The following is a 72,089-nucleotide window of genomic DNA, read 5'->3' as shown; positions in this document are numbered from 1 at the left end:
GTCTGCTCATGCTCCAGCAAGGACCAAGCCCCAGGAAGTTTAAAGGAACTACCTGTTCTTTTTAGCAAGAGAGAAATACTGCTAACTGCTATGTTTGAAAGACTGAGTGACTGTCATGTGACAAGCCCCTCCCCATCTGTAGTTTTCAGTTTGTGTCTTTCTGCACCAGAGAGAGGAGAAGCAACTGGACTCTGATACGTACACACTCAAGTGGGTGTCTCTCTCTCTCCCTCTCCATTCCAGCTCGAAAGCTTTCAAATCCTACTTGTTGCCTGACCTCTTCTGGAGACTCTGGCTGCAATCAGAAACCCCGTTGGAGGAAATCATTTTCATCATTGATCCAGTCATCTACTTCTTCAAACTAAAAGCCTCAGAGCCACAAAATTCAGCTAGAAACCAGCTGAACCACCAAGTGCCACAGACTGTATACCTTTTTTTTGATGGACTCTAACTCAATCAATCCACCTTTCCCCACTCTGTAATCTATATGTGTGTGTGTAAACCTCCAGAGTGTGTGTGTGAGTGAAAGTTGGCACAAACTTTATTATTTTATTAGTTCAGTTTAGGCACAATAAAGTTAACCTCTTTCTTTGTGAATTCAAGAAAACCTGTCTGATTGGTTCTTGTCATGATCATAGCAAGTAAATAATCAGCCACCTACTTACTGAATTGACCAGTACATCCACTTTAAGAAAGAATTAAACCTGTTGTGGTCAAACAAGGAGGTAAAAGAGGAAAGCCCTTCAACCACTCTTCACTTGACCGTAGCAGAATTTTGGGGGCTCATGTCTGGGATCAAACCCAAAGCTAAATGGGAAATTAGAAGCAGGAAACCAAATTCAGATCTCTAGTCAGTGGATTGAAGAAAATTATCATTCAACAAAGCAAGTTGGCATGACAACAGCAAGAGACCCTCTGACCTGCCTCCAAAGGAATCCACTGGAGACAAGCACTTGTAGGCATGGCAGAAGCAAGATCCCGGGTGGCTCCGCAGTCCAGTGATGACTCCCTGCGTATTCTTCTCCAGGCTACCCATGCAAGGCGGGAGTTCGACTTCTCCAGGGGCAGAAAGGGGAGACTTCCCTGCCTAACCAAGCAAGCCTGGATGGAGGTTACAGAGGAGGTCAGTAGCTGTGGGGTCATCCAGAGAACCTGGCTGCAGTCTGCAAGCGTGCCAATGACCTTCTCCACTGCGCAAGGGTGAGAGATCCACTCGGTGCCATTTGAGGGCCAGCAAAGGGATAAGTGTGAGGGCATGGATGGTTGGGAAGGAGAGGCCACCATATTGTTGGCAATGGGTGGAGGTTGTTGCATTTCCTTCATAAGGAACGGATGCAGCTCTGTCTATGGTCGTGAGGCTCGCACTACCGACCCTCGCCGGGTGGCTCAAGATATATCCAATGGCACATGCATGCCATTGGCCCCTGACACAGCAGCAACCATGCAAGGCAGTTAGACATTGTTTTTGCTCTATTATTGCAACTAACATTCTTCTTCTGTGCTCAAGGAGAATTTCCAGAATGCGAAGGAGAGGGCCCAGACCAGAAGTGGACTGCCATTGATTGCCATGCTGATGGCCATGGAGGAAGAGGCTCTGGAGCTGGCATCCGATAATGGCAGCTGCTCCTTCACGGATGGTGAGGCCAGAGTTCATTCGCAGGAGGGTGAGTCACCTCATCAGCGGGCACAAGTAAAGTCTCAGACGAGCATGAGTGATGGTGTTCATGTGTCCTTCAATGTACAAAGATCAGTGTGAGATGCAAATGAATCTGTGGGCTCCTGTCTGGAAAATGAGAAGTTCTGATCATTGTGTTCTGTCTCGAAGGTCAACCACAAGAACACATAGCTGCCGTCTCCGGGGAACAGGCGTCCACCTCTGAGAAGGTGGAGGGAAACTCAGAGGGTGCAGCGTCACCACATTCTCCCGCACCTTCCACCACTGCAGATACTTTCACCTTGTTGGGTATGTGTTCGCAAGTAGATTCGGGGTCACAACCTGATGGGAGCACCAGCTGTCAGAGGCTGTGACACGGGAAGGAGTGTGGGAGGCCAGGCCCATGGCTAATGACGTGCCTGTGGAGTCGTCCGTGAGGCGGCAGATGCTGGAAGTCCAGCGTGACGTCCTTGAAGATATGGCAGAGATTCCAGAGGGTATGAGCACCTGGTGGGACAGTGCAGGACACCATCCAGGCCATGAGTGCTGCAATCTCCCTCTCGTCTGAGCGCGTGGTCTCCTCCATTCAGAGATTGGTGACTCTGATGGAGAGCCACAACCAGCAAGGCCATTCAGTGGATGCTGGAGATGCGTTCAAACCTGTATGCCATCACCTCATCCATGAGTTCTATCCAGCAGTGGCATGGTGAGAGAGGGACGAGGCACCTGGAGTCTCCACCAGGTCCTCGTCCCTCTCAGGTCAGAAGGGAGGTGCAAGTGTGCCTTACAAGGGAGGAGGAGTGGCTGCCTTCTGCTTCTGGGGGCTCTTCTCAGGGTGCTCCTGGATTGGAAATCGGCTGCTCAGCCCCTCTGCCAGTGACACCAGCGGCTCAGGTTGCCGTGACGACAGAGGAGCCAGACAGATGACAGCAGCTCCTCAGCATGCTAGAGCTCTCCAGGCCTCAGGCAGCCAGAGGACAGCCGTCAAGGTCATCTCAGGCCTCGGGGTAACAAGGCCAGCAGCCTGTCTCCTGGCAGCAAAGGGGGAGAACCACGAAGGAGCACTCGTAAAAGAATTAAATAAGAGCACTAGATGCACTTGGGCCTCATGGGTGAATGGAGAGGTAAAGATTCTGCTTGTGTCAATTTTTTTTGTAATAAGTGTTGGACTTGGATTATGTAACTTTGACTTCATTGTTGGTGACCCTCTGTCAGTGCAAGAGTGGCATGAGTTGACCTAAGGGATGGGTGGGAGCAACCAGGGGCTTGTGTGTTAATCCTTTGCACATTGCTAAAGCACCAGTTTATAGTGTCTGAGGAGGTCTAGACTAAGAGCAGAGATAAGTACCATTAGTGTGTCTGGAATGTGGTTCTTTATTTGAATGGTTGACTGCTGTGGTAGGAATCAGGCGAAATGAGTGAGTATAAGAAACTTCCAAGGCTCCCATCTGCCTACATCGTTGCGCCCTCCATGCGGGCCCTCATATGTTTTATAATGCTGCAGCAGGTCATCTTCCTCCTCATCTGAGGACTCCATGCGCTCCATTAAGTCCTCATCAGCCAAGGCATCTCCCCTCTGCAGTGCCAGGTTGCGTAAAGTGCAGCAGACACCGCTGTCCAGGACATCCTTGCTGGGGCATATTGACGTGCCCCATTGGAACAATCCAGGCACCTGAATCTCATCTTGAGGAGTCTTATGGTCTGCTTGATTGTGGCGCAGGTCGCTGCATGGCTCATGCTGTAGTGTTCCTCAGGCTCCGTCATAGGGTTCCTCACAGGTGTCAGCAGCCATCTTTTCAGTGGTTATCCCTTGTCATCCTTGAAGGCACGTGAGTGGGGTGGGGGGGGGGGGGTGGTGGGGCGGGGTGGGGAGCTGGTTAAAAAACTGTGGCACCTGGCAGTGCTGAAGAATGTAACCGTTCACCGTTCAATAAACAGCAATTGCGAAGCAGTTAAGTAACTTATTAAGGCAATTGAAAGGGATTGTATGGGCCCATCCAGATTTCACATTAAGTGCATGGGGTACACGGGGGGGGGCCTGCATTTTAAGAGCCCAAAGTAGGCCAAAGTAAAAAAAATGCGCCTCACACGCACAGGCACCGTGTCACGGAGCTGCCTCGCTGGCTGCCACTCGTAGAATGCAGCCGAGGTGAGATGACGTTGGGGCTCTGTCATGACGCCATGCTGCACAATTTTACAGTCCTCCTTGCCTCCATCATCGTCTGCTTATAGATCGCAAAATCCCAGCCTTGGAGCGAATATCAGAGACTTGGGGCTGCATTTTAAGACTTCGCCGCCGAAGTAGGTGGCAGGCGTAAAAAAATGCATCCCGCGTGCATGGGCACCACGTCACGGAGCCTCCATGATTTCATACGCAGTGGCTCATTTGCATGGTCACGGTGCACGTCCTCCACGATGATGTGGCGGGGGCAGGCGAGCTGTTGCCGGCAACGGCGCCCAGCGCCAATGCGCAGGCGCTGGCGCCATTTTTAAAGGGTTGGCAGCCCTCGATGAGGATTTAAAATTTAAAGGGCAAGTCAAGTGAAAGTTTTACTCAAATAAATGCAGTGAGCTTTCCAGGCACTCTCCCATCCCCCCAATGGCATTGCACAACATTCCTGCCCTTTCCCCCACCCGGAATTCCAATATTGAAACTTTGATATTCCTCCCCCCCAGCCCAAAGTTCAGCACTTTTGTCCTCTACCCCTTCCCATCAACCCACCCGACCAATCCGAGGCCTTGTAACCCTGCTCCTCCCCTCCTGCACAGAGAAAATAACCTCCTCCCCCCGCCCCACAGGTGTTGTGCCACATTTCCCTGAATGGGGATTCGAAGGTGCGGCATTGTCGGCGGCAAGAATGAAGATGACAACATGATGGCGGAATCGCTGTGGGATGAATAGTAAGTAGGCATTTGCATATTTTAATGCAGGTCCTATCGTCGAGTGGTGGGGAGGCCGCAACGAAGCCGTGCCACCGCCAAGATCGCTACAGGGCCTGCCGCCATCGGGGTCGGTGTTGGGCCTCCGCCGTACCGAGCTTCATTGCACCCCCCCCCCACCCCGCCACCATTCCCGACGGCGGAGAGTTCTTTAAAATCCAGTCCTTGATCTTGGTTAAAATGCACAGAGCAAGTTTCTGTCAGTTTTGCTGCTTTATGTCCTTTTCCAGCAGTTGAGTTACATTTTTTAGGTGGTGTAGGTGGCATGCTGTAAACATTAATAAATATTCTGTAAATATTAATAGCAGATGTACAAAGCTTTCAGGTACAAGGAAATCGTCTCAAGTACTTTTTAAATCCATATTGACACTGCGCTTGAGTTACTCTTTTTGTGGGTTCAGACTGAAGTGGTATTAGACAGCTACATGCAGAGAATCTAATTCCACTACCTCCTTGAGTCAGATTGGGCCTGGTTCTGGATTTACACTCTAACTTTGCAGTCAGTGTGAAATAAAAACATTTCACACCAATACTAAAGTTCAAGTGTAATCATACTGTAATGACTGTTTACCCATGTATCTGCTCCTTCTCATAGTGAATCATGCTGTCATATCATCTCAAATTTATGGTTAGCACATTTTCCATTGTTCTTAGTCTGTATCAGGGTGTTTTTCCATTTTTTAAATTTTGTTCACGTATGCTTTTTTCCTCCCTATTAGTTATTTTCTATTACTCCAGACGGCTGATCGACTTCTGCCCTCTTTACCAGAGCTTTTCTGGTGAGCCTTATTAACTCAGCACACTCATAAACTGAGTCACAGCCAATTATTTGTCAGGTTTTTGGCTTAAAAAGCTGTCTCGGGAGATGTGTTTCAAATACATCAAGCTGTTCTTACTTGCTTTGCATAAAATTTAATCCCTTTGAGCCATATGGGAAGATTGGAATGATCAACATGACAAACACTTTCATCTTTACTTATCAAGCAAAGTTCTCACTATTTCCAATGATCTTTGATCAACTTACCTCATGTCACCTATCGCTAGGCTTTCTTTTGAGGCTTTGTTGCAAATGCCATCTGATATAATTGTAGAGTCTACATGTATGAAATATACGAAAGGAAGATCACTAGTTTTTAATTATGCTTGCAATAGTCATGATATCATAACTAACAATATTGAACATTGGTGACAGGAAGTATGATTATGTATCAGTAACAATAATCCTCTCTTCACAAACAATGTGGTTTTCAATTTATTACAATTGTAGTCTCTTGTCAAACAGAATAATGGCTGATCAATTATATGGCAAATAAAATAAAATCATAAAATCATAGACGATTACAGCACAGAAGGAGGCCATTCAGCCCATCGATTCTGCGCTGGTTCTTGCGAAGAGCATTTGAGTTGGACCCACTCCCCTGCTCTTTCTTCATATCCCTGCAATTTTTTCTGCTTCAAGTATTTATCCAATTCCCTTTTGAAGGCTACTATTGAATCTTCTTTCATCATCCAATCCACTCGTTGCATAAATAAGTTTATCTTCATGTTGCCGTGGTTCTTTTGCCAATCACCTTAAATCTGTGCCCTCTTGTTCTTGATCCTTACGCCATTGAAAACAGTTTCTCTTTACTTACTCTCTCTAAACTCTTAATGATTTTCAACATCTCTATCAAATCTCCTCTTTGCCTTCTTTGCTCTAAGGAGAGTAACCCCAGTTTCTCCAGTCTACCCACAAAGCTGTTTTTATCATAAATAAAACATAGTTCATGGAAATCACTCATTGTTCTTGCATCTTACATTGAAGCTGCTGGAGCAAATTTATTAATTATCCAACAATTTTCAATAGGAGAAGACTTGATCTCTCTTTTGAGAATGTCCTTTCACAGACACAGAGAGGAAAGATTTCATGAAACACACTTGCTTTTACAATCACTTGGAAGAACACTTTTTAATATTTACTATCAACTAAAATAAAGTTAAACAAAATGACTTGATTACAGACTTTCTGCCAAACAATAGGTCAAACATCAGTTCAGTAGTGACATTGCAAAGAATGTGACTTGTTGCAATAAACTGTAATCTGTTAGGCTCCAGCAATTTTGTTTGAGTTGGCTTGTTCAGATGTGGCCCTGTAAATGGATAGGGAGCAATTTTAAAAATGCATTTTAATGAAAGTTTTGGGCTGTGCGATGTGATCTTAATAATAGCGTGATCTTATTAATATTTCTGATATAATTAATTCTAAAATTTGCCAAATTTTCTGAAATGTTTTCCAGAAATGTTCAATGAATCTTGCCCTAGTGTTATTCTAATGTGAAAATCACATGAGGAATACAGATGAGTAATGTCATTCAGCATCCTACCTTGGAGACCTCCAGCAATATGGCAGCTAACTGTGGCTTAAATGATTCCAGGGCTTCAGCTCCACTGATGTATTAATCATTCTTTGTGGAATGAAGAACTTTCTAACATTGGTTCTTTGTTTACCTCTCACTTTTTTGTACCTATGCCCCATATGGTTTAATTTGAAGTGATATTCTGAAGTTATTGCTCAGTACCATTTACTATCTTATGTACCTTTGTATGGACACGGCTCATGTTCCTCCTTTCAAGGTTGAAAAGCGCAGGTTTCTTCATTCCCCTGATATTAGGGATCAATTTGTAGCTCTTTTCTGAACTGCTGCTAGGATCTGAATGCCTCCTTGGCATCTCAGTGACCAAGACAGGACACAGCACTCAAGGGCTGGGATCTTGTTCTCCTCCTGACGTTGGGCTCAGTGGCTGGGGGTGGGCTGCCACGCAACCTGACGCCGGGATTGCCAGGCCTGATCTTCCCTGAGGCATGGAAGCTCCGTGGTGGGCTCTCCAACGCTCTGCGAAGGGACCTGAATTTACATATTTTAATTACTTGTTAGCGTGAATTAAAATGAAAACCAGAACGATCTTACCTGCAGTTCCAGATCTTCAGCGCGACGTGCGGCCCTCACTTTCCCGTGTAGGGAAAGCTATGCACCACCCAGGTGGGGAAATGGAAAACTCTGCATTTGTTGTGCGGGGGTTGGGGTGAACTCTGCATTTGTTGTGGAGTGGGGGAAGGGGTGAACTCAGCATTTGTTGTGTAGGGGGGGGGGGGGGGGAAGAAGGGGTGAACTCTGCATTTGTTGTGTAGTGGGGGGGGGGGGGGAGGAAGGGGTGAACTCTGCATTTGTTGTGTAGTGGGGGGGGGGGGAGGAAGGGGTGAACTCTGCATTTGTTGTGTAGTGGGGGGGGGAGGAAGGGGTGAACTCTGCATTTGTTGTGTAGTGGGGGGGGGGAGGAAGGGGTGAACTCTGCATTTGTTGTGTAGTGGGGGGGGGAGGAAGGGGTGAACTCTGCATTTGTTGTGTAGTGGGGGGGGGAGGAAGGGGTGAACTCTGCATTTGTTGTGTAGTGGGGGTGGGGAAAGGGTGAACTCTGCATTTGTTGTGTAGTGGGGGGGGGGGGGAGGAAGGGGTGAACTCTGCATTTGTTGTGTAGTGGGGGGGGGGGGGAGGAAGGGGTGAACTCTGCATTTGTTGTGTAGTGGGGGGGGGGGGAGGAGGAAGGGGTGAACTCTGCATTTGTTGTGTAGTGGGGGGGGGAGGAAGGGGTGAACTCTGCATTTGTTGTGTAGTGGGGGGGGGGAAAGGGTGAACTCTGCATTTGTTGTGTAGTGGGGGGGGGGGGAAAGGGTGAACTCTGCATTTGTTGTGTAGTGGGGGTGGGGAAAGGGTGAACTCTGCATTTGTTGTGTAGTGGGGGGGGGGGGGAGGAAGGGGTGAACTCTGCATTTGTTGTGTAGTGGGGGGGGGGGGGGAGGAAGGGGTGAACTCTGCATTTGTTGTGTAGTGGGGGGGGGAGGAAGGGGTGAACTCTGCATTTGTTGTGTAGTGGGGGGGGAGGAAGGGGTGAACTCTGCATTTGTTGTGTAGTGGGGGTGGGGAAAGGGTGAACTCTGCATTTGTTGTGTAGTGGGGGTGGGGAAAGGGTGAACTCTGCATTTGTTGTGTAGTGGGCGGGAAGAGGGTGAACTCTGCATTTGTTATGTAGGGGCGGGGGGGGGGGGGGGTGGAAGAGGGTGAACTCTCCTGTCAGTGCTGGTGTGATCTCTTCCAGTGTTGGAATAGGGGAGTGATTCCTCTTTATTGCTTGATTTAATCTTTGGGGTCCTGGCAAATTCTTAACTGTCCATTTGGCTTCTCTCTCACTATGATGGAATTTATCCAGTCTGTAGGCTCTGTGACTTTGGCAAACACCTTCTTTTCTTCCATGTCTTGGAGCACTCTTTCAAGCTTTCCCTTTAGTTCTGTTGGTACTTTATGTGGGGGATGAATCCCTGGTTTCAATGCTGGTTTGATAGTGATGTGATACTCAAAATCTTCAAAGCATCCAATTGTCTCATCAAAACACTCTGGGTACATTTGGACCAGATCTTCTTTGCCTCTGATTCAATGGCGCTTTTCAATGGGTGTACAGTCTTCAACCCTCAGTGTCACCTCGTTCACCTCATGGTTTACTGAGCTAATCTGCAGCCCTTTGCAACTGTTCAACCCCAGGAAAGTGGGATCATCTGTTTCAGTGACATAGAACATTCAGTTGCCATCTTTTCCTTTGTGTGTCCCACTGATTTGGGTTGATCCCAGCTGTTGAATCTCAGTTCCCACATATGCTGTAGGTATGTTGTTGTTCGGATTCAGAGCACCTTTCCTTGGATAACCATTTTCTTACAAATTTTCAGGAAAGATCTTCCGGTGTAGTCTGAGCGGGATGAGGTTACTCTGCTCCAGTATCAATCTTCACCTTCAGATTTATCGTTGTGGGTTTATTTCTCACCCTCTTCTTGATCTGAATGGTTGTGTGAATTTTTTTTTTGGGAACTGTTGCATCCAGACTTTTCATGCAGTTGCATGGTTCCTATGTCGATCGTGTTCTCAGACTCATCGTCATCTTCCAGGGTATGGATATTTTGCTTTCTTTTCCTACTTATTCACCCTTTTGCTTTGGCTCTGGTGACTCGTCTACCATAAGGATAGAAGTGGGCCTTGGCCAAGTAAACAGACTGGACTCCAGAAATAAATAATTTTTTAAAAACAAATTTTAATCAACTTACCAAGGGTGTTGACTGGGGGGGTCAGGTGGACCCTCCCATTCCTCCCTACCAATGGGCAGAAGCTGAGATATCCAGGTGGATTTGGCAGGGAAGGCCTGGAGAGGCGCTTGAGACTTGCACCTTCTGCCCATGCCTACTAGGTGTCTTCCCTCTCACGCCACAACTCCACCAGGATCATTGCCGGAGGGCACCATCAAGCACAATCCTGGCACAACTGGCACAATCAGGTACCGAAGAACTACAGCTCCGAATACTTTTTCTTACGGGCTCCTCATGGGTGAAAAGGTAGGTACACATGAAGCAAAGACACAATTACACTAGTACTGCTGCATTAATATTTTGTGATAAGTTGTCTTACTGCCCAATTAATTTCATGCATCACTGATATGGTCAGACAGGAAGAATTATCACTGCAGGAACTCAGTTGCCGCAAGCACGATAGAACATGTATCTAGGAACTGAACCTTCCAGTTTATGAATTGATAGGACAAACAATTTGATTAATGGCAGTTAGTCTGGCAGTTGCTAGACTGGGTCTGCGGCAGGTGGTGAGAGAACCAACAAGAGGGAAAAATATACTTGACCTTATCCTCACCAATATGCCTGCCACAGATGCATCCGTCCATGACAGTATTGCTCGGAGTGACCACTGCACAGTTCTTGTTGAGATAAAGTCCTGTCTTCACATTGAGGATACCCTCCATCGTGTTGTAAGGCACTACCACTATGCTAAATGCGATAGAGGTCGAAAAGATTTAGCAGTGCAAAACTGGGCATCCATGAGACGCTGTAGTCCATCAGCAGCAGCAGAATTGTACTCAACCACAATCTGTAACCTTCTTCTTCTTTGGCCTCCTTGTCTCAAGAGACAATGGGTAAGTGCCTGGAGGTGGTCAGTGGTTTGTGAAGCAGCGCCTGGAGTGACTATAAAGGCCAATTCTAGAGTGACAGACTCTTCCACAGGTGCTGCAGATAAAATTGGTTGTCGGGGCTGTTACACAGTTGGCTCTCTCCTTGCGCTTCTGTCTTTTTTCCTGCCAACTGCTAAGTCTCTTCGACTCGCCACACTTTAGCCCCACCTTTATGGCTGCCCGCCAGCTCTGGCGATCACTGGCAACTGACTCCCACGACTTGTGATCAATGTCACAGGACTTCATGTCGCGTTTGCAGACGTCTTTAAAGCGGAGACATGGATGGCCGGTGGGTCTGATACCAGAGCTCGCTGTACAATGTGTCCTTGGGGATTCTGTCATCCATGCGGCTCACGTGGCCAAGCCATCTCAAGCGCCGCTGGCTCAGTAGGGTGTATATGCTGGAGATGTTGGCTGCCTCGAGGACTTCTGTGTTGGAGATACGGTCCTGCCACCTGATGCCAAGGATTCTCTGGAGGCAGCTAAGATTGAATGAATTGAGACGTCGCTCTTGGCTGACATACGTTGTCCAGGCCTCGCTGCCGTAGAGCAAGGTACTGAGGACACAGGCTTGATACACTCGGACTTTTGTGTTCCATGTCAGTGCGCCATTTTTCCACACTCTCTTGGCCAGTCTGGACATAGCAGTGGAAGCTTTTCCCATGCGCTTGTTGATTTCTGCATCGAGAGACAGATTATAGGTGATAGTTGAGCCTAGGTCGGTGAATTCTTGAACCACTTCCAGAGCGTGGTCGCCGATATTGATGGATGGAGCATTTCTGATGTCCTGTCCCATGATGTTCATTTTCTTGAGGCTGATGGTTAGGCCAAATTCAATGCAGGCAGCTGCAATCCTGTCAATGAGTCTCTGCAGACACTCTTCAGTGTGTGATGTTAATGCAGCATCGTCAGCAAAGAGGAGTTCCCTGATGAGGACTTTCCGTACTTTGGTCTTCGCTTAGACGGGCAAGGTTGAACAACCTGCAACCTGATCTTGTGTAGAGGAAAATTCCTTCTTCTGAAGCCTTGAACGCATGTGAGAGCAGCAGGGAGAAGAAGATCCCAAACAGTGTAGGTGCGAGTACACAGGCCTGTTTCACACCACTCAGGATAGGAAAGGGGTCTGATGAGGTGCCGCTATGCTGAATTATGCCTTTCATATTGTCATGGAATGAGGTGATGATACTTAGTAGCTTTGGTGGACAACCAATCTTTGCTAGTAGTCTGAAGAGACCACATCTGCTGACGAGGTCAAAGGCTTTGATGAGATCAATGAAAACAATGTAGAGAGGCATCTGTTGTTCACGGCATTTCTCCTGTAGCTGGTGAAGGGAGAACAGCTTGTCAATGGTGGATCTCTCTGCTCGAAAGCCACACTGTGCCTCAGGGTAGACACGCTCAGCCAGCTTCTGGAGCCTGTTTAAAGCGACTCGAGCGAAGACTTTCCCCACGATGCTGAGCAGGGAGATTCCATGGTAGTTGTTACAGTCACCGCGGTCACCCTTGTTCTTCTAGAGGGTGATGATATTGGCATCGCGCATGTCCTGTGGTACTGTTCCCTTGTCCCAACACAGGCAAAGCAGTTTGTAGTGTGCTGAGAGTATAGCAGGCTTGGCACTCTTGATTATTTCAGGGGTAATGCTGTCCTTCCCAGGGGCTTTTCCGCTGGTTAGAGAATCAATGGCATCACTGAGTTCCGATTTGTTGGCTGTACGTCCAGCTCATCCATGACTGGCAGAGACTGGGCTGCATTGAGGGCAGTCTCAGTGACAAAATTTTCCCTGGAGTACAGTTCTAGGTAGTGCTCCACCCAGTGGTCCATTTGCTTGCGTTGGTCAGTGATTGTGTCCCCGATTTAGATTTGAGGGGGGCGATCTTCTTGATGGTTGGCCCAAAAGCTGTCTTAATGCCATCATACATTCCTCTGATGTTTCCGGTGTCGGAGGCCTGTTGAATATGACTGCATAGGTGTTGCCAGTAGTCATTTGCCCAGCGCCTGGCTGTTCTTTGTGCAGCGCTTCTGGCAGCTTTAAGTGCTACGGATGTTAACTCGTTGGGGGCTTTCTTGTAGTTCAGCAGTGCGATGCGCTTAGCGGCTATGACAGGTTCCAGCTGTTCAAAGTGAGATTGAAACCAGTCTGCATTCTGCTTCACACGTTTGCCATAGGTGGTCATTGCTGACTCATAGATGGCGTCTTTGATGTGGGCCCTCTTGGTCTCTACATCCCCTGTAGGAGAGTTTTGAAGGGCTTTTTCAAGTGAATTTAGAAACTTATGTAACAGCTGTGGATAAGAAATTCTGCTAGTGTTGATGCACGGGCGGCCCTTCTGCCTGGAGTGATGCAGCTTCTTTGGTTTGAGTCTAACCTTGCTGCACACCAGGGAGTGGTCGGTGTCGCAGTCCGCACTGTGGAAGCTGCGTGTGATTTGAACGCTGTTTAAAGAGGCTCGATTTGTGACAATGAGGTCCAGCTGGTGCCAACGGTGTGATCTTGGGTGCCTCCAAGAAACCTGGTGACAGGGTTTCATATGAAAGAATGAGTTGGTGATGCAGAGGTTATGATAGGTACACAACTCAAGCAGTCTGTCCAAACTCAGTCATCCTTCCAAAGCCATAGTGCCCAAGGCAGGAGGGCCATGAGTCATGGTCGGCCCCAACTCTGGCATTAAAGTCCCCCAGCAGGAACATATGTTCGGTATTGGGGATGCTACTAATGATATTATGGAGTTCCTCGTAGAACTGGTCTTTAGCTTCATGTGAGGAGCAGAGTGTTGGAGCATAGATGCTGCGTAGGTGTACTGGACCAGAAATGTTGAGCAGTCGGATGGACATATGCGTTCCGAGCCATTTGAGGGTGGCTCTATTATGCTAAGCAAAGAGTTTTCTGATGGCGAAGCCCACTCCATGCTGACCTGGTTCTTCAGGATTCCTACCCTGCCAGAAGAACGTGTAGTCTTGCACTCTTAGAGATCCACTCGCAGGGAGGCGTGTCTCCTGAAGTGCTGCAATGTCCACATTGAGTCTACTGAGCTCGTTGTTAATGATGGCGGTCTTCCGAGAATCGTCGATTTTTGTGGGGTCTTCCGACAGGTAAAGACACATAGTTCTGACGTTCCAGCTTGCAAAATGAAGGACTGGTACCTTTCCTTTTTTTATCATGCTGTTTGGTGCGGTGTTACAGTCCACTTTTCATGCAATGACCCTGAGCTCCAAGCACCCATTGAAGCAGGTGGATTGTGGCGGGACAGAACCTTACTGACCGGGGGCTGCCCGGTTTGAGGCGGGCGGTAGCTGTCCAGTGAGATGCGATGACCTCTCCCACCGACAAAGGCAATCCGTGGCGCCCAATCTCTACGCCAATTGAGCTGGACTTATAACCCCTAACTGCCGCCTTCCGTGTTGTTTTGGTCGCTGTGAGGCGACTATAGAGTGATCTCTCCATGGCGCATGCCTGGGCAGATGTATGGAGGTTGTGAGTTGCCCAAGCGTCAAAACCCCCCTCTCGGCCTTCCTGGTGGGGTCTAAAGGAGTGCAGAGCATGACGTTTGGCACCGGTATGGCTGCAGGAACTGCCGGAAACATGCCAAAGGTGACACATGAGCGCGTTCGGGGTTCCGCTCCAGATTTTCTGTTAGGGCTTACTCCCTTTAGCCTTGGTCTCTCCCGAGACGTCCACAAGGCAGTGGGGTTGTAACCTCATGGCCCGGCATATCCCCCACTCTACCATTACCATCAATCTGGGGGTCAACCCTGGTTCAATGAAGAGTGCAGGAGGGCATGCCAGGAGCAGCGTCAGACATAAAAATAAGATGTCATCCTGGTGAATCTGCAACCCAGGATTACTTGCGTGCCAAACAGCGGAAGCAGCATGCGATAGACAGAGCTAAGCGATCCCATAACCAACGGATCAGATCTAAGTTCTGCAGTCCTGCCACATCCAGTCATGAATGTTGTGGACAATTAAACAACTAACTGTAGGAGGTGGCTCCACAAATAACCCCATCCTCAATGAAAGGGGAGCCCAGCACATCAGTACAAAAGCTAAAGCTGAAGCATTTGTAACAATCTTCAGCCAGAGGTGCCAAGTGGATGATTCATCTCGGCCTCCTCCTGAAGTCCCCAGCATTACAGATGCCAGACTTCAGCCAATTCAATTCACTCCGTGTGATATCAAGGCACTGGATACGGCAAAATGGGCCCTGACAACATTCCAGCAATAGTACTGAAGACCTGTGCTCCAGAGCTTGCCGTGCCCCTAGCCAAGCTGTTCCAGTACAGCTACAACACTGGCATCTACCCGGCAATATGGAATATGTCCAAGTATGTCTTGTACACCAAAAGCAGGACAAGTCCAACCCGGCCAATTACCGCCCTATCAGTCTACTGCTGATCCTCAGTAAAGTGATGGAAGGTGTCGTCAACAGTGCCATCAACAGTGCACTTTCTTAGCAATAACCTGCTCACAGACACACAGCAGTACCTCCTCACCTTATCTCAGAGCTGTTCTACTTGCAATTTCATTTCATCCTTCGTCTCACCCGACGCATTAACAAAAAACTTTTTTTCTGCCTTTCAGCTGTCAAGGAATGCATGCTCCAGCAGCTGATGGGGACTAATGCCCCTCCAGATCCTACTTCCCCTTCACTTCCCTCTGACCCCACCCCTTCTGATCTGACCCCTTGCCGTGTATTCACTACACCTTCTGACCTCCCCCCTCTGACGCTGAATGTTCTGTACTCAGCAAAGGTCTCAGTTTTAACCCCTTACGCCCCCACCTCAATGAATTTCACGCTAGGCATGACATTTAGCTCTCCTTCTGTCGCCTCCGGGCTCACTTCTTTGACCAGGAGTCCTTTCCCCAATCAGTAGATCCATTTATTCGCCTCCAGCATTCTCCCTCTACCTGGACCCCTCCCCCTGGCCTCTTACCCGCTCTTGATCTTTCCATTGAAAACTGTCGGCGCGACATTGGTCATCTCAATTTCTCTGCCCCCCTCACTCACTCTAACCTGTCCCCCTCTGAACTTGAGGCACTCTGTTCTCTCAGATCTAACCCTGACATGGTCATCAAACCTGCAGACAAGGGTGGTGCTGTTGTTGTATGGTGTACCGACCTCTACCTTGCAGAGGCTCAGCAACAACTCTCAGACACTTCTTCCTACCTCCCTCTGGTCCATGACCCCACCACTGAACATCAAGCTACTGTCCACAGGACTGTCACTGACCTCATCTCCTCTGGAGATTTTCCCTCTACAGCTTCCAATCTCATAGTCCCACAACCCCAGACAGCCTGCTTCTACCTCCTTCCCAAAATCCACAAACGGGACTGTCCCGACAGACCCATTGTGCCAGCCTGCTCCTGCCCCACTGAACTTATTTCTTCCTATCTAGACTCTATCTTTTCTCCGCTGGTCCAGTCTCTTCCCACCTACATCCGTGACTCTTCTGACGCCCAACGTCATTTTGACAATTTCCTGTTTCCTGGCCCCAACCGCTTCCTCTTCACTATGGACGTCCAATCTCTCTGCACCTCCATCCCCCACCAGGACAGCTTGACGGCTCTCCACTTCTTCCTTGAACAGAGGCCCAACCAGTCCCCATCCACCACCACCCTCCTCCGCCTGGCTGAACTTGCTCTCACATTAAACAACTTCTCCTTCAACTCCACTCACTCCCTTCAAGTAAAAAGTTCTGAAGAAGGGTCACTGACCTGAAATGTTAACTCTGCTTCTCTCCACAGATGCTGCCAGAACTGTTGAGTATTTCCAGCATTTCTTGTTTTAACACAGACACAGTTCGGGTTCCACCAGGGCCACTCAGTTCCTGACCTCATTACAGCCTTGGTTCAAACATGCACAAAAGAGCTGAACTCGAGGTGAGGTGTGAGTGACTGCCCTTGACATCAAGGCAGCATTTGACCGAGTATGGCATCAAGGAGCCCTAGCAAAACTGGAGTCAATGGGAAACAGGGGGAAAACTCTTCGGTGGTTGGAGTCATACCTAGCGCAAAGGAAGATGGTTGTGGTAGTTGAGGTCAATCATCTCCGCTCCAGGACATCACTGCAGGAGTTCCTCGGGGTAGTGTCCTCGGCCCAACCATCTTCAGCTATTTCATCAATGACCTTCAGTCATCAGGTCAGAAGTGGGGATGTTCGCTGATGATTGCACAATGTTCAGCATCATTTGTGACTCCTCAGATACTGAAGCAGTCCGTGTAGTAATACAGCAAGACTTGGACAATATCCAGGATTGGGCTGATAAGTGGCAAGTAATATTTGTGCAACACAAGTGCCAGGCAAAAACCATCTACAACAAAAGAGAATCTAACCATCTCCCCTTGTCATTCAACAGCATTACCATCGCTGAATCCCCCACTATCAACATCTTGGAGGTTACCATTTCCTAGAAACTGAACTGGAGTAGCCACATAAATACTGTGGCTACAAGAGCAGGTCAGGGGTTAGGAATCCTGTGGCAAGTAAATCACATCCTGTCTCCCCAAAGCCATCTACAAGGCACAAGTCAGGATTGTGATGGAATAATCTCCACTTGCCTGGATGAGTGCAGCTCCAACAACACTCAAGAAGCTCGACACCATCCAGGACAAAGCAGCTGCTTGATTTGCACCCCATGCACAAACACTCCCTCCCTCCACCGCCAACGCATAATGGCAGCAGTGTGTACCATCTACAAGATGCACTGCAGCAACACACCAAAGCTCCTTAGACAGCACCTTCCAAACCCGTGACCTCTACCACCTAGAAGAACACGGGCTGCAGATGCATGGGAACACCACCACCTGCAAATTCCCCCCAAGCCACACACCATCCAGACTTGGAACTCTGTCGCCGTTCCTTCAATGTCGCTGGGTCAAAATCCTGGAACTCCCTTCCTAACAGCACTGTGAGTGTGCCTCCCCGACATGGACTGCAGCGGTTCAAGAAGGCAGCTCTCCACCACCTTCTCAAGGGCAATTAAGGATGCGCAATATAAGTTGGCCTAGCCAGCGACACCCACATCCCATGAACAAATAAAAAAAACAATTTTTTTTGGACTAAGTTTTCATTCTGTGTTTAGATGGCATGTGACTGTTGGAGTGAGTGAGTATGGAGCGGGATTTAAATGTGTGGCAGCAGGCTGCAACCTGCACAACCCCGAATGATCTCTGTGAATTTCATTAATGAAGTAAGTGGCTGACAGTTGAAGACATTATAGAACAGCCTTTAACTTTCCAAATAGATCTAGCACGTACACTGTAAGGCAAAGTACATTTAGTGCAAAAGTATTTTCTCCCCTGAACAATACATGTTTTGTGCAAATATAGAGAATAAGGAGGAGCAGGGAGTGATTGCTAAAAAGATATTACTCTATTGCACTGATGGATGAAAGAAAGTCTTTTTATCCTCTTTGAGGCATAATGACTCAGAGCTCCCAGTGCACATTCAGAGGTCTCGGGATAACACTGCTGATCATTGAGGAAGATAATATTTCTCAAATTTAGAGAGATGGGGACAATTAAAGGAATTAAGTACCACAAGGAGAGGAATTACAATTTATAGTGCTCAACTGAGATCTGGACCCATCAGCAACCTTTAGCAAGGTTGAAGGGGCAGCAGATTAAGGTATGGCAGGCCAGGGACCCATAGGTATGAGTCTGCAGAAGTGATGCTCCAGCCCAGCATTTAGCTTCCCCCTTGATGGCTGCTGATGTCAAGGTGGTGCTGCATGAGTTTCTTGGGAGGAAGTTTCCCTTCTGTACCACTGTACAGCACTGTCCCATAGGCCACAGCACTGCAGCAGCCCTGCATGAAGGTACAGCCATGTTTCAGGCCACTGCTGATGTACAGAGAGATTTGGGTGTTCAGGTCCATTGTTCCCTGAAGGTGGCAACGCAGGTCAATAGAGTGGTCAAGAAGGCATACGGCATGCTTTCCTTCATCGGACGGGGTATTGAGTACAAGGGTTGGCAGGTCATGTTACAGTTGTATAAGACTTTGGTTCGGCCACATTTGGAATACTGCCTGCAGTTCTGGTCGCCACATTACCAAAAGGATGTAGATACTTTGGAGAGGGTGCAGAGGAGGTTCATCAGGATGTTGCGTAGTATGGAGGGCGCTAGCTATGAAGAGAGGTTGAGTAGATTAGGATTATTTTCATTAGAAAGACGGAGGTTGAGGGGGGACCTGATTGAGGTGTACAAAATCATGAGAGGTATAGACAGGTTGGATAGCAAGAAGCTTTTTCCCAGAGTGGGGGATTCAATTACTAGGGGTCACGAGTTCAAAGTGAGAGGGGAAAAGTTTAGGGGGGATATGCGTGGAAAGTTCTTTACGCAGAGGGTGGTGGGTGCCTGGAACGTGTTGCCAGCGGAGGTGGTAGACGCGGGCACGATAGCATCTTTTAAGATGTATCTAGACAGATACATGAATGTGCAGGAAGCAAAGAGATACAGACCCTTAGAAAATAGGCGACATGTTTAGATAGAGGATCTGGATCGGCGCAGGCTTGGAGGGCCGAAGGGCCTGTTCCTGTGCCGTAATTTTCTTTGTTCTTTGTTCTTTGCTGATTATCAGCAACTGCAGGTGTGCAAGGTCTGTACTGCAAGATAGCACCAGGTATCCTTGCAGCAAGTGGCAGAATTTGGCATCTTTCCTTTCTGTATGGCCGAAGGACCTGTTTCAGTGCTGTATCTCTAAATAAAAAAAATAAAATAAAAAAAAATGATCGCTTTAATAGTGGTGTCCCTTTAAGAACTCAGGATGCTAATGAGCTAAGTACCAGAATGTAGTCATGTGACGAGAAGCCATACTCACTCTGCACTGAAACACCCTAAAGAAAAGTTCTGTATATAGTTTGTGCTGTATGTATATACTAGTTTAATTTAACTGTGAATAAACCCTCTAGAGATCATCAAAGAACTGGAATCCACTTATCTCATTGTGTTGCTTAAGATAACACAAAGAAACTCATGATATGATGGCAGCGGTGGTGAAAAGACACACAAGAACACAAGAAATAGGAACAGAAGTAGACCATATGGCCCATCGATGCTGCTCCGCCATTCAATACGATCATGGTTGATCTTGGGTTTCAATTCCACTTTCCTGCCCGCTCCCCATATGCTTTGATTCCCTGTGAGACCAAAACTCTATCTATCCCACCATTTGAGTGTAGTAATTTCTCCTCATCTCAGTCCTGAACGATTGACCCCTTATCCTGCAACTTAGTCCCCGTGTTCTAGATTCCCTGACCAGTGGGAACAATCTCTCAGCTTCTACCCTATCGAGCCCTTTCTGAATCTTGTATGTCTCAATAAAATCGCCTCTTATTTTTCTAAACTCCAGAGAATATAGACCCAATTTACTCAGCCTCTCATCATAGGCCAGCCCCCTCATCCCAGGGACCATTTTAGTAAACCTTCACTGCACTGCCTCCAGCACAAGTATATCCTTTCTTAAATGTGGAGACCAAAACTGTACACAGTATTCCAGGTGCAGTCTCACCAAAGCCCTGTACAGTTTAAGTAAGACTTCTTGATTCCTGTACTCTAATCCTCTTGCAATAAAGGTCAATATGCCATTTGCCTTCCTGATAGCCTGCTGCACCTGCATGTTAACTTTGTACATTCCTTTTATGATTTCCCCCCAAGTCGCTCTGAACATCAACACTTACAAGTTTCACACCTTTTAAAAAATAGTCTGCTTTTCTAATTTTACGACCAAAGTGAACAACTTCACACTTCCCTACATTATACTCTATTTGCCATCTTGTTGCCCATTCACTTAACCTGTCTATATCTCTTTGCAGCCTCTCTACATCCTCCTTGCAGCTTACCTTTCCACCGAACTTTGTATCATCAGCAAACTTAGATACATTACTCTCTGTCTCTTCATCCAAGTCATTAATATAGAGTATAAATAGCTGAGGCCCCAGCACTGATCCGTGTGGCGCCCCACTATTCACTGCTTTCCAACTTGAAAATGCCCCATTTTGTCCACTCTCTGCTTCCTGTCTATTAACCAATCCTCTATCCCCGCTAATATATTACCTCCAACACCATGAGCCCTTATCTTGCCTGTTAATCTTTTATGTGGCACCTTATTGAATGCCTTTTGAAAATCCAGGTAGACTACATCTACTGGTTTCCCTTTATCTACCCTACTAGTTACATCCTCAAAAAACTCTAATAAATTTGTCAAACAGGATCTCCCTTTAGTAAAACCATGCTGACTTGTTCTAATCATACTATGCTTTTCCAAATGCAATGTTAAGATTTCTTTAATAATAGTTTCCAGCATCTTCCCAACAACTGATGTCAGGCTAACTAGCCTGAAGTTCCCTGTTTTCTCTCTACCTCCTTTCTTGAAAAGCGGCATAACATTTGCCAACTTCCAATCTGACGGGACCATTCCTGAATCTAAGGAATTCTGGAAAATCACAGCCAGCGCATCCTCTATCTCTGCAGCTATCTCTTTTAGAACCGTAGGATGTAGGCCATCTGGTCCCGGGGACTTGTCAGATTTTAGTCCCTCAAGTTACTCCAATACTTTTTCTGGGCTGATATCAATATCCTTAATTTCCTCACTCTTTTTAGCCCCTAGATTACTGCCTATTTCTGGTATGGAGCTTGTGTCTTCTACTGTGAAGACAGACACAAAATATTTGTTCAATGCCTCTGCCATTTCCTCATTCCCCAGGATGATTTCTCCTGTCTCTGCCTCTAAGGGACCAACATCTACTTTAGCTACTCTCTCCCTTTTTATGTACTTATAAAAGCTCTTGCAATCTGTTTTTATACTACTGCTAGTTTACTCTCATTCTATTTTCCCCCCTTTTTATCAACTTTTTGGTGGCCCTTTGCTGGTTTCTAAAACACTCTCAATCCTCAGACTTGCTACTATTTTTTGCATTGTATGTCTCTTTTAGTCTAATACTCCTCTCCTTAACTTCCTGAGTGAGCTGGGTCCTTCATGACAAGTTTTGTTTTTGAAAGGAATGTATTTTTGTTGAACCCTTTGAATTGTTTCTCTAAATGTTCCCCATTGTTCATTTATTCCCATACCTTCCAGTCTATTTACCCATTTAACCTTAGCCAGTTCTCCCCTCATACCTTTGTAATTGGCTTTGTTTAAATTAAAAATTCTTGTTTGTGATTGAAATGTGTCACTTTCAAACTTAACATGAAATTCAATGGCATTATGATCACTATTTCCCAGTGGATCTTTTACTGTGACATTGCTTATTAACCCTGCTTCATTACACAATACGTGATCTAAAATAGCTTTATCCCTAGTCAGTTCTACAACATATTGCTCCAAGAAACTGTCAGGAAAGCATTCTACAAATTCATCTTCTAGACCACTGTTGCCAATTTGATTGTCCCAGTCTATATGCAGATTGAAGTCCCCCATCATTTTTTACATGCTCCAATAATTTCCCATTTATTGTTCTGTCCAATAATATAACTACTGTTAGGGAGCCTGTAAACTACTCCCACCAGTGTTTTCTGAATCCTGCTATTCCTAATTTCCACCCAAATTGATTCTACTTCATGATCTTCTGAGGTCAGATTCCTTCTTATTAATGTCCTTATGCTTTACTATTAGGGCTACCCCTCCTCCTTTGCCGTTCTGTCTATCTGTTTGAAATATTCTGTAGACTGGAATATTCATTACCCAACCTTAATCTCCTTGTAACTATGTCTCGGTAATGGAAATTAGATCTAGATCATTTACCTCTATTCGTGCCACTAGTTCATCTATCTTATTACAGATGTTTCGTGCATTCCGATAAAGGAACTTTAATTTCATTTTTTAACCTCTATTCCCTGCAATTACCTTATTTGCCAATGTAAATGTTTTGTGAAACTCTCTGCCCCTTCCTATCCCATTCTGTTGGGAGTTACCCACATCACTATCCTGCTCCGATGCCCTGACCCCTCTCTTTGGATTTCTAAATTTCTCTTTATCTAAACCTCCCTGCCATCCCCTCCACCCCCGCCCCCCACCCGTTAGTTTAAAGCCCTGTCCACAGCCCTAGTTATGTGATTGGCCAGGACTCTGGTTCCAACCCGGTTCAAATGAAGCCCATCCCAACGGAAGTGCTCCCTCTTCCCTGAGTGCTTATGCCAGTGCCCCAAGAATCGAAACCCCTTCTTCCCAAACCACTCTTTGAGCCACACATTTAGTTCTCTAATCTACTTGACCCTGTGTCAATTTGCGCGTGGGTCAGGTAACAATCTGGAGATGATTACCTTTCATGTTCTGCATTTTAGTTTGGATCCCAACTCCTCAAATTCTCTAAGCAAAACATAATTTCTGGTTCTACCTATGTCATAGAAACATAGAAAATAGGAGCAGGAGTAGGCCTTTTGGCCATTCGAGCCCGCTCCGCCATTCATTATGATCATGGCTGATCATCCAACTCAGTAACCTGTTCCTGCTTTTCCCCCATACCCTTTGATCCCTTTCGCCCCAAGAGCAATATCTAACTCCTTCTTGAAAACATGCAATGTTTTGGCCTCAACTGCTTTCTGTGGTAGTGAATTCCACAGGCTCACCACTCTCTGGGTGAAGAAATTTCTCCTCATCTCAGACCTGAAAGGTTTACCCCGTATCTTTAGACTATGACCCCTGGTTCTGGACTCCCCCACCATCGGGAACATCCTTCCTGCATATACCCTGTCAAGTCCTGTTAGAATTTTATGTTTCTATGAGATCCCCCCTCACTCTTCTGAACTCCAGCAAATTTAATCCTAACCGACTCAATCTCTCCTCAAACATCAGTCCCACCATCCCAGGAATCAGTCTGGTAAACCTTCGCTGCACTCCCTCTATAGCAAGAACATCCTTCCTCAGATAAGGAGACCAAAACTGTACACAATATTCCAGGTGTGGCCTCACCAAGGCCCTGTATAATTGCAGCAAGACATCCCTGCTCCTGTACTTGAATCCTGTCGCTATGAAGGCCAACATACCATTTGCCTTTTTTACCGCCTGTTGCACCTGCATGCTTACCTTCAGTGACTGGTGTACGAGAATACCCAGGTCTCGCTGCATATTCCCCTTTCTCAGTTTATAGCTGTTCAGATAATCTGCCTTCCTGTTTCTGCTACCAAAGTGGATAACTTCACATTTATCCACATTATACTGCATCTGCCTGGCATTAGCCCACTCACTCAACTTGTCCAAATCACCCTGAAGCCTCTCTGCATCCTCCTCACAACTCATCCTCCCACCCAGTTTTGTGACATCTACAAATTTGGAGATATTACATTTAGTTCCCTCATCTAAATCATTAATATATATTGTGAATAGCTGGGGTCCTGGCACCGATCCCTGCAGTACCCCACTAGTCACTGCCTGCCATTCGGAAAAAGACCCATTTATCCCTATTCTTTGTTTCCTGTCTGCCAACCAATTTTCTATCCATCGCAATACACTACCCCCAATCCCATGCACTTTAATTTTACATTCCATTTGTTCCCACATGACAACTGGATTCTCCCATTCCCACTCCAGGTTCCTCTCCAGCCACGAGGAGATGTCCTTAACCCTGGCACCGGGCAGGCAACACAATCGTCGGTGCTCCCAGTCGCAGCTAAAGAGAACAGTATATATCCCCCTGACTATACTGTCTCCTATCACTACCACATTCCTCTTCACTCCCCCTACTGGAATGGCATCTTTCACCATGGTGCCACGGTCAGTCCGCTCATCCACCTTGCGGTCCTTCTCTTCATCCACACAGGTAGCGAGGACCTCATACCTGTTGGACAAGGTCAGGGGCTGAGGCTCCTCCATCACTAGATGTTGATTCCCCCTACCTGCCTCACTTGCAGTCACACCCTCCTGTCCCTGACCATTGGCCATCTCTAGTGTTCTCCCTAAGGGGTGTGACTGCCTCCTGGAACAAAGTGTCCAGGTAACTCTCCCCCTCCCTGATGCTTTGCAATATCTGCAACTCAGTCTCCAGCTCAACAATCCTGAGCTGAAGTCATGCAAGCTGCAGACACTTACTGCAGACATGGTTTTCTAGGATTGCAGCGCATTCCACAGATTCCCACATGCTGCAGTTGCAGCACACCACCGGCCCTGCCATCTTCGTACAATATTTTTATAGTCAATTAGTTAATAATTCAAGCTGAAGTAATGGAAAGCTGCACTCACCTATCTTGGAGTCAAAGATAAGACATAAGCTTGAAGACCACGGGTAAAACAGCTGTGAAAGCCACCCTTCCCACAGCTAAAAGAGAGACAGTTCAAAAGAAATACTGGCCCAAACCGTGGAAAGAAGAAAAAAATTACCTCCAGCTGTGGGAGATAGAGCACTGAATGACAAGCTGCAAATAAATTCCAGTGATTGGGTGAGTCATTGTGCCGATGGTGGAGGAATCCTGTTTTTAAAAAAAGATTTCAAGTGCTTAAAAGTTTGACTTTTTAAAGGTTCCGTGGGAGAGAGAGAAAAAAAAGGCTGATCGAGATCGGCGCCAGTTCAGGAGGTGTCCAAAATAAAAGTGTGAGAAACCCCAGACACGACAGAGTCTCCATTCATGCAACCAAAGCTGAAAAAAGTATTAAACCAGTCAAGCATGAAGAAGATAAATAAACTCTAGCAAAGAAAAGGCAAAGGGGAAAAGGCAAAGGGGAAAACCCTTGAACCGTCTATTGAACAACTGTCTAAACATACAAGGAAAGTGCTGAAACAGAAAAAAATAGAGAACACTGTTAAGCACCTGTTACACTCTGTCAAAGCAGATAGCTAGAAAAAAAGAATTTCTTAAAGGAGCAACAGGCACAGGAACCAATAGATCAGTTCATCAGTAGTAGCCGTAGTAAGGGGAACAAATGTGATTTTTCATAAACTTAGCTTTCAGAGCGAATAATGGAGCTGGTGATTGTCTCAACACCTATTGAAGCATTTCAAAAAGACCTCTTGGGCAAAAAGAAAGATCACAGCATTGCTATCCTGCTCGAAGATGGCAGGAAATACGAAACTATTGCAGATGGACAATAGCATCTGTAAGCACTAGGTGCAGCCGACAGTATCGGCAGGGTAACCAGGTCATGAAAAGCAAGCAAGCTGTGTGGTAAGTGCAGTTTGTTGCACTCACCATGAAGTTGTCCTGCATTTCAAGATCTGTGCAAGGCATGTGATGCAAAAGAACACTGGGCCTGCCTATGCAAGAAATCTGGCTCCAAAGATGCAGCCAGAAGTCACAGTAGGACACAAATAAACAGAAGACAGACACAGAAACATGGCAACAGCAGCAAGGAGAGCACCAGAGACCTGCTTAAACTCAAGCTGATATATGAAGTCCACAGCAAAATAGACCTGGCAACAGCTGGAGTATTGCATACAGTTCTGGTCACCATATTACAGGAAGGACATAATTGCTCTGGAGAGAGTACAGAGGAGATTTACAAGAATGTTGCCAGGGCTTGAAAATTGCAGCTATGTGGAAAGATTGGAAAGCTAGAGTAGTTTTCCTGAGGTGTGACTTAATTGAGGTGTACAAAATTACAAGGGGCCTAGATAGAGTAGACAGGAAGGACCAGTTTCCCTTAGCAGAGAGGTCTGTTACCGGGGGCACAGATTTAAGGTGATTGTTAGAAAGATTAGAGGGAACATAAGGAAAACGTTTTCACCCAGAGAGTAGTGGGTGTCTGGAATTCATTGCCCAGATCAGCGGTGGAGGCAAAAACCCTCAACTCATCTAAACGTTACCTGGGCCTGCAGCTGAAGTGCTGTAACCTGCAAGGCTACGGACCTGGAAGGTGGGATTAGATTGGGGGGCTAGTTATATCAGCCGGTGCAGACATGATGGGCTGAATGGCCTCTTTCTGTGCCATAACTTTTCTATGGTTATATGGGTTTATGGACTGAGAGTGGAGCGATTCTCAGCCAGAAGATGAACAGGCATTTCACATTGTGAACCTGACACATTGTGTTGATGAAGTCAAACTATTGGAAGCTTTTGCTACTATTAATATCATGTGCCCAAAGAAAGTTGGCAAACGCACTCTCAGGACTCAGATTCACATGTGAGCTAGTGCAAATATCCGACCAGTCTGAATCTTGAAGGATATGTACCGGGATCGTTGGAAATTAATCATACAACTGACAACTGCAAGGTTAACTACATACAATGGGTCACCCATCCCTTGCAGTGGCACACTGACAATGCCATGCAGCTATGGCAAGTCGGCATGGAAACCACAAATATTTTATCTGGTAGACACAAGCTGTCCAGTAGTGGCAGGACTACCAGCGTATAAGGACCTCAACATTGTGACTATCCATGAAATCACCAACGTACCCATTACAGCAGAAGAGACCAAGGGTACTCGCATTGAGTCAGTCCAGGACTTACAACATATGTACCCAGCCAGATACAATGCTAAAGGAGTTTTCAAAGGCGATGTCGTACTACACCTCAGAGAGGATGTAATTTCATCAATCAACCCTCTCAGAAAGTGCAGCGTGCACATACAAGAAAAGCTTAAACGCGAGTCAGATGACATGGAACGCAATGGCATCATCCAACGTGTGCATCATCACACAGACTGGTGCAGCTCAATTAAGTGTGTACTGAAGAAGGATGGAGCAATCAGGGTATGTCTAGATCCGAGGTGTCTAAACCTCTCCCTAAAGAGATGCCCCCACAAGATTCCAACACTAGAGGAATTGAATCCCAAGTTCACAGGAGCCAAATTCTTCTCCAAGTCGGATGTTAAACATGGATATTGGTCAGTACACCGAGCTAAGGAATCTCAGGATGTCACCACCTTCAGAACAATATTTGGAAGATATTGTTTCCAGAGACTACCCTTCAGTTTATCTGTCAGTCAAGATCTGTTTCAGCAGCATATGGACAGAATTACAGAAAACATGCCCGTCTGTATATGCATTGCCGATGATATTGCAGTAATGGGAAAAACCAAAGAAGAGCATGATCGAAATCTTCATTCACTGATGGCAGTTGCTCACTGCAAAGGGCAAGTTTTTAACAAAGAACAAAGAACAGTACAGCACAGGAACAGGCCATTCGGCCCTCCAAGCCTGCGCCGATCTTGATGCCTGCCTAAACCTTCTGCACTTCCGGATTCCGTATCCCTCTATTCCCATCCTATTCATGTATTTGTCAAGATGCCTCTTAAACGTCTCTATGGTACCTGCTTCCACCACCTCCCCCTAACAGCAAGAAGTGCCAGGTGAATGTAAGTCAGATCAATTTCTTTTGCTCCATTCAGGTTGTGGAATCCGTCCTGACCCAGGCAAAGTCGAAGATGTAAGGCATATGCCTACCCCATAAGACAAAGAAGATCTACAGAGATGTCTTGGATTTTTCAACTTCTTGCCACCATACATTCCAAATTTTTCTGACAAAGAGAGCTCTTAAAGAAAGATGTACCATATGTATGGCAGGAGGACCATCAGCATTTGTTTGCGTCACTCAAACAAACATTGTCAGCAGAAACCTGTACTCTGCAGTACTAAGGAAGAAGACAATCCTGGAAGTTGACACCTCACAGAAAGGGCTAGGAGTGTGCATCCTGCAGGATGGCAAACCAATTGCATTCAGATCCAAAAGTTCATCCTCAGCACAATCCAATATTCAAACATAGAGCGTGAAACACTTGCTCTGGTGTTTGGGATCGCAAGGTTCTACACCTACCTGTTCGGTAAGCAGTTCACTAGAAACTGACCACAAACCACTGGAGATAATCTGACGCAAACCATTGACAAGCGCACCACCTCGACTACAGCAGCTTTTTATTTATTTATTTAGAGATACAGCACTGAAACAGGCCCTTTGGCCCACCAGGTCAGTGCCGACCAAAAACCACCCATTTATGCTAACCCTACAGTAATCCCATATTCCCTACCACCTACCTACCTACACTAGGGGCAATTTACAACAGCCAATTTACCTATCACCTGCAAGTCTTTGGCTGTGGGAGGAAACCAGAGCACCCGGCGAAAACCCACACGGTCACAGGGAGAACTTGCAAACTCCGCACAGGTAGTACCCAGAATCAAACCCAGGTCCCTGGAGCTGTGAGGCTGCGGTGCTAACCACTGCGCCAACCATAATTTTTGTGAAAGTACAGGGTACAACTTCAACATCTGCCACAAACTGGGTAGCACAATTGTCACCTCAGATACACGGAGCAGATTGCCAAATCCGAACAAGAATGAAGAAGTCCACTGGATCTACAAGTTGACAGCATGGACATCGAGGTGGAAGATGTGCTCAAAATTACTGCATTTTAGTCAGCACAAATGTGACCAACTACAATCAGAAACAACCCACAAATGAAGGCACTGTGGAGAGTCATCATAGAAGGATGACCTGATACGATAAAAGAGGTGCCGGAAACTGTAAGATGCTTTTGGCCTTATAGAGATGAGCTTTATTTCGCGAGAGATGTAACCAAAGTAAAACAAGTGATTGTGCCCAAAGTTGTCCGACAGGACATCTTGTAACAACTTCCCCAAGGCCACATGGGTATAGTGCAAATGAGACGACTGGCACGAGACGCTGTTTATTGGCCAGGGATCAACGGTGACATCGAAAGGTTAGTGAGGATGTGCGAGGCATGCCAAAGCCATCAGCCACAACAATGTAAAGAAGCTCTACACTGTCACGGGAATCTGTCAGTTCCTTGGTCCAAAATTGCCACTGATCCAGTTACTGTGAATGGAGACGACTTTATCTTAGTCATCAATTATTTCTCCAAATTTCCAATTGTCAGACAGGTAAAAGACACTTCAAGCCCAGCTGTCGCAGACACATTGGGCTGTATCTTCTGTGCCTGCCACCGATGTCTATTGCTGGCAATGGTGTCAGGTGCCTGTGCGCAGGCGTGTTGCCACTTTAAAAGGCTGTCAGCCCTGCCAGGAAATTTAAATATTTAAAGATAAAGTAAATAAAAATAAATAAAGACATTTCTTCTGACCCTCTCCCACCCCACCACACCAATAACAATTAAATTAATCATCTGCCCTCTCCCCCAAAAAACACATATCTTGTCTATCTGACCTTCTCCCCCACAACAAACAGCATAAACTCAAACCCTTCCCACCATCCCCTACAGCTATGATGTAACTTTGACCCCTTCCCACCACCCATCCCCCACCGCACTGATAAACTTACCTTCTCCCCACTCCCCACCTGGGTGATGCATCATTTTCCTGAATGGAGATCTGAAGGCACGGGACATCAGGCGGCGGTGTATCATTTACTCATTCATTTTAATTTGTTTAAATATTCAAATGGAGGTCCTGTTGCTGAGTGGCGGTGTCGGGGGGGGGGGGGGGGGGGAGGGCCATCACAAGGCCTTGCTTTCGCTGGTAATATTGGGCAGGGCCCTACCGGCATCAGGTTGCGTGGTGGCCCTCTCCATGAAGCATCTTCAGGCCCCGCCGCGCCACTGCAGAATCTACCGCCTTGGGGAAAACAAAATCCAGCCCATTGAGTGCCATATGCAATCTGTTTGGTGCACCTGAAGAAATTATTTATGACAATTGGCCACAGTATAAGGGCGAAACTTTCAGGAATGTGTACCAAATGGGGCATAAGCTATGTGACGTCCTCATCACACTACCCTAGATCTAACGGTCTTGCTGAGCGAATGGTTTGCACATATAAATTGCTTCGCCTGAAGTGCAGGACAATGAAACAAGATTTTCGTGTTGCCATGTTACACCTCAGATATACAGCTATGGATATGGGCTTATTGTCACTAGCAGATGTCATGTTTGGCAGACAGGTGAGAACGACTCTGCCAAGTCATCATCTGTCCAAATTCTCCAAGATGCAGGAGACAGTGCTAGAAAAACAGGGGAGAATGAAGATGGTGCATGACCGACACGCGGGAACGGAACTACCTCAACTACACATAGGACAAAAAGGTCAGGGTCATACACCCAACAATGAGAACATGGTCACCTGCAGAGGTATCCAAAGTATGCAGTAAGCCAAGGTCGTATGAGGTTACAACATCTAATGGAGCAGTGTTGAGGAGGAATCGAAGCCAATTAAGAGAAGTGTGCAATGCTCCAATTGCGCACAGCGAACACGAAAGATGCACTCCGATGATGAGGGTGTGACGGAACAGCAGGACAACAATCAACACATTTACAACACATCTGCAAACCAAGAACAGTCAAGGGTGAAATCCACATCCCCCGAAGATTATACCGTAACATGATCTGGAAGAGTTGTCAAACCACCAAAACAATATATGGACTCTTAAAGCTTCTGCACTTGTAAATTTCACAATCCCTATTGTCATACTTGTAAATTTTATAATCTATATCCCTGTATAACTAATTTTGATATCCAATTTTATGTGTTTTTACATGGAGCATATGACTTATCTTTGGGAAGAAGGGATGATTGCTTTAAGGATGATGTCCCTTTAAGAACTCAGTATGCATATGAGCTAAGTACCAGGATGTAGTCATGTGACTAGAAGCCATACTCACTCGGCACTGGAACATCCTAAACAAAGGTTCTGTATATAGTTTGCTCTGTATTGTTTATACCAGTTTAACCATGAATAAACCCTCGAGAGGTCCTCAAGGAACTGAAATCCACATAATTCATTGTGTTGCTTAAGCTATCACAAGGAAACACATGACACCTTTCTGCTGATTCAGACCCTGAGAAGGGAGGCTACCACTATCATTCCCAGTTGGGTTTCCCAGGGCCTGTAGAAATAGTTGGCAGCAACTTGTCATTTGCTGCCAAATGAGCAATGCGGGATCCTGATCACCCTGGCATATCTTCTTTCATGCAATACTATGTAAAGGATGATGTGATGCAATTGAGATGCTTCTGAAGAACTCGTGAATATTTCACAGACATTCACATTACATTGTGATGCTACTGGGGCTTTTCTTAAGTGATTTTTGGCCAATTGTGCTCCCATGATGTGCTCCCCCAGTGGCGTCAGGATGGGTGGTGAAAGGCTGCAGATGCTCAGATGAGGGCCCATGAAATGCTCATATTCAGTGATCTTTAGGAGCCTGGAGCTGAGAGGATCCAGGCTGCAAACTGCAGCATCTCAGTTGCTGCCTGGGCAGTCTGATTCAGCTGACCTTTTGGCATTATGGCAGGCATCAGTTGAGGGGGTGGTGAGGAAGTGAACATGCTGTCGTCCTGAGAGAGGACAAAATGTGCTGTGGCTCATAACTCTTGCTGATCTGCAGGAGACCAGACTGTAGAAGATCTATCATGTGATTGAAGCTGCTATCAATGTAGCCTTTCAAAGGCGGTGGAATGGCACCAGTTTGAACTTCAATCAAAGTTTTAAGAGCTGGCAGGGGGGTCGGGCTGCAGCATCCATGCAGGTGATTATCGGCTTCATGGTAGACTGCAGATTCATGATGCCTTGCACTGGATTGCCACCTAAGCTGGAAGTTGGAAGCTGACTCCTCTTTTCAGACATGGTGCTGGAGCTCCTACACAGGCTGTCCAATTATGCCGATAATTGCTGGTGAACAAAAGGGAGTTTTCTTTCAAAGCCTGAGGCCCTAAAGCATCTCTGCCCTCTTCACCAGGTCTAGGATTTGAGCTTGCCCTCCAGCGAACCATCTCCTGGATTGTTCCTACCACTAGTCCCTGCTCCTGCTCAGTTGTGCTGTATAATTTACCCTGTCTGGATCTTTCTAACTCGATTTCTATTCCACCTGGAGTGCCGATTTCTGTGCTGGTGCTTGGGAGGTATGGAGTGAGGGCCATTGCTTCTTCTGGAGGGTTGACTTCCTCTGGATCTTCTTCTGTAGGATTCGAGATGGACCTTGAAGAATGGAAGAGGGACAACGGTTAGTTGGTATGGAAAGTTTAGGCAAAAGCAGATGATTGGCAGCGCTCTGCAGCGCCAAGTTACCGTGCTCCTGTATATGTGATTACTTGAGGTAAAAGTAAAGCTAAGAGTAATAAGTAGACGTCCTGCTGAACGTGGCCTCCAACCTCACCATCACCAATGCTCCTTGAGCTGTCTGCCCCAATTGTTTCCAAGGCATCCTTCTGCATCTGCGGGAGAGCCTAGATAGAGGCTGGCACTTTCTCAATTTTGCTCCTCTCCTGGTGTTGAGTCAGCTTCTGCTGCAAAAAGAGTGGGTGTTAATGCACAGTTCTTGAAATGCTCATTCAGATGTGCCGGTTAGCTTTGTATACAGTGCATGGTGAGAGGGAGAAGCAGTTTGTGCGCAGGAAAAAGAAAGACTTGTATTTACATAACACCTTTCATGACTTCAAGATATCTCAAAACACTCCATAACCAATGTGGTACTTTTGAAGTGTAGTCAAGGGGAAGTGGTCATGTGCAAGAAAATGACTACAGCCTGAAATTGAAAGCAGTGAGCAAAAGTGTAAAAAGCTTCCCAGTTGCTTCCATGTAAAAGCAGAATGTTGTTTGTTTCTGTTGTGAGGACGGCAGCAGTAGGTGAGTGTGTGATTGGAATGAGATGGCGAGATGGTGCAGAGCCCCGTTGTGAATGGAAGAGAAGCTTATGGAATAGGGGAGGGAAGTGTTTGGAGAACTGGGATGGCGGGAAATAGTGGTTGTGGCGAGACTAATGTAGAAAAATAGAAATAACAGCATTGCATTCTCACCCTTACTGTGGCACTGAATCCATGTCCTGGAAGTGATGGTCCTGACATTTTAGCTCACTTTCCTTCAGGGCTGCTGTCGAGTCTGCCTGGGCACGTTCCTACCATTTGCATGTCTCAGAAGTTTTAAGGAACGTTTTGCTGAAAGTTGAAAGATAATCTCTAGTTAGTTTTCTACAAAGACAGTATATATTCATATTCAATCTGTTTGGCTAGCAGCAGAATGCATTTGATTAAACTCAAAGAAACATTTCAAAAAATTATAGCAAGAATTTTTTCAGTTTACTTCACTGCTAAATCTGTGTCTGCATTTTACTATGATAAATAATTAAAGATGAGAAGATACTTTGTATAAATACTTGCACTGAATGACAGCTTTTATGATTTGTAGCTCATTTGAGATATTAATACAGTTAGACTGAGGGTCAGTGAGATGTTACTATTCAAATGAATCTAAATTATGCCTAAATACTGGAGTTAGAATAATGACCTCATTAGGCAGCAATGTAAATTGGACTGTACGGAAGGGAAACCGGACCCAGTTTTTGCTAGTTTCAGACTTATTTATTCAAGTGTCAGTCTTGGCTCAGTGCCAGCTATCTTGCCTCTGAGTCATGAAATTTATGGGTTCCAATCTCCTTGCAGATACCTCAACATATAATCTAGGCTGACACTTCAGTGTTGTGCTGTTGGCAGCCTTATATTTTGGATGAGGTGTTTAATCACCCTCTGAGGTAGATGTAAAAGAGCCCATGTCACAATTTGAAGAACAGGGGAATTTTCCCATGTCCCAGCCTATGTTTATTCCTCAATCAACATTACAGAAAACAGATTATCTGGTCAGTTATGTCATTGCTGATCTTGGGACCTTGCCGTGTGCAAATTGCTGTGCTTTCTTACATTACAGCAGTAATTACACTTCAAAAAGTACCTCATTCACTGGGGGGTTTTGGGACTGCTGCAGTGTGGAGGCCATCTGGCTTCGCTGGTGCTGCAAAGAGAAAAGACATCAAATATTTAAATAGCTTGGTGTTATTTTCAGCTTCATTGCTTGCCTGATAAACTGGAGCTGGTCACCTGCCCATGGTCACCTGCCCATTATTGAACCTGCCTGATTTTCATTGCCGTTGTTTTCAATGATAAAGACATTTTTGTGTGTTATATAATGAGCGTATGATTTGCACTGCCAGTTTACTACCCAAAGGCTGAATCGTGTGCGTTGTATAATGGGCGCATAATCTGCTCCATCAGATTACTACCTGAGTGATGAATTGTGCAGGTTGTAAAATGGGTGTATAATCTGCCCCATCAGTTTACTGCCCGATGGATGAAGGTGTAATTTTTCTATGTTGTATTGTAAAGCTTTGTAGAATCAGTTCCGTCCACCTGGGAAAACTTTCGCAAACTTTAATTTTTAATGTCAAACCAGCACATGGTAAAAGCACCTCAATTAGCTTTCTTACAGGACTGCTTTCTCTTATTACGTTTGCCTCATATTATAGGTAGTAAACACAACTGTACTCCAGGGAAAATGTTGTCACTGAGACCGCACTCAATGCAACCCCGTCTCTGCCAATCATGGATGGGCTGGACGTACAGCCAACAAAATCGGAACTCAGTGATGCCATTGATTCTCTAGCCAGCGGAAAAGCCCCTGGGAAGGACGGCATTACCCCTGAAATCATCAAGAGTGCCAAGCCTGCTATACTTTCAGCTCTGCACGAACTGCTTTGCCTGTGCTGGGATGAGGGAGCAGTACCACAGGACATGCGCGATGCCAATATCATCACCCTCTATAAGAACAAGGATGACCGCGGTGACTGCAACAACTACCGTGGAATCTCCCTGCTCAGCATAGTGGGGAAAGTCTTCGCTCGTGTCGCTTTAAACAGGCTCCAGAAGCTGGCTGAGCGTGTCTACCCTGAGGCACAGTGTGGCTTTCGAGCAGAGAGATCGACCGTTGACATGCTGTTCTCCCTTCGCCAGCTACAGGAGAAATGCCGTGAACAACAGATGCCCCTCTATGTTGCTTTCATTGATCTCACCAAAGCCTTTGACCTCGTCAGCAGACGTGGTCTCTTCAGACTACTAGAAAAGATTGGATGCCCACCAAAGCTACTAAGTATCATCACCTCATTCCATGACAATATGAAAGGCTCAATTCAGCATAGCGGCGCCTCATCAGACCCCTTTCCAATCCTGAGTGGCGTGAAACAGGGCTGTGTTCTCGCACCTACACTGTTTGGGATCTTCTTCTCCCTGCTGCTCTCACATGCATTCAAGTCCTCAGAAGAAGGAATTTTCCTCCACACAAGATCAGTTGGCAGGTTGTTCAACCTTGCCCGTCTAAAAGCGAAGAGCAAAGTACGGAAAGTCCTCATCAGGGAACTCCTCTGTGCTGACGATGCTGCATTAACATCTCATACTGAAGAATGTCTGCAGAGACTCATTGACAGGTTTGCGGCTGCCTGCAACAAATTTGGCCTAACCATCAGCCTCAAGAAAACGAACATCATGGGACAGGGAGTCAGAAATGCCCCATCTATCAATATCAGCGACCACACTCTGGAAGTGGTTCAAGAGTTCACCTACCTAGGCTCAACTATCACCAGTAACCTGTCTCTCGATGAAGAATTAAACAAGCGCGTGGGAAAGGCTTCCTCTGCTATGTCCAGACTGGCCAAGAGAGTGTGGGAAAATGACGCACTGACACAGAACACAAAAGTCCGAGTGTATCAAGCCTGTGTCCTCAGTACCTTGCTCTACGGCAGCGAGGCCTGGACAACATACGTCAGCCAAGAGCGACGTCTCAATTCATTCCATCTTAGCTGCCTCCAGAGAATCCTTGGCATCAGGTGGCAGGACCATATCTCCAACACAGTAGTCCTCGAGGCGGCCAACATCCCCAGCATATACACCCTACCGAGTCAGCGGCGCTTGAGATGGCTTGGCCATGTGAGCCACATGGAAGATGGCAGGATCCCCAAGGACACATTTTGCAGCGAACTCGTCACTGGTACCAGACCCACCGGCCATCCATGGCTCCGCTTTAAAGACGTCCGCAAACGCGACATGAAGTCCTGTAACATTGATCACAAGTCGTGGGAGTCAGTTGCCAGCGATCGCCAGAGCTGGCGGGCAACCATAAAGGTGGGGCTAAAGTATGGCGAGTCGAAGAGACTTAGCAGTTGGCAGGAAAAAAGACAGAAGCGCAAGGAGAGAGCCAACTGTGTAACAGCCCCGACAGCCAATTTTATCTGCAGCACCTGTGGAAGAGTCTGTCGCTCTAGAATTGGCCTTTATAGCCACTCCAGGCGCTGCTGCACAAACCACTGACCACCTCCAGGTGCTTACCCATTGTCTCTCGAGATAAGGAGGCCAAAGAGAAGAGAGAAGAAGAAGAAAATTGAATCCTAGTTTCTCGGTCGCAAGTGGCATCTATACATTCTGACAATACCTTGGTAACACAGTAAAGGTTCCTCATTATTGGCTACTTCCTTCTTATTCAATTTAATTATTATCTGCTAAGCCACGTTTTACTGCATGTTTTAACAATGAAGTGAACCTGTAGAAAATATTCAATAGGTGTGAAAATGCCATTTAGAATGCCATGAGTATATTTGCATTTTACAAATAAATTTCAGTATTTTCCATCATGGATCTATTTTATGATCTGAGCAAGTCCTGTGCCACGAATGACTGGCTGCCTGGGCCAAGTTAGCGAGCCCACAGCACACTGAGCTGTCTGTGTGCAATTTTACTGGGCCATGTTACTTATTCAAATAACATAAGGTCCCAGCGCACATTTGGCTTGGTGCTAGCAGATAATCTAATGGGACAGTTGGAAAATCTGGTTAGCAGGTCAAATTTAGATAGAAACTTAGGAAAGTATAAGACTGGGAACGACCCATCTGTAGATCTGACCAGTCCCCAAAACTCAACTCTCACTGCCTCAAATATCTACCAATTCTCCCTTAATTCTTTCCATTCAGTCTGTCTTCCAGAGCAGCCCACTCCACATATTCATCGCCCTTTGCGTAAAGTCGTTAAATTTAAATTGTCTATACACCCTCCTAAAGCTTAGGCCTGCATCCCCTGGTTCTAGAGTTTGTTACAATGTCAAATATGTTATTGGGTCACATTACCAAATGCTTTAATGACCTTGGACACTTGTATAACATCTCTCCTGAGATTCCTCTTCTCCACAGGAAATGATCTTACATTCTTCAACTGCCTCTCATATAAAGGAATGTGCCTCTGGATGGGCAAATGGTTACATGTGGAGGCAGAATTTGTTTCAGCCTTCAGAAAGGTTCTCTGCACTCTTCCAATACTGGCCTCTTGCTTACCCTTGATTGCCTTCACATCACCATTGGTGGTTGTGTCTTCAGCTATCGAGGTCCTAAGCTCTGGAATTCCCTCTCTACACCTCTCAGTTTCTATATCCCCCCCCCACCCCCCGCTACTCATTTAATTCACTCCTTAAAATTTACCTCTTTGACCAAGCTTTTGGTCACCGATCCTCATATCTCTTTATGTCAAATTTTGTCTAATAATTCTCCTGTGAAGTGCCTTGGGACACTCTATTACAATAAAGGCACTATATAAATGCAAGTTATTATTGCTTGTGCATTTGAAATATTTGTCTGCTTTGGCCAGAGCTGGGAGTGGGCAGCAATGGAGGAAAAGAAGTGCCAGACATAAATGAACTGACATAAGATACAATGTGGAGGCAAAATCTCTGGACAAATGATGGAACAAGGAACCATTTGACCCCCAGTTTGATGGTTGGAAAAATAGACATAATGCTATCTGAGTTGGCTGTGGAGAAGATTCTACACTCCTGTGAACTCTAAATGTGTTGACCCTTACCAATAAAACTTCTCACTTGATCCACCTGTGGACAGTTGACGGACTGATTTGGCACAAGAAACTGATGGAGCTAAAAATTGGTTTGCTCCCAGTTTTGGGTGTGGGTGTCATGATTCGTGATCAGCCTGCGCCAGGTCATGTTGAGAAAGGCAGCACACAAACCTTGTGCCGCCTCCTCACTTGAATGATTGTAGCATTCAGCCGAGTACGACCCACGCTATTAGCTGGCTAACATGTGTTCCAGCTAGCCTACATCTCTTAAAGGCAGTTTTCCTCTCTGAAAGGGGAACGGTACTCATTGAAAGGAAGTTACTGTTGACTGCCTGTGGTGCAATTAGCTATAAGGAGGAGGACACCGAATGGAGCAACAGAGAGAGCTTCCAGATTCTTGGATACGGTGCTGGAGGCCTTAGTCTAGGAGATTGACAGGAGGAGAGGCCTTGAGCTGGATTTTCGTTCTCGGTTTGGAAACCCGATGCCCAGAGCATTTCAGGAACGTGACCCCCCACACAAGCAGCATCGCTCTTGCAACGTGATCTTACAATGCAAATGCTCTGATTACGAACATAGGAAATAGGGGCAGGAGTAGCCCTTTTGGCCCCTCTAGCCTGCCTCGCCATTCAATAAGATCATGGCTGATCTGCCCAGACCTCAACTCCTCTTTCGTGCCAGCTCCTCATAGTCCTCAACTCCCGATATTCACCTGCAAAGGAGAATAGGCCCTCACCTCCACTCTATTCAGGCCTCTAAAAATGTTGTCCATTTCAATCAGATCTCCCCTCGGCCTTCTCTGTTCCAAGGAGAACAACCCAGCCTATCCAATCTTTCCTTATTGCTGCATTTTTCCAGTCCCGGCAACATCCTAGTAAATCTCCTCTGTACCCTCTCGCGTGCAATTACATCCTTTCTGTAATGAGGTGACCAGAACGGCACACAGTACTCAAGTTGTGGCCTAACCAATGATTTATACAGTTCCATCATAACCTCGCTGCTCTTATATTCTATACCTCGGCTAATAAAGGAAAGGATTCCATGTGCCTTCTTAACCACCTTATCGCCCTGTCCCACTACCTACAGGGATCTGTGGACATTCAGTCAAAAGGCCCCTCACTTCCTCTACACTTCTTAGTATTTTCCCATTAATTGTGTATTCCTTTGCCTTGTTTGACCTCCCCAATCACTTCACCCTTCTCCAGGTTGAATTCCATTTGCCATTTTTCTGTCCATCTGACCAGACCATCAATATCTTCCTGAAGCCTACAGCTATCCTCCTTGCTATCTACCACATGGCCAATCTTTGTGTCATCTGCAGACATCTTGATCATGCCCCTTACATTTATGTCCAAATCGTTAATATATACCACAAAAAGCAGGGGACCCTGTACTGAGCCCTGTGGAACACCACTCGAAACAGCCCTCCAGTCGCTAAAACACTTGTCAACAATTACCCTTTGTTTCCTGTCACTGAGCCAATTTTGTATCCACCTTGCTGCAAATCCCATGGGATTTTATTTTTTTAACCAGTCTGCCATGTGAGACCTTGTCAAAAGCCTTGCTAAAATCCATGTAGACCACATCAACTGCACTACCCTCATCTATCTTCCTTGTTACGCCTTCAAAAAATTTGATCAAGTTGGTCAAACAAGATCTTCCCTTAACACATCTATGCTGACTATCCTTGATTAACCTGTGCCTTTCTAAGTGACAGTTTATCCTGTCTTTCAGAATAGATTTCAATAATTTGCCCACTACTGAGGTTAGACTGACCTGTAATTATTCGGTCTGTCCCTCGCTCCGTGTTTAAACAGACGTACAACATTAGCAGTTCTCCAATCCTCCGGCACCACACCTGTATCCAGTGAGGACTGGAAAATGATGGTTAGACCTTCCGCTATTTCCTCTTTTGCTTCTTTTAACAGCCTGAGGTACATTTCATCTGACCCTGGTGATTCATCAACTTTCAAGGATGCTAATCCCATTAATACAACCCTCTCCCTATGTTTATGACATCCAATACTTCACACTCCTCCCCCTTAACTACAAGATCTGCATCGTCCCCCTCTTTTGTGAAGACAGACGCATTAAGAACAATACCAACATCTCCCAACACATAGGTTACCTTTTTGGTCTTTTATGGGCCCTACTCTCTCCTTAGTTATCCTCTTACTTTCAATGTATTGATAAAACATCTTTGGGTTCACCTTGATTTTGCTTGCCAATATTCTTTCATGCTCTCTCTTTGCTTCCCTAATTTCCTTTTTGATTTCACCTCTCCACTTCCTATACTCCTCTGGGCTTTCTGTAGTATTGAGTTCTTGGTGTCAGACATAAGCTTTCCTTTAATAAAAACAAGAAATGCTGGAAATACTCAGCAGGTCTGGCAGCATCTGTGGAGAGAGAAGCAGAGTTAACGTTTCAGGTCAGTGATCTATCTGCCAGTTCTGAAGAAGGGTCACTGACCTGAAACGTTAACTCTGCTTCTCTCTCCACAGATGCTGCCAGACCTGCTGAGTATTTGCAGCATTTCTTGTTTTTATTTCAGATTTCCAGCATCTGCAGTATTTTGCTTTTATGTAAGCTTTCCTTTTCTGCCTTATCTTACTCTGTAAGCTCCTCGACATCCATGGGGCTCTAGATTTGGCCGTCTCACCCTTTTTCTTTGTGGGAACATGTTTACCCTGAACCCCTTGAATCTCCCCTTTGAATGCCTCCCACTGTTCTGACACTGATTTACCTTCAAGTAGCTGTTTCCAGTCCACTTTTGCTAAATTACTCCTCAATTTAGTAAAATTGGCCTTGCCTCAGTTGAGAACTCTAACTCCTCTCTAACTCTGTCCTTTTCCATAATTATGCTAAAAGTGATTGAATTATGATCACTACCACCAAAATGCTCTTCCACTGCCACTCCTTCCACCTGCCCATCTTCATTTCCTAAAAGTAAGTCTAAAACTGTGCCCTCTCTTGTTGAACCTGCTGCATACTGGGCAAAAAAGTCCTCCTAAATGCACTTCAAGAATTCCACTTCCTCAATTCCTTTCACACTAAAACTATCCCAGTTAATCTTGAGGTAGTTAAAACCCCCTACTATTACTGCCTTATTTCTCTTGCACTTCTCAGAGATTTGCCTACAGATCTGCACTTCTATCCCCCTCTGACTGTTTGGGGGTCTATAGTACACTCGCAGCAGTGTGATTGCCCCTTGTTTGTTCCTTAGCTCAGTCCATATGGCCTCATTTGATGAACCTTCCAACATATCATCCCTCCTCACAGCTGTAATAGTTTCTTTGAACAAAATTGCCACTCCCCCTCCTTTCCTACCTCCCTCTCTATCATGTCTGAAAACCTTGTACCCTTCTCTGTTACTTCACCAAAATATTCAATTAGATTAGTCAGGGATGATTACCCTTTAACAAATCCGTTCTGGGTATCCTTCGTTAACTCAAATCTCTCCAAGTGTCTGTTGATTTTTTTTCCTGATTATTGTTTCTGAAGCCCTACCCACAACTGATGTTAAACTAACTTGCCTGTAGGTGCTCGGACTATCCATACACCCATTCTTGAATAATGGTGTCACATTTGCCAGTCTCCAATCCTCAGGCACTTCCCCCATATCCAGGGAAGATTGGAAGATTGTGGCAAGTCCTTCTGCTATCTCCACCCCCACTTCCTTTGGCAACCTGGGATGCAAGCCAGGTGACTTATCTACCCTAAGCATAGCCAACCTTTCCAGTACCAGCTCCCTCTAAATGTTAACCCTTTCCATTATCTTTACTCTCTCCACTTCTATTGATATTTTTTCAGATTCCTCTTCCTAATTAAACACCGATACAAAGTACTCATAAAGTATTCTATCCTTGCCCTGTGCCTCGAAGCATATATCACCCTCTTTGTCCATAATAGGCCCCAGTCCACCTCTTACTACCCGCTTACTATTTACATGTTGGTAGAAGATTTTTGCGTTCCCTTTTGTGTTGACTGCTATTTTGTTGTCATATTCCCTCTTTGCCAGTCTTATATTCCTCTTCACCTGCTCTCTCAATTTATTGTATATGGTGTTATGGACAGGGGGGAGATGGGGGTGGATGGCATCCATTTTTCACCCCTCAACTGACTGTAGACAGTGGCTGGGATTTTATGTGGGTGACTGGGGTCATGACATTTGGAAAATGTGATGCTGAGAACCCGCATTGCCTCATCTGTGGGAGGTCTGCCGAATCTAGTGCCAATTAGGCACTTAAGTGGACAGTGGTGAACCTTCCATGGGATCAAAAACCCCAGTGATGGAACTTCTGCCCTCTGAGAGCTTCCAGCCAATCAGCGGCCGGCAGCTCTTCAACTGAGCAGCGCCACAGGAAAGGCGGTGGCTGCTGCCGGTGGAGCACCTAACCGAGGCCTAGGAGTGGCGCTGGACCCAGACCATAGTTAGGTCAGGGTAGGAGGGGTCTCATGTGGTGCAGGTGGCGGGTCAGGGAGTGTACAGGGGTCAGTAGCAAGGGCAGGGGGGCGTCTCTCAGTGGGCTTTAGTTTAGTTTAGAGATACAGCACTGAAACAGGCCCTTCAGCCCACCGAGTCTGTGCCGACCATCAACCACCCATATATACTAATCCTCCACTAATCCCATATTCCTACCACATCCCCACCTGTCTCTATATTTTCCCTACTACCTACCTATACTAGGGGCAATTTATAATGGCCAATTTACCTACCAACCTGCAAGTCTTTTGGCTTGTGGGAGGGAACTGGAGCACCCGGAGAAAACCCACGCAGACACAGGGAGAACTTGCAAACTCCGCACAGGCAGTACCCAGAATTGAACCCAGGTCGCTGGAGCTGTGAGGCTGCGGTGCTAACCACAGCGCCACTGTGCCGCCCTCCCCACTTCTGGATGCCGCGTCCCTCGTTCAGGCACTGTGCCTTTTAATGAGGGCCACCTCTCCCCATCCCCCCACACCCAGAGCCAGTAAGCATCCTGCATAGTTTTTCATGTCGTGCTTTTGTATGGTGACAGGGCCACTGCCGCATGGCTAATTGTTGTTGCGGCGGGATGAGACCCTTAATTGGGCATTAATTGCCCAGGGCTTCAATTGGCGATGGGGCAGGAAAGTCATTCACAGGCCTTCCCACCCTGGACTTAATTTTGGCAGAGGCAGGAAGGTGGTGGGTTCCCCTCATTGCCACCATCCCACACAATTTTATGCACTCCCTGTCTTCAAACCTGCCGCAGTGGGGAGAGCATAAAATTCCCCCCAGTGCTTTTTAAAGATAATATTGTTTTAGTACCTGATTGTTTTAATGGTCAAATAAACAGACAAATGACAGGTGTTGTTGTAGGATTAAAGATAAATTATTTATTAAACAGTACCCGAAAATATTCGTAACCTCACCCACACGTACATGCACACACACAAGAAGAGATAGAGATTAGAGGATAGCATGCACTTAAGTCCGATTGTTGTAAAAGAGTTCACTTTGAAACCTTATTTTTTGTGAGTTTTTTTTTAAACAGCGGTGCAGGCCTGGTATTCCTTTTTTTGGTTCACTAAAGTATTGCAGACTCCTCTGGTTACAATTCAGTCAAAGTTGGTGGTGAGAGTGCTATTATAATTGCTCAGGTGGCTGGAATGGATTTCTCAGCTTCTTGGCTGGCTGGCTTTCTGTCTCTGTCTTTCAGAGAGCTTTTTTTAAAGAAAAAGCCTCAGCAGGTTTGGTTTCGGTCAGGTGATCATGGATGCTCTCCCCTGGTGTGTTCGTATGATGCCTTTGAACGTGTGGTCATTGCTACACAATGGGGTTTGAACGTGGCTTATCTTGATAAACTGGTGTTATGTCCCACCTATTATCTTGGCTTTGAATCTGGAGTCTCCCTGTCTGAGAAGGCCTTTGTCAACCCAAATCTTGAAGATAGGAGCTATTTATCATTGACTGGGTTGTGTAGCATTTTAATATGCCTTCCCCAGGGCTAGTCCAGATGTGATGATGGGTTTAGTCTCCAACAGTCACTATGTATATTTGCAGTACAGGAGAGGTCACCTGACCTCTTACTTCATCTTGTCTGCAGCAAAAGTGTGTCCATTTTATTGGAGTTTAGTTCATCAGTTCATTTTTACAGTTCATAATTACTCCAGTTCACTTAAGTTCATAACTGTTCCTTGCGTAAGCATAACAACGGTCTGGTCTTCACTTGAAGAATTGCATCAGACACCCTCTTTTTTTGTTTCATCATAATCTCTACCTCCCTCGTCTTCCAAGGAGCCCTGTTTTTGGTTCCCCTACCTTTTGCCCTTGTTCGTACGTACCTAGCCTGTTCCTGAAACATCACTTCCTTAATGATAACCCATTGCCCCATTACAATTTTTCCTATCAGTCTTTGGTTCATTTTATACTGGCTAGATCTCTTCTCATTGCATTAATTATCCCTCTTCCAATCTAGCCATTTATCCTATACCTTTCTTTGCTCTTCTAAATTACTAGTCTAAACCTTATGATGCAATGATCACTCTTACCAAGTGCCACCCCACAGACACTTGGTCCAGTTGGCCCACCTCATTTCCCAGCACCAGATCCAGCAATGACTCCTTCTAGTCGGTCCAAGAACATACTGATCAAGGAAATTCTCCTGAACACTATCCAGAAATTGCTCCCCCTCCTTTCCATTTACTCTAAAATTTTCCCAATTGATATTTGGGTAAAGTCCCCCAGTATTACCACTGTTTAGTTCTTGCAGATTTCTATGATTTCCATGCAGATTAACTCCTCTATTTCTCTTTCAGTATTTGGAGACCTATAGAATACCCCCAGTAGCGTGATCATATCCTTTTTGCTTCTCAACCCTAACCGAATGTTCTTGCCCCTTCAAGGACATCCACTCTTTCCAACACTGAAATGTCTTCCCTAATCAGTACTGCCACCACCCCCCTCCCTTTTTGCCTTCTCTATCTTTTCTGAACACTTTATATCCATGTATATTAAGTGCCTAGTCCTCGCCATTTTAAGCATGTTTCCGTTATTGCCATGACATCATATTCCCATACTGCTACTTGTAGCTCACCAACCTTATTCATCACACTTTGGATTGGATTTTACCAAGCTCTTGACGTTTGATCCGTGGCGGGGAGCACCTGAAGATGGCTCCGGATGAGGCCCTCCATGGACCTCGATGCCGGGAGGACCCGGCCCAATCCTCCCGGCGACAGCGAAGCTCTGTGGCGGTGGGACCACAAATTAAATATTCAAATGAATAAAATTAATACATTTATGTAGACTTTACTGCGATCTTGAGGGCCTGTTGCGTTACGATCTTCGGCATGGCAGCCGGCACTCCCGTGCCTTCAGGTCCCCATCTGGGGAAACGGGTCACCACACTGATGTGGAGGGGCAAGGAGGTATGTTTATCAGTGTGGGGTGGGGGGGGGTGCGGAACGGGATAAAATGCACATAATGAGTGTAGGAGATGGTGGGAAGGGTTGAATCTTAAACTTTGTGCAGTATAGTGGGGAAAGGTCAGATGTAAAAGGTAAGTGTTTTGAAGGGGAAAGAGCAATTGTAATCGTTATTGTGGGGGGGGGGGGGGATCTGAAGGCATGGAAGTGCCGAGCGGCGGGGGGTGCCGCCACAAGTCCTCTCTACTGCAGGCAATATTGGGCCAGGCCTTCCGTTGTGGGCCTCTCCCGAAGGCATTCTTCAGCCCCTCCCCCCATGACCCCTGATGTGAGGGGTCTGTAAAATTCAACCCATTATATTAGAACTATATAAATACTCCTTTTCAATTGGCCCAATTTAATTTTTTGACATCAGAAAAATTAAGAGGAGCAGATTTGGATTTTTTTGATTCTTGTGCCACCTTATTCTGTGGATTTTGCTTTTTTCTGTTCTGTCGTCCATGTTACAATTTTGTGCTGTAAGGCATTGAATTATTAAATGGAAATATGTAAACATTTAGAACTGGTTTATATCATGATTATTTATTGAAGAAAAGTGTTATTTTTAAAGGGGGAATATTATCATTTGTGCAGGCGACTGATGGGACTGCCCAAGAGGTGCAGGGTGAAGCTTGGATCATATTGAAGGCAGGGCCTCACTTAGATGGAACCAACAAGCTTCCTGCCCCAGTCGGTATCTGGATTCAGGCTGGTCCAAATTTAGGCAGTCTGGTTGTCACTTAGCAATTGGTGGGGTGGGAGCATGTTGTGAATCTGAGCTCAGGTCCTGCTCCCCTGGCCCCACACAAATATTTTTTCATCTATGATGATTTTCAAGGTCATGAGGGGTCTGGACAGAGTAGGTAGGGAAAAAACTGTTCCCACTCATGAAGGGGTCAAGAATGAGAGGGCTCAGATTTAATGTGATTGGCAAAAGAAGCAAAAGCAACATGAAGAAATACTTTTTCACACAGCGCGTGGTTAAGGTCTGGAATGCACTGCCTGAGAGTGTGGTGGAGGCAGGCTCAATCAAGGCTTTCAAAAGGGAATTAGACTGTTATCTGAAAAGGAAGAATGTGCAGGATTATGGGGAGAAGGTGGGGGAATGGCACTGTGTGAATTGCTCATTTGGAGAGCCGGTGCAGACGGGATGGGTTGAATGGCTTCCTTCTGCGCTGCAATGATTCTGTGATACTTTTGATATCTTCCGCTTTTTGGCTGACAGCTTCTATGGAGTGGAGCACCATATCAGTAGCCTTTAAAAAAGGCTTTGGTGTCCTAGACATATAATTGGACCGAGTTAAGGGTATTTATGAGTCAAATGAGCACCTGAGCCACCCATTAAACCAATGACGAGATGTTGCTGGGGCAGAATACCAGTGTTGAGTCTCTGCTTTGATTTTACTTCTCTTCCTGTCCGGATTTTGCCAGGTGGAGGGAGTAAAAATCGTTCCTTGAGAATTTTGAGAAGACTGGTGTGTCTTCCTCTTGTGTCAGATGACCAATTATTCAGAGTTCATGATGCTACATGACAATCTTGGCAACAGTGGTTTGCTGGATAGTTTCTAGTTTCTGGTGATTGGCATTGAATGATATACACATTGTTAATGTAACTCTTCAAATGCCCATTCGTCCCATTGAGTATCCACTAACTTGTACCATGGTAACATCTACAAAACTGTTTTATAATTTTGTAACTGTGGGGGCAATTTTCACCTTCACTACTTGGGTAGTAAACTATTGGGGCAAATAGCCCTGCCATTTTAGTACCCACCTGACCTGCATTTCCATTGCCTTGAATGGAAATTGAAATTGGACAGGTTCTTTCACAAATGGTCCATTCGTTCAATGGTGGCAAAGTACTCCAAATAAATAAGAATGATTACACAATGTGAAAAGAGCATCCAATTCAAAAATGTTTATGAGTTTAATGGAGAAGAGTTAGCATTCTATTTATGATAAAAGCCAGTGACTTTGACAATGCTATACAGTGATTTTTTTGGGGAGTGAAACTGTTGGAATGTGCACCATAAAGCTAGTGCTAGGAAGGGGAGTATTACCAGGAGAAAACTAAACCATCAGCAAGAGACTGTAAAACTAATGGCAGGAAGTATATGCTAACCTATTATGGATTCGACAGACTGTTTAATCTCCTGAGTGAAAGTCTGCAAAGTTTCTCTCTGGCCCCAAAGGTAATTGAGCAAAACTCTGGAAATCTCAATTTAACCTTGCAACCTACATTATTTCATTTTTGATTGATTTCTTTCCTTGCATATGAGATTTCCATGGTTTAATTGTTTCCAAAGAATATTTCATCATTTTTATCTATACTTATTCCCAAACCCTTCAGTCCCATTGCTAATCAGATACTTAGACAATTTTTTAAATGAGTTAATCGACACGGTATTAACAGCTTTGGTCACACGTTTGCTCCACATATCCACTACACTGGGAAAACTCATTTCTTCTTATCGCTAGTCTGACTTGATGCGAGAAAATTTGTACTCATGCCCTCCACTTCTGCTCTTGCAGTCCAAGTTAAATAGCCTGCTTTACATCTACATTATCCATGCCTCTAAATATTTTAAAGAGCTAGATCTTAACCCTTCTTATATGTCGTTTTCCGATAAAAAGTTCAGCTCTGAGAGTTTCTTTTCAAAGTCTTAAAACCTATAATCATCCTTGTTACTCTTTTCTGAATCCTGGCCAGTTATCTTTTGAAGGCAGGGTGCACATAATATGAGCAATATATAAATGTGAGAAGAAGAAAACTGATAATTTTCCATGACAATTTACTCAGATAGATGCTTAATCTTCTTTCTGGGCGTTTTCTTGTTATTGTTGTCACTATTGCGTCACATATTGGGCTGGATTTTATAATCTTGGCGGCGAGATGAAAAAACAGCGGCCCTCCCGCGTAGGCTGCATGCCTTAGAGCCGCTGCAATCTTCCATGTGGCGGCTAATTTGCATTCCCAGGGTGGGCTGGCCCCCCGATCACTTGGAGGGGGTGGGCTGTCCATCGCCGGCAATGGCGACAGCTGCCTATGTGCAGGTGCTGATGCCATTTATAAAGAGTTGTCAGCCCTACTGGCTAATTTAAATATTTAAAGGTAAATTGAATTCAAATAAATAAATACATCTCTTTTACCTCTCTTCCCACCACCCCCCCCCATAGCAATTAAATTAATTATTTACTGTTTCGCCCCCAAAACACTTACCTTTATCATCTGACCTTCCCCCACCAAATTGCACAAACTTTCAATGACAACCCTTCCCACCACCCATGATGTTAATTTGACCCCGTTCCCCACCCCCTGTGTTGATAAACTTACCTCCCCTCTCCCCAACAGTGTTGCACCTGGTTTCCCTGGACGGGGATCCGAAGGCGTGGGAGTGCTGGCCACCGGCCGAAGATCGGGGCAGGACATCAGGTGGCGTAATGAGTTAAATAAATCAATCATTTTAATTCATTTAAATCTTTAAATTGGGGTCCAATCGGTGAGTGGCGGGGGGGGGTGCCGCCATGAGGCCTTGCTGCCGCCAGTAATATTGGGCCGAGCCCTCCTGGCATCAGGGTGTGTGGCAGCCCACTCCCGGAGGCATTTTCCAGCGCCCCCCACCCCCCACCCCCCCCACCATGAAATCCGACGTTGGGGTGTCCATAAAATCCAGCCCTTTAGGCTGGATCTCTTCACTGGCGTTAATGCAATGTCACATGTCCAACTGCAACACCTTGAGTGGCACATTTATATTAGGTTAATATAAATGAGGGTGTGTCTTTGGTCTTCAGCTACTGTTTTAGGTACATTAGTTTAGACCACCAATTTAAATGGTGCCTGAGCTGCATCAAAAGCACTTTATACTTTTGACTGGGTCTTCTCCATATTTTGAATAAGCAACTGAGGGGTAGATTTTTCAGGCCACCTGTTGGTTGGAAACAGGACAATGGCACCTTGAAAATAGTGGGGTATGCCTTACTCCACAGTCCCATCAACTGTGTGGCCAGCCCCATTTTCCTGAGGTCCTACTGCTGGGTAGTTCGAGCACTCATTTCAGTCAGGCTGTTTTTGTACACCAATGGGGTTCCTATGATGTATATAAGATCCCATTACAACTTTAGGTGCCAGCTGGGCAAAACATGCTCTGTGCACCTCCTCCCAATTTCAGCTGGTGATCCAGCCAAAGAAGAGGCCAGAAAGTAAGTTTTAATTTATTTATGTGTGGCCTGAAGGAGAAAAAATGTTCCTGGCTCCACAAAATATAAAAAAATAACCTGGGCTCCTGCTGTACCAGATCCCCATCCCTCCCAAGAACAAACTGCTGGACTGATCTTTTTCCGATCCCGGAACTGGCAGGTTGACCTGGAGCAGTAATTTTCCATCCGCAGCCATGCCAGTCCTGTGTGAATTAGGCCACATCCTCAAAGTGGACCAGGCCTTCCCTTAGGACAATAGGGTGTCAGCAGCCCGAAAACCACACGCAAATTTGAGGGGAAATCAACATGGTCTTTTGAGGCAGCTGGCTGCCCAATAGTGCTGGTGCTTCATTAAGAGATGTAATCTTGCCTTATATACACGTCAGGGCTGTGGGATATTCCACCATCTTTTAACTGGTGAGCTACCTATCTGTGGTGAAAGTGTGCAGGCTGCCCGCCATTAGCATGCAAATTAGTCTTGGCAAATAAGAAAGGGCATTTTTATATGACAGTGCTTAAAGTCTCCGCAGTGGCCAGTCAAATAACTTAGGGGAGGCATGGGTCCTGTCCAATTAAAACGCGGAAGTGCGTGACGAGGTACCAATGATGGCGTAAACTGACTGAGCGCCATATTTAAAGGATGTCAGCCCTGCATGTACTGATGCCTTGTTTGAAATGCTTGCCTGATGTACAGTGCAGCAAACCCCTCCCCCGATCTACAGTGTAGCAGACCCCTTTCCCCGACAGTGTAGCAGACCTCTCCCCGTGACCTACAATGCAGCAGACCCCTCTCCCGATCTACAGTGCAGCAGACCCCAAAGGAGCTGATGAGGAACCTGCTGCAAACATGGCAGAGGGAAGACACTGGATAGCCCCATGGTTTAGCAATGCCTCCCTGTAGGTTCTCCTCCAGGCAGCAAGAGCACTGCGGGAGATCCTCTTCCTAAGGGATGGGAAGAAGAGACCTGCCTGCCTGACCAAGCAAGCCTGGATGGAGATTGCAGAGGAGGTCAGCAGCAGTGGGGCAATGTGAGATGGGGAGGGAGTGACAGTCAGCTGGTGGCAAGGGGGTGAGGCAGCAGCAGATAATGTCCGATCCATGGCTGCATCTCGGCAGGAGGTGACCGTCCATTTCTGCTGATCCCCACAAGGTCTCTCGAGTGGACGTATGGAGGAGACATTCATGAGCCCAACACATGGATCAAAGGGTATGTACACCAGCATATGTGTTGTGCTAATTTTCGTGGGGAAACTAACTGTTCCTCTTCTACTTGCAGGAGCAATGGGCTCACAATAATAAAGAGATGGCCAAGACCGGTGGAGGCCTCCCAGATCTGTGTATCCTGACCCCGGCAGAGGAGGAGACCCTGGAACTGGCTGGGTCCCATGGCGGCCATGCAACTGCTGATGGTGAAACAGGAGTGCCCTCACAGGAGAGTGTGAACAAGTGGAGGGGCACGAGGGTGCATCTAGCCCACATGTGAGGAACAATGCTTATTTGGCCACCACTGAACACATGGATCTCCACATCAGGCATGATTGGGATGAGGAGATCACAGAATCACAGAATAAATACAGTGCAGAAGAGGCCCTTCTGCCCATCGAGTCTGCACCGATGCATTAAAACACCTGACCTGTCTACCTAATCCCATTTGCCAGCACTTGGCCCATAGCCTTGAATGTTATGATGTGCCTCTGGAATCATCGGCAACATACCATCTGCAGTGAGAGGTATTGGAACATCTGGCAGAGCTGCCAGAGGCTGGGCATACCCATGCTTGGATGATGGAGGCAAAGAGTGCTGCTATGTCACAGGCTTGTGTGCACATGGCATCCTCCATCGAGAGGCTGGCGATCCTCCGGGAGAGCCAGATCCAGCAAACCTCTCAGTGGATGCCAGAGGTGCACACAGACCTGCATGCCATTGCCTTATTCATGAGCTCCATGCTGTCATGAGTTTCTTTGTGTTATCTTAAGCAACACAATGAGGTACGTGGATTCCTGTTCCTTGAAGATCTCCAGAAGGTTTATTAACAGCTACACTAGTACATACAATGCACAGCAAACTATATATAGAACTTTTGTTCATGGTATTGCTGTGCAGAGTGACTATGGCTTCTAGTAACATAACTACATCCTGGTACTTAGCTTGTTAGCATGCTAAGTTCTTAAAGGGACATCACTCTTAAAGTAATCGTACGACATCCTCCTTCTTTCCAAAGTCTCGTACACTACAAGTAAAAACACATAAAATTGGATAATATCAAAATTATTTATACAGGGATATTTGATTATAAAATTTACAAGTATAAGAATAAGGATTGTGAAATTTATGAGTCCAGAAGATTAAGAGTCCATATATCGTTTCGGTGGTTTGACAACTCTTCCATTTCTTGTTATGTTATAACCTTCTGGGGATGTGAATTTCACCCTTGGCTGTTTTTGGTTTGCAGACATGTTGTCAATGTGTTGGTTGTTGTGCTGTTGTTCTGTCACTGCAGTGTCTCCTGCATCTTGGAGAATTTGCGACTAAGCTGTTGCTGTTTTTTTTTGAAGTTTCTCCCTCTCTGCGTTCAGTTTCTGTTGCTCTGCCTTCAGCCTGCAAAGATAATTAGTTGCTTTTCTCAGGATGACCACTTTTAAGGCCTTGTCATTCTTGGAAAGTTATGGCACCTCATCACGAAGAGCCAACAGACAATGCTTCAACTCATTCCTCCTTTGCCTCTCCAGGAGATTGCGTGTCCTTCACCTCTCCTCATCCTCTGCATCTGAGGGCTCAAAGTCGAGGACTTGTTGGGGAAGGAGTGCTTGGCCTAATGGAGGTACCTGTCCGTTCTGGCTCATTTTGGTGCTGCCAGTTCTCTAGAGCAGAGGTAAGGGCACGACATAGTTGTGCTATTGCTGGATTTCCAGACTGCACCGTTTGATGCTGGCCAGTGTCTGCGAGCAGGTTTCAGTCTTGGGGATTTCTCCTTGGCAATGCTCCCCACTGCCACCCTTTGCTTCTCAATGGTTACAATGCCAATCTCTTCTGAGTCACTGAATCGCGAAGAAACACTGCCTGCTGACAAGGAACTTTCACCAGCTGAATTTGGATCTTCCGTCTCTTGGTGTGGCATCTCTGAGCAGGGGCTGATACTCTTCAAACCACAACCAATGAGATCCTGGAAGAACTGTGACTTAATCTCAGACATCAGGGGGCTGGACACAGGGAGTGCATCCTCTCTGAGGTGCAATACAGCATCGGCTTTGAAATCTCCTATGGCGTCGAACCTGTCCAGGTACATTTGTTGTAGATCATGGACTGACTCAATGCAGTACCCTTGGTCTCTTTTGCTGTAATGGATACCTTGGTGACTTTGTGGATAGTTAAGATGTTGAGGTCCTTACATGCTGGTAGTCTTGCCACTGCTGGTCCGCTCGTGTCTACAAGGTAAAATATTTGTGGTTTCCATGCCGACTTGCCATAGCTGCATCGCATTGTTAGTGTGCCACTGCAAGGGATGGGTGACCCATTGTATGTAGTTAACCTTGCAGTTGTCAGTTGTATCATTAATTTCGAATGACCCCGGTACATATCCTTCAGGATTCGGACTGGTAGGATATTTGCACTAGCTCCCACGTCAGTTTTAGTTCCGAGTGTGTGTTTGCTAACTTTCTTTGGGATCATGATGTTAATAGTAGCAAAAGCTTCCAGTTGTTTGACTTCATCAACACAATGTGTCAGGTTCACAATGTGAAATGCCTGCTCATCTTCTGGCTGAGAATTGCTCCAGTCTGAGTCTTGTCTCAGGTCTATTTCACTGTGGACTTCGTGTATTGGCTTGCATTTACACAGGTCTCTTATGCTCTCCTTGCTGCTGTTGCCACGATGCTGCACCTGTTTTCTGTTTATTTGTGCCCTATTGTGACTTCCGGCTGTGTCTTTGGAGCCAGGTTTCTTGCATAGGCGGCCCCAGTGTCCTTTTCCACCGCACGCCTTGTACAGTTCTTGAAATGCAGGACAACATCGCAGTGAGTGGGTCAAACCACACTTACCACACAGCTTGCTTGCTTTTTGTGATCTGGCTACCATGCCAATACTGTCAGCTGCATCTAGTGCTTGCAGGTGCTGTTGTCCAGCTACAATGGCCTTATATTTCCTGCCATCTTCTAGCAGCACATCAATGCTGTGACTTTTCTTTTTCCCCCAGGAGGTCTTTTTGAAACGCTTCAATAAGTGTTGAGACAATCGCCAGCTCCATTATTCGCTCCGATAGCTCTGTTTCTGAAAGTCGCATTCATTGCCCTTACTACGGCATCTACTGACAAATTGAAATATTGATTCCTGTGGCATCAATTCCAGGCGATGAATTCAAAAATTCACTCTTACTCGAAGCTGATCATCCAGCACTTTCCATATCTTTGTGCAATCTTTCTGATCCTCTTCAGATAAGCCAGAGGTATTGATTCTGTATAAACCCTCATTTCGAACTGCTATCAGTATTTTCACTGCCTGCTTCTCTGGTTCTGCTTGGTCTATGAAGCTTAACTGCATTCTTTGTTTTAAAACGTTTGAACTTGGATGGGCTATCATGGCCTTCCAATTCTTGCTGGGAAATTTGATATCCATCCTTTTGCTGTTATTTTGCTTTCTGCTCAAAATTTATCTTTGTTCAGTTCTATATGTGCCTTCAGCACTGTACTTATTATGACTTTTCGATTTGTGGCTTCAAACCTGTTTTAAAACTTCTATTAACTCTGCACTGTTTTCCCTTTAAGAAATTATTTTTTTCAGGCTAGCTGCCTTGGTGGAGTGTAACAGGTGCTGGACAGTGTTCTTTGTTTTTTCTCTTTCATCACTTTGCTTGTATGTTTACACAGCTGTTCAATAGGCAGTTCAGGAGTTTTCCCCTTTATTTGATAAAGTTTATTTATTTTTTTCCCGCTTGAATGGTTTAGTGATTTTTTTTTCAGCTTGGCTACTTCAATGGAGACTCTGCTGTGTTGGGGGTTTTCTGTGCTTTATTGACTATTGGACTTTTTTTTTAGTTCACGCGCTTTTCGGTGTTTTCCCCTTTTTCTTCTCACTCAAACGGAGCCTTTAGAAGATGAATTTTTAAAAAACTCTGCAAGGACTTTCTTTTTAACCAGGATTTTTCAATCGTCGGCACAATGACTCACCTGATGGCTTGCTTTTCAGCCACACTTCCGTTCTATGGAGCTTTTCTCAATCTTCTAAGGTATGTAGCTTTCTTTCACTCTTTTCAGATACTTGTTTTAAAGTTTCTTCACTTGTTGCTTCACATTTTCCCTTATGTTTTCTCTACTGCTTTTACATTTTGTTTGCTGTTTTACCTGTGGTCTTCAAGCTTGTATCTTGTCTTTTCACCACCACTGCCATCATATCATGAGTCTCTTTGTGTTGTCTTAAGCAACATAATGAGATCTGTGGATTCCAGTTCCTTGAAGATCTCCAGAGGGTTTATTAACAGCTAAACTAATGGATGAGGAGTGGCAATCGATGATGTCCCTCGATATTTTGGGCACCCATCTCTGCAGTGCTTGATTGTGCAGAGCACAGCAGACCACCACAAAATGCAAGACCCTCGCTGGACCATATTGAAGGGCTGAATACTGTGGCTTCAAGAGTAGGTCAGAAGCTGGAAATTCTGCAGTGAGTAGCTCACCTCCTGACTCTCCAAAACCTTTCCACCATCAACAAGGCACAAGTCAGGCATGTGATGGAATACACCTCACGACTCTGGATTAGTGCAGCTCCAACAACACTCAGAATGCTCAACAGCATCCAGGCAAAGTAGCCCGCTGGATTAGCACCTCATCCACCACCTTAGTTGCACGGCAGCAATTCGTTAAGGCTCCTTTGACAGCAACTTCCAAACCTGCAACCTGTATCACATAGAAGAACAAGGGCAGCTGGCGTGTGGGAACACCACCATCTGCAAGTTTCCCTCCAAGTCACACATCATCCAAAATTTGAAATATATCACTGTTCCTTCTTTGTTGCTGGGTCAAAGTCTTGGAAGTCCCTCCCCAACAGCACCACAGAGACTCCAGTGGTTCAAGAAGGTGGCTCCTGTTTCTCAAGGGCAACTAGGGATGGGCAATAAATGTTGGCCTTGCCAGTGATGCCCACATTCCAGGAATGAATAAAAAAAAAAGTGACGCCATCCTTGGCATCTGAGGCTGGACCCATCTCTTTCCCAGCAGGTGGTTTGGAGTCTCACACTGTCACCCTACCAGCAGTACAGCAGGGACTTCAGAAATTCTGGTACTAAGACCTTTCCACTGATAGAACTATGATGACAGGAAAAATATGTATGCATAAGGCACAATACGGTGCCAGCAGCTGCAATACGCAAAGGCACATTAGTGAAATGTAAATGAGGCAGAAGGTGACATTCTTTGCTATCACAGTAATTATTTTCCTGGATGCAATGACATCCCACCAATTTCCATCGATAACATTCCCCCATTAGACGAGAGGGCTTGAGGGGTCCTGGCAAAAAGTTTAAGAGGCCCACCACAATAATGAACGAATTTTAAACACTCTTTTGACCAGCTCGTTGGAGACTTGGGATCTTCTGATTGCTGCTATCTACCAGTGAGATGGTTTTGTGTAATGGCGAGGGGAGACAGCGCCACAGGTCATGTTCATATCCCTGGACAGGAGATGCAAATGCACCCTGATCTGGGCAGACATAGTACACTTTGGGTGTGCTGCTCCTATCCAACACCTGGCAGAATAAAGCCTGGCAAATTGGCCCCCTTTAATTTCTTTGCAATGTATATTGAAGGTTCTTTACCTCCTTATATTTTCGCAAAATTGAATCTCTGTGAACTACACACAATAGCTGTGATTTTATTTGGGTGATGGGGGTCCCAGTGACTGGCTAAAGCTCCAGCGAGAACCCCGCATTGTCTGCTCTGGGGAAGGCCCCACAAATCAAGTGCCAATTAGGCACTTAAGTGGACAGCGGCAGGCCTTCCCAGGGATCAAGGATGCCTGTGATGGAAGTCCCGCCTGCTGAGAGCTGTCGGCCAATCAGAGGCCAGCTGCTCTTTAACTGAGTAGCACCATCATGGAGGCGGTGGCTGCTGCTGGTAACAGACTCACATGAGGCGCTGGAACCAGACTACAGGTAAGTCAGATTGGGAGGGGGAGGGGTTTCGCGGGGTGGGGGGGTGGTGGAGGATGGATGTATGGGGGTGGGGGGCGGGGTCAGCAGCAAGGGCACGGGGTAGCTGTCAGAGATCTCCTCCTTCCCGATGCTGGGTCCCTTGATCACGCACTAGGTGCCTTTTAACGAGGAATCTTCACCCCCGCAACCCACCCCCCCACCCCAAGAGCTGGAAAGTAACCTGCATGGATTTGGTTGGCATGCTCCCCATGTTGTGACAGGTCTGCTGGGCTAATTCTGGTGGTTGCAGGATGAGGCCCATAATTGGGTATTAATTGCTCACTTAAGGGCCTCAAATGGCAGTGGGGTGGGTAAGCCATTGACAGGCCTTCCCGCCCTAGACTTAATTTGGGTGGAGGCCGGGTTACCCCCCTTCACCCCACTGTCACCATCCTGCCCAATTTTATGCTTTCCCTGCTTTCAAATTCACCGCAGGGGAGAGTATAAAATTCCCCCCAATATTTGTAGAACATACAAAATACTTTCCTGTAATATTGCTTACTTTGTGCTATAGCCAGGCGCTGCGCAAATGACTACTGGCAACACCTATGCAGTCATATTCAGCTGGCCTCAGACACTGGAAACATCAGAGGAATGTATGATGGCATTAACAGAGCTTTTAGGCCAACCATCAAGAAGATCGCCCCCCTCAAATCTGAATCAGGGGACACAATCACTGACCAACGCAAGCAAATGGACCGCTGGGTTGAGCACTACCTAGAACTGTACTCCAGGGAGAATGTTGTCACTGAGACTGCCCTCAATGCAGCCCAGTCTCTGCCAGTCATGGATGAGCTGGACGTACAGCCAACAAAATCAGAACTCAGTAATGCCATTGATTCTCTAGCCAGCGGAAAAGACCCTGGGAAGGACGGCATTACCCCTGAAATAATCAAGAGTGCTAAGCCTGCTATACTCTCAGCACTCTACGAACTGCTTTGCCTGTGCTGGGACGAGGGAGCAGTACCACAGGACATGCGCGATGCCAATATCATCACCCTCTATAAAAACAAAGGTGACTGCGGTGACTGTAACAACTACCATGGAATCTCCCTGCTCAGCATAGTGGGAAAAGTCTTCGCTTGAGTTGCTTCAAACAGGCTCCAGAAGCTGGCCGAGCGCGTCTACCCTGAGGCACAGTGTGGCTTTTGAACAGAGAGATCGACCATTGACATGCTGGTCTCCCTTCGTCAGCTACAGGAGAAATGCCGCGAACAACAGATGCCCCTCTACGTTGCTTTCATTGATCTCACCAAAGCCTTTGACCTCGTCAGCAGACGTGATCTCTTCAGACTACTAGAAAAGATCGGAAGCTACTAAGTATCATCACCTCATTCCATGACAATATGAAAGGCACAATTCAGCATAGCGGCGCCTCATCAGACCCCTTTCCTATCCTGAGTGGCGTGAAACAGGACTGTGTTCTCGCACCTACACTGTTTGGGATTTTCTTCTCCCTGCTGCTCTCACACGCGTTCAAGTCTTCAGAAGAAGGAATTTTCCTCTACACAAGATCAGGTGGCAGGTTGTTCAACCTTGCCCGCCTAAGAGCGAAGACCAAAGTACGGAAAGTCCTCATCAGGGAACTCCTCTTTGCTGACGATGCTGCATTGACATCTCACACTGAAGAGTGTCTGCAGAGTCTCATTGACAGGTTTGCGGCTGCCTGCAACAAATTTGGCCTAACCATCAGCCTCAAGAAAACGAACATCATGGGACAGGACGTCAGAAATGCTCCATCCATCAATATCGGTGACCACGCTCTTGAAGTGGTTCAAGAGTTCACCTACCGAGGCTCAACTATCACCAGTAACCTGTCTCTCGATGCAGAAATCAACAAGCGCATGGGAAAGGCTTCCATTGCTATGTCCAGACTGGCCAAGAGAGTGTGGGAAAATGGCGCACTGACATGGAACACAAAAGTCCGAGTGTATCAAGCCTGTGTCCTCAGTACCTTGCTCTACGGCAGCGAGGCCTGGACAACGTATGTCAGCCAAGAGCGACGTCTCAATTCATTCCATCTTAGCTGCCTCCGGAGAATCCTTGGCATCAGGTGGCAGGACCGTATCTCCAACACAGTAGTCCTCGAGGCGGCCAATATCCCCAGCTTATACACCCTACTGAGTCAGCAGCGCTTGAGATGGCTTGGCCATGTGAGCCGCATGGAAGATGGCAGGATCCCCAAGGACACATTGTACAGCGATCTCGCCACTGGTATCAGACCTACCGGTCGTCCATGTCTCCGCTTTAAACACGTCTGAAAACGCGACATGAAGTCCTGTAACATTGATCACAAGTCGTGGGAGTCAGTTGCCAGTGATCGCCAGAGCTGGCGGGCAGCCATAAAGGTGGGGCTAAAGTGTGGCGAGTCAAAGAGACTTAGCAGTTGGCAGGAAAAAAGACAGAAGCACAAGGAGAGAGCCAACTGTGTAACAGCCCCGACAACCAATTTTATCTGCAGCACCTGTGGAAGAGTCTGTCACTCTAGTATTGGCCTTTATAGCCACTCCAGGCGTTGCTGCACAAACCACTGACCACCTCCAGGCGCTTACCCATTGTCTCTCGAGACAAGGAGGCCAAAGAAGAAGAAGAAAAAAAAGTGCTACTTGTAATATTGCACTCATTAAATGTCTTGAACAACAACATACATTTATGTAGCGTTTTTAACAAAGTTAAACATCCAGAAATGCTTCAATTATCTCTTCACATTACAGCCAAATCTACATGAGCTTTCAAGAGCAGGCATAAGGAAAATAGAGATACGCACAAGGGTTCCTTGTTAGTTTTGGGGTTGACACTATTAAATTGAAACTAAGGGCATGGTTACATACCTGCAGTTCACTCAGACCATCATTATCCTAGATGTAATGCATTGTAACACTAAACACAAAGGCCCCAAAAATGTATGGTCAGTGAACCGAGCAGAGATACAGTGATGACCCTGCTGGAGATATTCGGGCCAAACGTTGGGGATGTCATTTGAATCACCGAATCACAGAATTGTTACAGTGCAGAAGGAGACCATTCGGCGATCGTGTCTGCCATGGCTCTCCGAAAGAGCAACTCCCTCGGTTCCATTCCCCTGCCTTCTCCCCATAATCCTGAACATTCTTCCTTTTCATATAACTGTCTAATTCCCTTTTGAATGCTTCAGTTGAACCTACCTCCACCACACTCTCAGGCCTTAACCACTCACTGCGTGAAAAAGGTTTTCCTCATGTCACTTTTGTTTCTCTTTCCAAATACTTTAAATCTGTGCCCTCTTGTTCTTGATCCTTTCACAGTGGGAACAGTTTCTCTCTATCTACTCTGTCCAGACCTCTCATGATTTCGAATATCTCTATCAAATCACCTCTCAGCCTTCTCTTCTCCAAGGAAAACATTCTTAACTTCTCCAATCTATCTTCATAAATGTAATTCCTCATCCCTGGAACTATTCTCGTGAATCTTTTCTGTACTGTCTCCAATGCCCTCACATCTTTCCTAAAGTGCGGTGCCCAGAACTGGACGCAATACTTCAGCTGAGGCTGAACAAGTGTCTTATGCAAGTTCAACATAACCTCCATGCTCTTGTACTCTATGCCCCTAGTAATAAAGCCCAGGACCGCTCTCTCAAGCTGTCCTGTCACTTTCAATGACTTATGCACGTATACACCTAGGCCCGTCTGCTCCTGCACCCCCTTTAGAAGTGTACCCTTTATTTTATATTGTTTCTCCATGTTCTTCCTACCAAAATTAATCACTTCACATTTCTCCGCATTGAACTTCATCTGCCACCTGTCTGCCCATTCCACCAACTTGTCTATGTCCTTTTGAAGTTCTACACTCACAGTTCACAATGCTTCCAAGTTTTGTATCATCTGCAAACTTTGAAATTGTGCCCTGTACACCAAGGTCTAGGTCATTAATATATATGAGGAAAAGCAAGGGTCCCAACATTGATCCCTGGGGAACTCCACTACAAATCTTCCTCCCGAAAAACATCCAGTAACCACTTCTCTTTGTTTCCTGTCACTCAGCCAATTTCATATCCATGTTGCTACTGTCCCTTTTATTCCATGAGCTACAAGTTTGGTCACAAGTCTGTTGTGTGGCATTGTATCAAATGCCTTTTGAAAGTCCATGTACACCACATCAACAGCACTGCCCTCATCACTCCTATTTGTTACCTCCTCAAAAAACTTCAGTAAGTTAGTTAAACATGATTTTCCCTGAAGAAATCCATGCTGGCTTTCCTTAATTAACTTGCATTTGTCTATGTGACTATTGATTTTGTCCCTAATTATTTTTTCTAGAAGTTTTCCCAGCACCAAAGTTAAACTGATTGGCCTGTAGTTGCTGGGCTTATCTTTACACCCTTTTTTGAACAAGAGTGTAACGTTTGCAATTCTCCAGATCTCTGGCACCATCCCGAGTCTAAGGAAGACTGAAAAATTATGGCCAGTGCCTCCACGATTTCCACCCTCACTTCCCTCAGTATCCTTGGATGCATCTCATCTGGTCCTGATGTTTTATCCACTTTAGATTAGATTTGATTAGAGATACAGCACTGAAACAGGCCCTTCGGCCCACCGAGTCTGTGCCGACCAGCAACCACCCATTTATACTAATCCTACACTAATCCCATATTCCTACCAAACATCCCCATCTGTCCCTATATTTCCCTACCACCTACCTATACTAGTGACAATTTATTCTTTTGGGCCTCCTTATCTCGAGAGACAATGGATACGCGCCTGGAGGTGGTCAGTGGTTTGTGAAGCAGCGCCTGGAGTGGCTATAAAGGCCAATTCTGGAGTGACAGGCTCTTCCACAGGTGCTGCAGAGAAATTTGTTTGTTGGGGCTGTTGCACAGTTGGCTCTCCCCTTGCGCCTCTGTCTTTTTTCCTGCCAACTACTAAGTCTCTTTGACTCGCCACACTTTAGCCCTGTCTTTATGGCTGCCCGCCAGCTCTGGCGAATGCTGGCAACTGACTCCCACGACTTGTGATCAATGTCACACGATTTCATGTCGCGTTTGCAGACGTCTTTATAACGGAGACATGGACGGCCGGTGGGTCTGATACCAGTGGCGAGCTCGCTGTACAATGTGTCTTTGGGGATCCTGCCATCTTCCATGCGGCTCACATGGCCAAGCCATCTCAAGCGCCGCTGACTCAGTAGTGTGTATAAGCTGGGGATGTTGGCCGCTTCAAGGACTTCTGTGTTGGAGATATAGTCCTGCCACCTGATGCCAAGTATTCTCCGAAGGCAGCGAAGATGGAATGAATTGAGACGTCGCTCTTGGCTGGCATACGTTGTCCAGGCCTCGCTGCCGTAGAGCAAGGTACTGAGGACACAGGCCTGATACACTCGGACTTTTGTGTTCCGTGTCAGTGCGCCATTTTCCCACACTCTCTTGGCCAGTCTGAACATAGCAGTGGAAGCCTTACCCATGCGCTTGTTGATTTCTGCATCTAGAGACAGGCTACTGGTGATAGTTGAGCCTAGGTAGGTGAACTCTTGAACCACTTCCAGAGCGTGGTCGCCAATATTGATGGATGGAGCATTTCTGACATCCTGCCCCATGATGTTCGTTTTCTTGAGGCTGATGGTTAGGCCAAATTCATTGCAGGCAGACGCAAACCTGTCGATGAGACTCTGCAGGCATTCTTCAGTGTGCAATGTTAAAGCAGCATCGTCAGCAAAGAGGAGTTCTCTGATGAGGACTTTCCGTACTTTGGACTTCGCTCTTAGACGGGCAAGGTTGAACAACCTGCCCCCTGATCTTGTGTGGAGGAAAATTCCTTCTTCAGAGGATTTGAACGCATGTGAAAGCAGCAGGGAGAAGAAAATCCCAAAAAGTGTGGGTGCGAGAACACAGCCCTGTTTCACACCACTTAGGATAGGAAAGGGCTCTGATGAGGAGCCACCATGTTGAATTGTGCCTTTCATATTGTCATGGAATGAGGTGATGATACTTAGTAGCTTTGGTGGACATCCGATCTTTTCTAGTAGTCTGAAGAGACCACGTCTGCTGACGAGGTCAAAGGCTTTGGTGAGATCAATGAAAGCAATGTAGAGGGGCATCTGTTGTTCACGGCATTTCTCCTGTATCTGACGAAGGGAGAACAGCATGTCAATAGTCGATCTCTCTGCACGAAAGCCACACTGTGCCTCAGGGTAGACGCGCTCGGCCAGCTTCTGGAGCCTGTTCAGAGCGACTCGAGCAAAGACTTTCCCCACTATGCTGAGCAGGGAGATTCCACGGTAGTTGTTGCAGTCACCGCGGTCACCTTTGTTTTTATAGAGGGTGATGATGTTGGCATCGCGCATGTCCTGGGGTACTGCTCCCTCGTCCCAGCACAGGCATAGCAGTTCATGTAGTGCTGAGAGTATAGCAGGCTTGGCACTCTTGATTATTTCAGGGGTAATGCTGTCCTTCCCAGGGGCTTTTCCGCTGGCTAGGGAATCAATGGCATCACTGAGTTCCGATTTGGTTGGCTGTATGTCCAGCTCATCCATGACTGGTAGAGGCTGGGCTGCATTGAGGGCAGTCTCAGTGACAGCATTCTCCCTGGAGTACAGTTCTAGGTAGTGCTCAACCCAGCGGTCCATCTGTTTGCGTTGGTCAGTGATTATGTCCCCCGATTTAGATTTGAGGGGGGTGATCTTCTTGATGGTTGGCCCAAGAGCTCTCTTCATGCCATCATACATTCCTCTGATGTTTCCGGTGTCTGAGGCCAGCTGAATATGACTGCATAGGTGTTGCCAGTAGTCGTTTGCGCAACGCCTAGCTGTTCTTTGTGCAGTACTTCTGGCTGCTTTAAGTGCTGCGGATGTTAAATCGCTGGGGGCTTTCTTTCTAAAGTGACAATTTATAATGGCCAATTTACCTACCAACCTGCAAGTCTTTTGACTTTAAGTACAGACAACCTATCTAATACTTCAAGTTTATCAATTTTAAACCCCTCTATTGTCTAACTTACCTCCTCTTTCAACCTTACCTTTGTTGCATCTTCTTCCTTGGTAAAGTCAGATGCAAAATATTCATTTAATATGTCAGCTATGCCCTCTGCATTCATGTGTAAATCCCCTTTCAGGTCCATAATTGGCCCCACTCCTCCTTTTACCACCCTTTTACTATTTATTTGCCTATAGAAAATGTTGGGATTTCCTTAATTGCTAGCTGCCAGTCTCTTTTCATGCTCTCTCTTTGCTTCTGTTAATTGCTTTTTCACTTTTCCTCTGGACCTTCTATATTCAGCCTGGCTCTCAATTGTATTTTCTACCTGGCATTTGTCATAAGCACACTTTTTCTTCTTTATCTTTATCTCTACCTCTTTTGTCATCCAGGGAGCTCTGAATTTGTTTGCCCTACTTTTCCCCTTTGAGGGAACATACCTTGATTGTGCCTGAACTATCTCTTCTTTGAAGGTAGCCCATTGTTCATCTACCAGTTTTCCTGCCAGCTTTTGACTCCAGTTTATTTGCTCCCAGCTCCATTCTTCCCCCATTGAAGTTTGCCTACCCTCAGTTAATTATTCTTACCCTAGATTGCTCTTTGTCCTTTTCCATAGTCAGCCTAAACCTTATGATAAAATGATCACTATCCCCTAAATGCTCCTCTACTGATACTTTATCCACTTGTCCACCTCATCCCCAACAACTGGGTCTAGCAGTGCCTCCTTTCTCATTGGACTAGGAACATACAGTTGTAGAAAATTTTCCTGAACACATTCTAGGAACCCTTGCTCTTCAGTGCCCTTTACACTACTATTATCCCAGTCTATGTTTGGATAATTAAAGTCCCCCATCATAACTACCCTATAATTTTTGTATCTTTCTGTAATTTCCTTGCAAATTTGTTCCTCCAAATCCTTCCCACTAGCTGGTGGCCTATAGACAACATTGAGCAATGTAACTGCACCTTTTTTGTTCCTCAACACTAGCCAAATTGATTCTGTCCTTGACCCCTCTGGGACATCCTTTTTCTCCAGCACTGCAATGCTCTCCTTAGTGAATACTGCCACCCTCCCCCTTTTTTCCCTTTCCTATCTTTCCTGAACACCTTGCATTCAGGAATATCTAACACCCAGTCCTGCCCTTTTTGAGCCAAGTCTCTGTTATAGCCACAACATCATATTTCCACATGGTAATCTGCACCTGTACCTCACCAATCTTATTAACCACACTCCGTGCATTCACATAGATGCACATTAACTCTGATTCAGACTTTATTACTTCCTCCCTTACTCTGACCCCACCTAATAACTTACTACTCCCTACTCTCATGCTATCTATCTCCCCCAGTATTTTCTGTGGTGGTTTCCTGTGCCACTAAGATGCATCAGGGTGCCTGCCTGCCTCATGCTGATGGCATCTTCACGTGCACAAAATCGAACCACCAGTTTACACTCAGAATCCTCTGGAGGGTACCTGGGGCTAATATTTCTTTCTTATAGCCGATTATAGCTTTACTGAGCAACGCTAATGGCAGATGGATCACGTTAACACCTAAGCACCTAACACGTAAGCAATGGGAACTATACTGATGTTTCGCATATGCTTTCCCTAAAATAAAAATCATCAAGAACATTACTGGAAATTTGCTAGGAAAATAATGGTGAATTAAATCTGCATCACGTTATTAGTGTGTAAACAGCCCTGCAACTTGTTGCGAGGGACAGACACCCTGTGGGTTGTGGATTGCTACAAATTGCTGGACGATTTGCACTGCCCTGCCTTTAGCCTCGCAAAAGACAGAACTTGACATCAAACTCCCCATGAGTTTCAATAAACTGTGGCATTTGCACTGTTAAAACAAATTAAACTCACCACAGAAAATTAGCCTGCTGTTTAACAATGCAAGGATCTTTTATGGTGAGATTTATGTTCCTGCAACCTTGTAAACAATTGAAACTGCGAAATCTCACTCCTGCCCATAGCAAATTGTTCCTAGAGTTTTTTAAAATGTCAATATTTTTCCAACTTTTTATTTCTTTCTTAATCCAAACGTTATTCCTCTTTATTTCTCTTTCTGTAGCTAACTTGACTCTAATTCACCCTATTTTCTCCTCTGTTATTCCTCTGTTTCTTTCTCTTGTTTCTTAAATCTCATTGGTTAAGGAGTTAGGCCAATGGATTCATCATTCACCAAGGGGCCCGTTGATCTCACCACGCTGTTATCAGCTCACACTTCCAGCAGCTTGCAGTGCAAATATTTTTCGAGCTGAAGGGTGAGGGAGAAAGTCTAACTAACGTGACATGCAGTGAGATGCCCCACTCCAGCAAAATCTGGACATATATATTGCACTGCACGAGTGAGTCCCTATTTTCTGGGTTCTCGTGCTTCACTGTCAGATTGCAGCTAAAACCAGTATCAGTCAAAGTCAGATGTTGATTGAATCCATGTAAAATAAACACAGTTCCATAATTACTTTCCTGGAATTTAGGACCAAATGACACTTGTGATGAAGGTTTAATGTCTGAACTGTAAAGCCATTGAAGCGTACATCCACCAACTGTCACTGATAACAGGGACATTCAAAGATTTGGTTATTTGTTCCTGTCTCACTCACACAGGCCATTGTCATGACCTTTATGACTTAACATGCTGTCATATGGTGCACGCAACACTTGTTAAATCTTCTAATTCTGCACCTGCTTTAAACACTAGTCCTGAGTGTGAATGAAACACTGTAGAAGCATCTTTGTAATTCCACTCTAGCTATTGTACAACTTTCCACTTTGCCTGCCTCCAAATATACTTAGCAGTTTTAGTTCTCTTACATCAGGATCAGTTGTTTATTATATAACATATTTTTCTTCCTGTATTTTCCCTGTATCTTTGGGTGTTGGCTTCCCTTCTGCACATGAGTATAGAAAACACCAAAAGATGTATGGGAACTGTAAAAGCATTTCCACTACTTTGTACACAGCAGAAATTTGGCCTTGAAAATCTGCAGGGCCTACCAGTCTCCTACCATAACTCTAATGGGAGACTAGCGTAATCCCCAGCGAAAAGGCACTAGCAAGCATATTCAGCCTCTGTTTCCCTGGGGCTTCCGTAATTCTCCCAATGGAGTTACAACATGAGACTGATATACCCCCACAGTTCTTCCAGTGTCCTTGCCAATATTTATCCCTCAACCAACACCACTAAAGCAGGCTCTTTGACCATTTATCTCATTGCTGTTTTTGGGTCCTTCCTGGGTACAAATTAACTGCTGTGTTTTCCTACATTACAACAGTGACTGCACTTCAAAAGTACTTCATTGACTGTAAAGTCCTTTGGAACATCCTGAGGCGTGAAAGGTGCTATATAAATACAAGTTCTTTCTTTTATTACTGCATGTTGTGCTATTCCAGACTGCTTGCACTGCCATAATGTTCAAACTTTCCCTACAGATTAAAGCCCATTTAGTGATTTTACTGTTTTCCCCAAGTGTTTTTCCTACTGCTGTCATATTGTGTCACTTCCAACATCTGTTGTATAACCTCTTATAAGTGACCTTCCAGTGGAGGGATTACGTGAATTGGGCTGGCCACTGGGTTACTGCCTGAATACAAGTGGTTTTGTACCTCCATCTGATTGTTCCTGAGATGATCTTGATGTCACGCCTTACTTCACAAAGTGTGAACTCAAGTGCTTCTTCAGTGAATCTAAGAGTGTGACTGCCAGAAGCGACCCCCACCCCCCCCCACCATTTCACTACACTCATTCATCTAACTGGTCAGCAGAGAATGAGGCTCTTTACATAACTGCAGCTGCAATTGAAAATGCCTGACAGCTGCGTGTGCTCAGACAGGCTGTCTACAGTGTGGGCAAAAGCTCAACACAACAAAGTCAATCAGTTCAAAGCTGGCAATGGCTGTCTGCTGAAAGTCTGCAGAGTCTCCCAAAGTGCATTTATCTTGACAGCAAGATGCACACATGGGAATTTGTATCACAAATTATGAAAGGAATGATGGAAGAAGGATATTTGCATTGAATGCGAAATGCCAAGCCTGATGCTAAAACAGAAAGAAGAAAGTTTAAAAATAAATTGAAAGAGAATCAATCAAAATACAAATATTCAGGGAAAAGTTGTATATAGTGCGAATTTGGGATTGGTAGCGAGTGCCGTTTTGGACACCATATTGGTGGCAGTGTTAATGTGCAAGCATTGGACGGTTGCTGGAAATATGCAGAGCAGGCAGATCTCACATGCTGATCTAGAGCTGCCGGAGTGGTGGGGGGAGCGGGTTGGCGGGGCCGTGTGGGGGGTTTTGTGGCATTTTGGTGCTCAATACTCTCTCCTAAGCTCACACAGCTGAATACACATTCAGCAGCAGGAAGGCACCCCTACCCGCAGTATTTAAAGTGATCTTCAAATGCTACAGGTTAGTTACTGGCTGATTGTCTCCTGGCTGTGGCTTGGATTCTACAAGTGTGTGGTGCTTAAAGTTGCAGAAGTCCACAGGGAGTGGCGTGGCAGGCGCTCAAGGAATTTTTCTTGACTTCCAATTGCTCCAGACATGAGTCCATGAGAAACTATTTCCCTTGGATTACATCATAACTTGGAGAATGAACAGAGGCTATGGAGACAGGATGAGCTGCTGGAAGAGGGAGGAGGAGGATAAGGGCTCTCAGAGCTCAGAGAGCAATTCCCCGACTGAACCTCAGTGAGGTGCAATGTGTACAACATCTGCGCTTCAATAAGGATGTTTTCACTGAACTCTGCCACCTGCTGCAGCCACAATTGCAACCTCAGAGCAGGGGAAGGGCGCCATTGCCAGTGACCTTAACAATGAACTTTTATGCATCTGGCTCCTTCCAGGCTGAAGCTGGAGATATTTGTAACATCTCCCAGTTTGCCATCCACTGTTGTGTAAGGGAAATCACTGAGGCTCCTTGTTCAAAGAAAACTAACTACATTTCATTCCCTCTCTTGCCAGAGAGAAGCAGACAGAGTGATCACACGGCTTTGCGAGGATTGCGGGTTTCCCTCTGGTACAAGGGTGCCATTAACTGCACGCACATCGCTTTGCAGGTGCCGCGTGTCAACTCTGCCAAATACCAGAACCAAAACGGATTTCACTCGTTCAACCCCCAGCTGGTGTGTGACCAAAGGCAGAGAATCAGGCAGGTGAATGGCAGTATCCTGGCAGCAGTCATGATACCTTCATTCTGTGGTAGTCCACTGTCCCAGCTGCATTTGAGCCACCACAGCAAACCAAAAGGTAGCGACTGGCCAACAAGGTCTATCAGCTGACAACATGGCTGATCAACCCATGCATATGTGCATAGCATTCATACAATGAAAGCCAGGCTGTTAAACAAAATGTTGTAGAGCAAACCATTGGAGTGCTGAAACAACACTTCCACGGTCTGAACCACTCTGGAGGAGCCTTGCAGTACTTGGCAGAGAGGGTGTCAAGATTCATCATGGTCTGCTGCATGCTGCACAACCTCACCATCATCAGGGGACAGCCCTTACCACCAGCTACACAGTTAGCTGAAATGCAGGAGCTGAGGAGGATGAGGAAGAGGATGAGTGGAGGCAACCTAGACAGCCCCTTTCTGGCCGTGCTGCCGTGAAGAACTCACTCCCGTGCAATACCAGTAACCGCAACTCCATTTCTCTATTCCCCAACAGAAATCAGAATAAATCAACAACTTTATGCTGATGTGCCTTAACCCTAAATGCCAAGGCTTTGATTCATGCAGGTGCCTTTTCTCTGATAGTATAGGAGAAGGTAAGGTTGTGGTGTGGGGAGGAGGGGGAAGTAGGAGGTACATGCTTACACCACATGCAACTAGTAAATCAGAAGAGATTGCAGCATAAGGGGGAAAGGTGAGATGTGAGAAGGAGGATTGGGTATGAGCAGACCGTCATTTTCAATGGTTTCAGTGTCGGTGCAGGCCTCAGCAATGGGCATCCTAATAATGGCCGGCACTATCTCCTCCATGGGGTTCAGGACATGTAGCCACATCTGTCCCCCTCTGGTTAGCTTCTGCTGCCTCTGGTTGTATGCCAGCTTGTCTCCACGAGAGAGGGAAGTGTGTCAGTGAGCATCATGCAATCTATTTGGGTAATCTGGCTGTTATGGATGAACAGCTGGCATTTTCTATAGTGTTGAAAGAATGGAAAGACCTTAGGTACCAGTTCGATAACATCATTAGGTAGCACCTTGGGCCATTAATAAGGATACTTTCTGTTGCCTCAGCCAGTGTTGTCAGAATACCCATTGTGGGTTAATTAAATCAGAAAAGACGTATCAGACACATAGACGTAAGGCAGGAGGACAAATTAAATGTCTTGCTGAGAGACACCAGAATAATAGACTGAACCCGTGCTGTTTATAACCTAAGACACTGCCAGTTAGCCTGACATTAATTAGCTTGAAAGTGGGCTTTTCCTAGAGCTATCAGTGGAGTTGGTGATTTTTTTGTCACTTTAATGGAATGAGTACTTGTAGGAAATTGTCAGTTCTCACCAAAAAAAACTATATTTTGTTCATTCATATAATTTATGTAAAATAAGCTAGTTCATTAGTTTACAATTGTGCCTCATCTTGTTATAGAATTTCTCAATATGCCTTCTGTGAAAACATGGGACACACGTGGTAGCACGTTCAAGTTTAAGTTGTGGTATTACTTTAAGGGCTACAGTTTAGACACCTTGCTGAAAAGCAGTCTACAAACCCTGTGCACTTCATCTACTATTGGCACAGTTGCCAACACAGCCAAACTTGGCAAGCCATGTAGGCAATGTGGCCTTGTACGTTCTCCAAGAAATTGTCCTGCCTTCCATGATATTTGCAAAGCCTGTGGCAATAGAGGGCACTGGAAATGCCAATGAAAGAAACCTAAGTCACAACAAGACAAGCCACAGTTGGATGCATGTCAAGGACAGCACCCAACAGACAGAGGGAACAGTCCAAGGCAAAAAATACATGAGATGACCAGCCAAACCGAAAGGTTGGAAGGTGAGCATGACCAAAGCATTGACACACAAAGTGAGCAGGCGTTTCATACAATCGACCTCAGGGAGTGTATTGACATGGTGGTACCTTCAGAAGCCTTTGCTACCATCCAGATTATTCACCCACAAAAACATTCTGGACCAAGACTGACACAGGTGCGTGCAATATTCTATTGCTCTGTATCCTGAAGAATATGTATCCATAGAAATGGCAAACTATGTCTCAACCGACCACCGCCAAGCTCACAGTGTACAATGGTTCACTGATTCCATCTTTGGGATCTATAATGCTCAAGTGCAGATATAACTCACCCTAGTCACCCAAACGTTTTACATTGTGGATACCACAGGTCATTCAACTGCAGGCCTACTGGCATGTAAAGACCTCACATTGGTGACAATCCACAGCATCAACATGAATGCTAAGCCTACTGACCAGAAGGACAAGCCAATCACCTCTTGGACTGACTTAATCTCACTCCACCCAGGCAAATTCAACAAGATTGGCAGTTTTAAGGGCGATGCAGTTTTGCACATATGCGCCAATGCCATCCCTTTAATCGATCCTCCGCGCAAATGCAGCATCCATGTTCAAGCCAAACCAAAGACTGAATTGGTTAAGGTGGAGAAAAACTGCAACATATGAAAAGTACAGCACCACACTGATTGGAGTATTTCCATTACATGTATGGCAAAGAAAGGTGGATCCATTCGAGTAAGTCTTGACCCAAGACATCTAAATGCGGCAAAATGAAACGATGCCTACATAAGATCCCAATCCTGGAGGAATTAAACCCTAAGCTTGCGAATGCAAAATTCTTTTCCAAACTGGTTGCCAAAAGTGAGTACTGATCAGTCCATTTGGCGAATTCATCTCAAGAACTAACTACATTTTGCATTCCATTCGGAAGATACATGGTTACCATTTGAGTTGTCCATTAGCCAGAACCTTTTCCAGCAACATATAGACTGCATCATATGCAAGGTCCCAGGATGCTTCTGTATAGCAGATGACAATGGTGTTGTTGGTAGAACACAGCAGGAGCACGATTGTAACCTACATCTCCTCATAGAAGAAGCATGCCAAGAGGGACTTGTTTTTAACAGCCAGAAGTGCAACATCAATGCAAAGTAGATTAATTTCTCTGGGTCCATCTACTCAGATGCATGTATCTGTCCTGACCCTTCCAAGCTGGAAGACATCACTGCAATG

The sequence above is a fragment of the Heterodontus francisci genome, chromosome 9 (genome assembly GCF_036365525.1).
Source record: "Heterodontus francisci isolate sHetFra1 chromosome 9, sHetFra1.hap1, whole genome shotgun sequence".
NCBI classification, from domain to species: domain Eukaryota; kingdom Metazoa; phylum Chordata; class Chondrichthyes; order Heterodontiformes; family Heterodontidae; genus Heterodontus; species Heterodontus francisci.
Note: the sequence above shows the minus strand (reverse complement) of the source record.